This window comes from Bos indicus, chromosome 4 (genome assembly GCF_029378745.1).
Source record: "Bos indicus isolate NIAB-ARS_2022 breed Sahiwal x Tharparkar chromosome 4, NIAB-ARS_B.indTharparkar_mat_pri_1.0, whole genome shotgun sequence".
In the NCBI taxonomy this organism is placed as follows: Eukaryota; Metazoa; Chordata; class Mammalia; order Artiodactyla; family Bovidae; genus Bos; species Bos indicus.
The window spans coordinates 109607653-109679741 of NC_091763.1; positions in this window are offsets into that span (position 1 = coordinate 109607653).

The following is a 72089-nucleotide window of genomic DNA, read 5'->3' on the forward strand; positions in this document are numbered from 1 at the left end:
TCATCCTCTGTCATCCCCTTTTCCTCCTGCCTTCTATCTTTCCCAGCATCATGGTCAACAACAGACTCAATTACTACTAGGCTATGCCTCTCCTAATTTAGGGATAAATATGGTAGCTTTTTCACTTTTAGGGATGCTTGTGCCCCATTGTGTCCATGCATACTAAGTTGCTTCAGTCGTGTCTGACTCTTTTCAACCCTATGGACTGTAGCCTGCCAGGCTCCTCTTTCCATGGGATTCTCTAGGCATGAATACTGGAGTGGGTCACCATGCCCTCCTCCAGGGGATCTTCCTGACCCAGGCAATGAACCCATGTCTGTTACCTCTCCTGCACTGGCAAGAAGATTCTTTACTGCTAGTGCCACCTGGGGAGCCCACCTGGGCCCCATTAGGTGGAGATAAATACTTTGTTAGGTATCTCATTCTGCACACGTATTTCAATGTGTTTGGATTGATATATATGAAAGCTGGGTAGCCAAAAGGAAGGACTTTCTTGGGTATCGACATATTGCATCTTAACTACAAATGCATACTTCATTGTTTGCTCTGAAAATGTGGAACTGGGCTTTATTTTAACTTTTTGTTTTGTATTGGGGCATAGCCAATGAACAATGGTGAAATAGTTTTAGGTGAACAGTGAAGAGACTCAGCCATACATAAACATGCATCCGTTCTCCCCAAACTCCCCTCCCATCCAGGCTGCCACATAACATTGAGCAGAGTTCGCTGTGCTATACAGTAGGTCCTTCTTTGTTTTCCATTTTAAATACAACGCTGTGTACTGGCAACCATAAGATTGTTCTCTGCAAGTCTTTTTCTGTTATGTAAATTCATTTTTATCATTTCTTTTTAGATTTCACATACAAGGGATGGCTGGGCTTTTTAAAGATGGTTCCTTTGCCAACTGGTACAATGTTAAATATTGTCAATAGGGATGCAGAGGGGACAGTGGAGTTGGAGGGAGGTTTTCTCTTCCTGATTCGAACAAGTTGCCCTCACCAGACTTCTACATCATGCAGTTTCTCTAGTGCTGAGCTCCTGCAGCTTGTAGGTTCTCCCATGCCTGGCTCCTGCTCAGCTCAGCTCATGAAGCATATTTCCCCAACATCTGTCTTCTAAAGTGATGGCTTTCCCCAGGGCTGGGTCCTGCAGTTTCTCCTTGTACTTCCTCCATCTTCCCTGTGGAGTGTCACTGATGAGGGACCACCCCATGAATGGCTCCCCTTTGGGTGTCTTTCCAATGAGTTCTATTGTATGCAATTGTCAGGCAAGTGTATTCTTCTCGGTTCTGTATCGTCTCAACAAAAATGTGAAGCGACAGACGTTAGAGCCCTAGGCATATCATAGTTCTCAGACAGACCGTGTTATAGCTCTCAGGTATCAAACAGACCGTGTTATAGCTCTCAGGTCTTGGACAAACCGGGTTATAGCTCTTAGACAGATCAGTGTTACAGCTCCATGTTACAGCTCTACTTTATTTAGAAAATAGCAGGAAAATCCATCCTCGAGGCATGAGGGGGTGCCGACCCAAAGATGCAAAGAGAAGAGAGTCAGAGAGCATGCCAGGGTGTAGGAGAGAGAGAAACCCTTGGCCCTTTGGCTTTTTTATATGTTTTATTCTCCCCCTGGGCCTGCCCTATGTAAATTGGGCTAACCAGGAGTGCTGTTTGTTCTGCCTGAGGTCCTCACTCCTGTCGGACCTTCCTTTGTTCTATTTTCGTGGGCTTTTCCCTTCCTTGTCTTTTAGCCACCACCATTTTGGACTCCTGTTTCCTATTCTAACTACCTAACATAATCATCCCTTGGGGCAGGGCAGGGGTGGGGGACACATTCTAAGCAAGTTCCATTGACAGGGCATTCAGTTCAGTTCAGTTCAGTCGCTCAGTTTTGTCCGACTCTTTGCAACCCCATGGACTGCAGCACAACAGGCCTCCCTGTCCATCATCAACTCCCAGAGTTTACTCAAACTCATGTCCATTGAGTCGGTGATGTCATCCAACCTTCTCATCCTCTGTCGTCCCCTTCTCCTCTCGCCTTCAATCTTTCCAAGCATTGGGGTCTTTTCAAATAAGTCAGCTCTTCGCATCAGGTGGGCAAAGTACTGAAGTTTCACAGCGTTAGGGAAATTAAATAAATTGTCTTGTTTAGGCTTCAAAGACAGAACAGAGCAGACCTTCAACCTTGCTTCTAACCTGCCTAGACACTTCCCTGACTGGGAGTGACTGGAAGTGACTGCCTGCTGTGAATGTAAGATGGGGGAGAAATCTTGAGATTGTTGAGCCCCTGGAGGGGTCCTGGCCAGCCAAGCCCCAGGCTTAACCACATTCCAAGTTTTACACAACAAAACACACAGCATTAACATGAAGCCAAATCTACAAATTGGTCACAGATTGATGATGATATCAGTTTGTGTCCTGGGATTAATAAATGGGAACCCCGAATTACAATCTTTGAAGTCTCATCCACTAAGCAGACATGCTGCCTGGGACATTTTCCCAGTTGGGACTCCAGATGTGCTGTGTCACAGGAGTTGCCAGAGCTGTTAAGTCTGGATGTTGATCAAAACCCAATTTGGTGATGTATCCTCTGCTCTATTTCTCTTCTCTTTTAATGTTAGTGTATGAAAAGTAAGCTAGATAATTCTCTAATAAATATTTGTATTATTTATTTGTATATGATGAGTGGCTTATTTTGTTAACAAGTCCTTTGAACTTGAGACGAAAGTGAAAACTTTCAGCAAAACACAGGGTCTCCTAATAATGTCAACACCATCCGCTAGACCATGGACAGACATGCCCCCCTCTTTGAGAAGATACGGATTTGTGGGTGCTTCTGTTTGGGGCACTCTACTTCAGCCGCAGGGAGAGTGGCTGTTGCCTGCATCTGTGATTCTTGAACTCTCTGGAATTCTCATGATTTCTTACTAGTCTATCTCTCCTCACCCCACTTCCTGTTACAGTTTATTCTTTATTTTAAACGTGTCCTGTTCCATTTATTGTGTGCTTTCTGTCACGTGGTTGTCTCCCAACTGGCTAGATTACAAGATGTCAATAATCCACTCTAGCACTAACAATTAATTACTCATTCATGAATTAATTATTGCTTCATATAAAAGCAAACCTCCTCCCCACCTCCATTTTTGGCTGTACTGTACAAGGCAAGCATGGAGTCTTAACCACTGGACAGCCAGGAAACCACCCCTCCCCACTTTTTTCCTGATGAAATGCATCACAGTATATATAAAGACAGAGAAATTAAAAATATTTTTTGATCCATGCCACATATATTAAATGATATATTAGACACCATTACTTTATATCAATTAGCTCTAATGTAGAGTTCAATTTTTCTTCATCAAGGAACAAATTAATATTGCTATAAACCTATACTACTAGTATTTATTTTAATGTTCTCCTAAATTACTTTTAGATATAAAGAATTGCCAGACCCTTTAGGAAAAAGTCACATTTCCTAATTTTAGTTAAAATATTCTGTATTAGAGTGAGGTTTCCTCTTTAAGTGTTAAGTAATGTATATGATGTGTCTTCCTTGTAGTAGTTTTAAAATAGGCTGTATGTAATACTTCAATCAATTGATTATTAATTAAAATAAGAAAAATGAAAGTATTATGAATTCTTTATAATTCACTTCAAAAGAAAAATGTTCCACATTATGAAGGAAAAAGAAAAAAAAAGAACTAAGAAATATTCCAAGTGGTATTACATAGTTTTAAAGAAGACCCCATACTATTTATTTATTTATTTATTTAATATTAGAATGCAGGCATTCCTGATGGCCACTAAGAACCATGATATTATTGTGATTTCATAGAAATTTGTACGCAGGTCTGGAAGCAACAGTTAGAACCAGACATGGAACAACAGACTGGTTCCAAATATGAAAAGGTGTATGTCAAGGCTGTATATTGTCACCCTGCTTATTTAACTTCTATGCAGAGTACATCATGAGAAATGCTGGGCTGGAAGAAGCACAAGCTGGAATCAAGATTGCTGGGAGAAATATCAATAACCTCAGAAATGCAGATGACACCACCCTTATGGCAGAAAGTGAAGAGGAACTAAAAAGCCTATTGATGAAAGTGAAAGTGGAGAGTGAAAAAGTTGGCTGAAAGCTCAACATTCAGAAAACGAAGATCATGGCATCTGGTCCCACCACTTCATGGGAAATAGATGGGGAAACAGTGGAAACAGTGTCAGACTTTAAAAAATCACTGCAGATGGTGACTGCAGCCATGAAATTAAAAGACACTTACTCCTTGCAAGGAAAGTTATGACCAACCTAGATAGCATATTGAAAAGCAGAGACATTACTTTGCCAACAAATGTCCGTCTAGTCAAGGTTATGGTTTTTCCAGTGGTCATGTATGGATGTGAGAGTTGGACTGTGAAGAAGGCTGAGCGCCGAAGAATTGATGCTTTTGAACTGTGGTGTTGGAGAAAACTCTTGAGAGTCCCTTGGACTGCAAGGAGATCCAACCAGTCCATTCTGAAGGAGATCAGCCCTGGGATTTCTTTGGAGGGAATGATGCTAAAGCTGAAACTCCAGTACTTTGGCCACCTCATGCAAAGAGTTGACTCATTGGAAAAGACTCTGATGCTGGGAGGGATTAGGGGCAGGAGGAGAAGGGGACGACAGAGGATGAGATGGCTGGATGGCATCATTGACTTGATGGATGTGAGTCTGGGTGAACTGCAGGAGTTGGTGATGGACAGGGAGGCCTGGCGTGCTGCAATTCATGGGGTCGCAAAGAGTTGGACACGACTGAGCGACTGAACTGAACTGAACTGAACTCATTTCTCCGTCTCCCTAAACAAATGTCACTCAATGCCAATGACAATCATCAAGTTCATGTACTCCACGAGGTCCCTGAAAATAAAGCAATCTTTTGTACACTGAAACATGCATTAGCATGAACATCCTGAAGACAAGAGAACATTCAGTCCAGAAAGAAAAATCAAAGCAAGATCACTTTGGAATTTTCAAATAATGAAGAAAAACACTGAAGATAAAAGAGAGAGAAAGTAAGCTACAAAATGTTTATAGAAACACAAAGTAGTAAATCAATGCTATGGGAAATCACAAAATTTCTGGTATTTCTTTCAAGGAAATTATTCCACTGTAAGTGTTGGGAGGACATGCTAAGACTTAGAGTTGTGTAAAGACTATACGGTTAACTTGTGCTGACGAGCTCAGTCATGGCCGGCCCTTTGCAACCCCATGGCTGTAGCCCACCAGGTTCCTCTGTCCATAGATTCTCCAGGCAAGAATACTGGAGTGGGTTGCCATTTCCTTCTCTGTGGTTAACTTGGAGAGCTCAAACTGAAGCCTATCAACCTATTTGATTCATCACCAAAAGATAGCATATTTCTTTTCCTGAATTTTCTTCCAGACAGAAGTGTTTATAGTATTTAAAATGTAATGAATGTTTTAAAGGTGGAGCAGGCCTGTAGAATAGTACCCAAGGATCTCTGTCTTCTATTTTCATGCCCTTCTGGAATCTTCTCCCCTTACCACTACTTGTGGGAATCTTACATTTGTGAATAGGTATGATGCAGGAGACACAGGAGATGCAGGTTCAATCCCTGGGTTGGGAAGATCCCCTGGAGAAAAAAACGACAACCCACTCTAGTATACTTGCCTGGAAAATCCCATGAAACAGAGCCTGGCAGCCACAGTCCAAAAGGATTACAGAAAGTCCTGACTAAGTACATGATCCCCATAAGAAATGGTAAGGATCAAGAATAAGTACAGAATTATGAACAAACATCAGAGAGTGATTGAACTATATGAGTGGAAATGAACTAGTGATAACACAGTGAAGCAATGTATCTCATCACTTCAGGCTTTTTAAATTGTCAGAAAGTTTAAGTAGGGAAATACACCTGTAGAGAGGTATATGAAGAGAAGTGAATGAACAGAGTACTCTTCTACAAATTTGTAAACAGTACTTCCCATGACTTGCTCTTACTTTGTCATAACAAATCCCTTGCTATTAACCAGCCTGGGCCAACCTGTCAGATTATGAATTAGAGAATGACCTAATTACAACCTAGCTTCCCTGGTGGCTCAGACGGTAAAGCGTCTGTCTACAATGCGGGAGACCCGAGTTCGATCCCTGGGTCGGGAAGATGCCCTGGAAAAGGAAATGGCAGTCCACTCCAGTACTATTGCCTGGAAAATCCCATGGACAGAGGAGCTGGGTAGGCTACAGTCCATGGGGTTGCAAAGAGTTGGACACGACTGAGCAACTTCACTTAATTACAACCTTAGGAAATGAATCAAGGGGCACATTAAAAATAAGTGGAATGATAGATATGTAGGTAGATAGACCTACAGATAATACAACAATGAAGATTAGCCTCAGGAATTGTTCTCTAATTTAAAAGAAAGCACTCTTACAATATTAATACTCCCTCTTGTAGAGAAAACTAAATAGTCAACAAAACAGCCTTTTCTTCCTTCTGAGAATTCAATTACTTTATTTCTGTTGCTTCCTTTGAAATTAGGACCACTCATGTGATAAGCTTAGACCAAAGACCTCTGCTATTTTTAGGCCAGACTGATGAAAATTCTACATAGTTTTTTCTGTTTCTGAGTGCCTGGCATATAGACAAATCCTCAAGAGACTGTGACAGTAATAAATTGAAAATGGCCTGATCACAACAGAGAAGAAGCCTTGTCATCTAATTTACTACTCAGAGGAGCACCATCCAGACAGCAGCATCATATCAGAGTGAGACTTGAGCGACAAATACAATTATGCAGTTATATCATTCTGTGTGTTTGTGTGCATGTGTGTGAATTTTCAGATGTGTCTGTTAGAACAACCAGCATTTAATTGTTCTGATCATCATACTTCACAGATCAAAAGTTTCCAGGGGAAAAACGAATGTCAGAGAAAGGATATTGAGAAGATTCTGCATGTAGAGAAAGAGCACAGATTCTTGAACTGAGTCTGAACTCTAGCCCCACCATTTACTAGTTGTGTAAAGTTGGGCACTGTATTGATATTTGAGTTCTCTATGCCTCAGCTTCCTCAGGTATGAAATGGAGTTAATAATAGTTGTTATAACTGTTATCCTTGTCCTAGGGAATAAAAGTGTAGAGACATTTGCTGCACGTGACATAGCAACCGGCACATTTAAAGCAATCTGCCACTCTCAGAGTTCCTCCTATCTACTTTCTTCTCCTTTTTCTTATATTTCCTACACTTATCCCTTGATGAGCATGCTTTTTTTTTTTCCCCACAGACTACAGGAGGACTGAAATAAACAAAATATATGTAGCAATTGTGAGATAAGTAGAAAGGATTTCAATCAACTGAAGCTGACACTTGAGTATAAAATAAACAAAGTTTTTTGACTCCCAGTAAATTAGGCAGGATTTTATCCTTTTGGAATCAAGGGTAAAAGACTGTAATGAGAATAATAAGCTAAATAATAGAGTAAAAATGGAAATTACAACAATTATGTTTGCCTTAAAACATTTTATTTAAATATAGTTTTAAGATGGTTTTTAAGATGGCCTATCGGACACGACTGAGCGACTGATCTGCTCTGATCTGATCTGATGCTATAATTTTAGTATTTATTTTAGAATATGACCTTTTTGGAAATGTTGAGACTATAAATCCAAGCAATTGGAATAGAAAGCTGTTAATCAATCTCTGAATGATATAATTTTGCTATGTGAAAAATAATGGTTAAGGCACCATGTTGTTCCTTGTGCAATAATAATAGTAATAATTACAATAACTCTAATGGCAAACATGTCTATGGCTATGTACTAGTCACTTTTATAAGATGGGTGAATAGCACCACCAACTCGATGGTCATGAGTTTCAGCAAACTCCAGGAAATAGTGAAGGGCAGAAAAGCCTGGCAAGCTGCAGCCCAAGGAGTCACAAAGAGTCGCATACGACTAAGGTGCTACATAAAAGCAACTACATCATCTCTGAGAAAATTCATTTGTAAAGATAAGGTTAAATAAACCTCATATTTTAATAAGTGGCATATATTTCAGGATTCAAACCAAGGCACTCTAGCTGAAAAGTGCACGTTCTTAATGGGTGCACTTTACTGTGAAGGATTTATGAATTGTTACATCCAGAATTTTAATATTTTTTAAGAAATGGATGAACCCTATTAAATCTTAACTTTTCATTTTAGGCAGTTATTTTTACTTTGAACTAACTTTTAAAGAAATCTCCCCAGAAGTTTATGTGTCCACATAGCACATATTTAGAACAGCTGGAGAGAGAGGTGCAACCTGTGATTATGGAGCAGATTTGCTCACTGAAAAGTTGACTGAGTGAAGAGGAAAGTCTAGTCCAAGGATCAGCTTGGAACTGAGCACTGTAGCATGAAATGAAATGCAAAGGATGATTCACACGCAAATGCAATGATGAATGGCAGTCTGCTGAATTTTAAGGAAACCTTTAATGGGACATATATGGATCAATGCTAGGTCAGGTCTTGTTCAACAGCATTTATAATTAGCTGGGACAGGAAGTAATGATTAGATTAATGACTCTTACAGGTGGTGTTAATTTGAGAAGTAAAACAGGCATCTAGATATCAATATGACAATATTTTATAGCAACTATGGTGAAAGAGAGGAAGGACGGGAGGGAGACGAAAGAAGAAGGAAAGAAAGAAAAAAGACATGGACACATAGATAGTGTCTTAAAATATGGAGAAAAAGTGTTCCTATTTTGACACTGATAGCATTTGGTTTTCTAAATAAATTCAACGTATTTAGTACATATAATTTAATACATGATGATTCGGTTTCTTTATAATCTTCCGTCGTGGTAATGGTTGAGATAGTTTAACAACACGTTTGAGACTATTTGAATACAATTCTTGCCTCTGATTCTAGAAAAGCTACACTTTCAAGTTAATTGACTACTCTTATGGTGTATAATTCCTTACCTTCAGGATCTTTCTTGTCACTTATTGTTCTTTTATTTCTTAACTGTCTCTCAAATCCATTATAATTTATTATAGCTATGTGCATTTTTACATTCAAGCTTATGAGAATTGTATACAAATGGTCTTGGAATGAGGATCTAAAGATTCTGTGTCTTCTGAGTGAGATAATGAAAGCACTGTGACAGATATTTATTAAACTTCTCTGTGTTCCTAAGTTGAGGTTTCTAGATGTGATTTCCAGATAAGTGAGGTGATCTCAGAATCCTTAAGGCTTTAAATTCTATTCCTTCCCCTACAGGATCATTTTATATATTAATTTGATAGAATCTATTTGCAAGACTGAAATGTGGAAACCTACTTTGATGGTAAATGGAACAACAACAAAAAATAACTTTAGTATAAGTATACAATTTCTTCCCAAAGTTTTTTCTTTAATGTATCATTTAAATTCCTCTTCTATAAATCCTCATACCCTCAACCTACTATTCTTATTAATAAATCTCTCTTGCTTTCCATACCCACATTGACAGCAGCCGATAACAAGCAGGATACATTAAAGAGTTAAAAAGAAGACAGTGCTTATCTGAGGCCTTTTTACAAGCTGCAACTATCAGCTCTGAAAGGGGAATATTAGCTGTTGCAACATTCTGAAGCACCACGTCAAGTTTTCCTTAAAGCTTTCTTCAAGTAGTCCTTGATCCTGTTTCCACATTGCTGAATAATATTAACATGTTAATTCTGCTTTCCCTAAATTATCTTCCTCCACAATGTAAACAAGATACAAGTAGTTTCACTATTTAATAAAAGCATACTGATATTGTCTGGATCAATTTACACTGACACATTTCTGACAAACACAAATTTTTCAAATAAGGTTAACAAACAGATCAAAATACAGTAACAATAAAGTGAAATTAACTAATAGTTTGAGACCCAAGTATAAGACTAATAGCTTTTATCAAGGAAGACTATATTTGTCCCAGTCATTTGTACAGAGGTCCAAAATAAGCTGCTGTTATCTGAATTAAGTAATACTTTCGTGATTAATGGAAAGGTACACACTTTAAATTCTTTTGCTTGTAAATTATCTCATTATAGTAAAAAAGACTAACTAATTAAGGATTTTATTCCTGTAATGATCCCTCTCTCTTCTTCTACATGACCTTTTTATTATGTCTATGAATATCCAACCTGCTCTAATAGCCTCATTTTTAATCATTACATCTTCCTCCAGCCTGCATGCTCAGTCCTGTCTGACTCTTTTCAACCCTTCGGACTGTTACCCTCTAGGTTCCTCTGTCCATGATGTTTTTCAGGCAAGAATATTGGAGTGGGTTGCCATTTTCTAAGCCAGGTGATCTTCTCAATCCAGGGATCAAGCCAGGGTTTTCTGTGTCTGCTGCATTGCAGGCAGATTTTTCACCCACTGAACCATAGGGAAGTCCTTAATGGTTACACATCAGATTTCTGTTCTACTCAGGCTAACACTCTGCTACAATTATGTACCATTTTACTTCTAATACTATTTATTTGTCCTCCATAAGTCTCTTCTTTTTTAAAGCAATGCCACCCGAGGTTCTACAGTTCATTATTGTTTTCTAATAAAACATTTTGGGGTGAGTTCATCCTCCTTATTGCCTCTTTGTTTACTTATATTATTTTCTGCTTTTATTTGTGTTATTTTCTCCTACTTTTGACTTTTTCTATTGCTTTATTTCTATCTAAAAGCAGATGTTTTTTAACCTTTCTTTTCTACTAGATATTATTTTCCTGCCGTAGATTTCACAAGCTTTGATATTTAATATTTTTATCTCACATTTCTTAGTGGTTCTAATGCAATAGAATTTCTTCTTTTTGCTTTTCGTACGAGGGTCGACTAAAAAAATGCACAACGTGAGAGTTATGAGTTAAGTTTTATTTGGGGCAAATGAGGACTGCAGCCCAGGAGAAAGCACCTCTGATATCTTTGAGGAACTGTTCCAGAAAAGATAGTGGGGAAAGGTCAATATATAAAATTCTGTAAAGGGGGTTGTTGTTCAGTCACTTGGTCGTGTCCGACTCTTTGTGACCCTGTGGACAGTATCACACCAGGCTTTCCTGTCCTTCACCATCTCCCATCTTCACCATCTCTCAAATCCATGTCCGCTGAGTCAGTGATGCCATCCAGCCATCTCGACCTCTGTCATTCCCTTCTCCCATTTATTAGTTTTGGATTTTTTTTTTTTTTTTTGAGAGCTCTGTTGAGATTTTCTACATAGATAATCATGCTATCTACATCTGGAGAATTTTATTCCTTCCCTAACTGTATGCTTTTTATTTATTAATCCTGCCCTATTCTTGCCTAATTGCACTCAGTAGAACTGCCAACACTATGATGGATAAGAGTGTTGAGAATAGGTATCTTTGCTTTGTGTCCAGTCTTAGGGTTAGACTTAGTAGTATTTTGTTGGAGCTGTTTTTCTTTTATATGTTTATTTGTTTGTTTGTTTGTTTTTTGTCTACCCCTGTTGACTTTTAGTGTCAGACTTTATTTTGGGGGCTCCAAAATCACTGCAGATGGTGACTGCAGCCATGAAATTAAAGACACTTACTCCTTGCAAGGAAAGTTATGACCAACCTTGACAGCATATTCAAAAGCAGAGACATTACTTTGCCAACAAAGGTCCGTCTAGTCAAGGCTATGGTTTTTCCAGTGGTCATGTATGGATGTGAGAGTTGGACTGTGAAGAAGGCTGAGTGCCGAAGACTTGATGCTTTTGAACTGTGGTATTGGAGAAGACTCTTGAGAGTCCCTTGAACTGCAAGGAGATCCAACCAGTCCATTCTGAAGGAGATCAGCCCTGGGATTTCTTTGGAAGGACTGATGCTAAAGCTGAAACTCTAGTACTTTGGCCATCTCATGCAAAGAGTTGACTCATTGGAAGACTCTGATGCTGGGAGGGATTGAGGACAGGAGGAGAAGGGGATGACAGAGGATGAGATGTCTGGATGGCATCACTGACTCGATGGACGTGAGTCTGAGTGAACTCCGGGAGATTGTGATAGACAGGGAGGCCTGGCGTGCTGCGATTCATGGGGTCGCAAAGAGTCGGACACGACTGAGCGACTGAACTGACTAACTGAACTGATCTGTTGACTTTTGTGCATTGCTACCTTCTTCAGCTTTGACTGTGGAATATATGAAGCAAAATGAAAGCCCAGGGAACTGACCACCACGTCATTCCTTGGCAGCTGAAATCCCTAACCTGGCTGCCTTCTTGTCTCCGTATCTCAGAGTATCCTAATGTTTGTTCTATACAAAATGTCCAGTGTTATTTAGCTGCACATTGTTGGTGGATAAGGGGAAAATATGTCTATTCCAACTTCTCTAACTTTTATATTTTGACTCCAAAATACTTCCTTAAGCTTCATCATGCTACGATTTTGCCATCCGTGCTTAACCTGAGAGGTGATGGTCAACTTTTTATAAGTAGAATATTCTGCTATTTTGCATTGGCAGTATGAATTATTTCCATTAGCATCATGGTGAATGGAGGTTTTAAATTCCTATTTCCTACCACTGGACAAACAGACCCAACGATACTTCAGCAAACAATCCAATCCCTAGTTGCAGAGGTTCAAGGGGATATAGCAACCTAAGCATTTCATATCCAACAAATCTGCATTATCATCTCTTTACAAAACAGTGACAACTTGCATGTGTTTGTCAGGAACATAGATACACAGAACATAATTCAATTTGGGATAACATATTGTTTCCAAAGAATAGAGGAAAATTCAATAATAACTCCTGTATTTGGAAAATAGAAATGGCAAATTTATTTTAGTCTCAGTGTCACTGGCAGGAAATCTGGAAAGAATTCTTGCTTTGTGACTCCCTAACAGCTGGATTTATTGCAAAGCAAGCCTTACTTAATTCCTGGGATTAACAGGACTAGTATTAGGATATTATTTTTCCCCAGTATTTTATTAAGCACAGCTGCACTTACTCATGGACAGAGAAAGGAGAGAAGATAAATTTCTAGCTTGTGTGTGATCATCAAAAATATCATTCCTGAGGGCCACCACAGTCCTAAAAGCCATTTATTGGTATTCTGCAGATAAACTGCAAAATTAGCAAGATGTCTAGCTCCCATGGTGGAGAGATTCTATTCAAAGAAAATTAAATAGCTCACTAATTTGGATATTGCACATAGTCTTAGTATACATTTATCTGAATTTTCAAAAGTATAACAGAAGCCTGCAGTATGCAATTAGGGATGTAACAAAGAATTTCATGTAGTTTTTCAAAGCCAAATTGTTATGAATTTAGGTCCTTAATATGCCATGCTTAATTAGACTAATAGAGAACAATAATTTAAAGGACAACTTTAAACCTGGAAACAAATTTCAGATATTTTGTCATAGTGATTCTGTTCAAATGTCCTATATTGAAATAATATATAAAATGCTATGTATCTTTACCATTATTTTATCCTCATGGACTCTAACACATTTTGTAATGGAAAATAGAGTTTTCATCTCTAAAAATATAGATATCTCTACAGACTTTGTAATGTGTTGTAAATAATACAATAATTATATATTTTTGTTTGATTTTGGTTTTTTTAAATTTGAGCTACATCCACTAAGCCATACACATCCTTCTTAATGATACTAATTTAAGCTTAACATAAGACACAAAAACTTCTAAATTTTATAACAAAAAATGTCTTCTCTTTAAACTTCCTCCCAGATTTTAATATATTCTTATTTTACACCTATATGAGGATAATGATCACTCCCTAGTTACAATTAAAATACCTTATCTTTTCTTGAAGTAATAATAAACATGGGAATAATTAAGAAGCAGATGTTCACAAAATGAAAACCAAGTATAATAGCATTATCTGATTAAAAGCAAATTTAAAACAAAAAAAGACTAATATCATTGCCTGGAGACAAAATATATCATGAAGTTACCAACAGTCTGGTATCTTGGCGACCTAAGACTGATATTAGTCAACAAATTTTTTTTCCTCAAGTTTCTTTGAAGCAAAAACCACTCCAATTTTACTGAGACATAAATGAGTGAGACATAAATTAAGAGCAACTAGGCTTATAAACTTCTCTTTCTCTCATCTTCACTCATATGAAAATCTACATAAATGAAATCATCATTCTCTTTTGTTGAAAAATGCAGTCAGAGTAACCTCTTTTTTTTTTTCTTTCTTTCTTTCCTTTTTTTTTAAATTTGGTATGAGAAGGAAATTAAGAACTGAGATTCATCACCAAATCATAGGAGTCACAAATCACCAGTCACAAGACTGGGCTCAGGGAAATATTTTAACCCAATCTCATAACTTATGAAACGTATCTAATGTTGATATTTATAATATCCCTATTGCAGAAACAGGACATTCTTCACAGCTGATGTAGACAATGTTTGATTTCACCCCAAATTCATATAATGAAGCCCCAGTTTCCAGCATGATGGTGTTGAGGCCTTTAGGTGGAAATAGGGTTTAGAAGAAAACATTAGGGTGATGCCCCGTGATGGGATTAGTGTCCTTATAAGCAGAGGAAGACACCAGAGTCCTCTCTGTCTCCCCTATGTGAAGACACAGCAAGAAGAAGGCTGTTCAAATCAGGAAAAGGGCTCTCAGCAGATACCAAATCTTCTGGCACCTTGTTCTTGAGAGGGTAACAGGCAGGCAGGCCAGGGATCTCCAAATGGAGGAAATAGGCTACAAGTATCAGACAATTGTTTATCTCTCTCTTAAGTGGCAGGAGGAAACAAACTAGTGTTATATTTTTTCCCCTTCTCTATACAAATTTAAAAAGAGATTTCTCCTGTGTTGCCATAATGACACCTGGTTCCACCTGAACTTAACTTTTCTCAAACCTTGAGCTAACCAATGCATTTTTCTTATGGAAATGTTTGTCTTAAGCTATGTTAATGTGCTATGCATTTACCCCAGATTCTGTCTTCAAGTCGGTTCTGGTTCAGCCTAAAGACTCAAAACCGACTTGACAAACCAGTATGTTTTAGTCAAATATTGTTCTCCTAACGTATGTTATGGAGAAGGCAATGGCACCCCACTCCAGTACTCTTGCCTGGAAAATTCCATGGATGGAAGAGCCTGGTGGGCTGCAGTCTATGGAGTCCCTCAGAGTCAGACACGACTGAGCGACTTCACTTTCACTTTTCACTTTCATGCACTGGAGAAGGAAATGGCAATCCACTCCAGTGTTCTTGCCTGGAGAATCCCAGGGACAGGGGAGCCTGGTGGGCTGCTGTCTCAGGGGTCACACAGAGTTGGACACAACTGAAGCGACTTAGCAGCAGCAGCAGCAACGTATGTTAAGGGACTTAGCAGCAGCAGCAAGACTTCCCTGGTGGTTCAGACAGTAAAGCGTCTGTCTACAATGCAGGAGACCTGGGTTCTATCCCTGGGTTGGGAAGATCCCCTGGAGAAGGAAATGGCAATCCACTCCAGGAGTATTGCCTGGAAAATCCCATGGACAGAGGAGCCTGGTAGGCTATAGTCCATGGTAGACTATAGTCCATGGGGTCGCAAAGAGTCGGACACGACTGAGCGACTTCACTCACTAACGTATGTTAATGAAACTATATATCTGCTTGGAAATCTGCCTTTCTTCAAGATTCACGTCAATAGTTTTATGGCCTGGGATGACTCACCTGGTGCCAATGTTATCTCAATGCATGTTGTGGGTGAGGGGCCTGGTGCCAATCTCTGATTTTTGAGACATTTCCTTTCTTTTTTTTTTTTAACTTTACAATATTGTATTTGTTTTGCCATATATCAACATGAATCCACCACAGGTATACACGTGTTCCCCAGCCTGAACTCTCCTCCCTCCTCCCTCCCCATACCATCCCTCTGGGTCGTCCCAGTGCACCAGCCCCAAGCATCCAGTATCGTGCATTGAACCTGAACTGGCGACTCGTTTCATATATGATATTATACATGTTTCAGTGCCATTCTCCCAAATCATCCCACCCTATCCCTCTCCCACAGAGTCCATAAGACTGTTCTATACATCAGTGTCTCTTTTGCTGTCTTGTACGCAGGGTTATTGTTACCATCTTTCTAAATTCCATATATATGCGTTAGTATACTGTATTGGTGTTTTTCTTTCTGGCTTACTTCACTTTGTATAATAGGCTCCAGTTTCATCCACCTCATTAGAACTGATTCAAATGTATTCTTTTTAATGGCTGAGTAATACTCCATTGTGTATAGGTACCACAGCTTTCTTATCCATTCATCTGCTGACGGACATCTAGGTTGCTTCCATGTCCTGGCTATTATAAACAGTGCTGCAATGAAGAGTAGGGTACAGGTGTCTCTTTCAATTCTAATTTCCTCAGTGTGTATGCCCAGCAGTGGGATTCTGGGTCATAAGGCAGTTCTATTTCCAGTTTTTTAAGGAATCTCCACACTGTTCTCCATAGTGGCTGTACTAGTTTGCATTCCCACCAACAGTGTAAGAGGGTTCCCTTTTCTCCACACCCTCTCTAGCATTTATTGCTTGTAGACTTTTGGGTCGCAGCCATTCTGACTGGCATGAAATGGTACCTCATAGTGGTTTTGATTTGCATTTCTCTGATAATGAGTGATGTTGAGCATCTTTTCATGTGTTTGTTAGCCATCTGTATGTCTTCTTTGGAGAAATGTCTATTTAGTTCTTTGGCCCATTTTTCGATTGGGTCATTTATTTTTCTGGAATTGAGCTGTAGGAGTTGCTTGTATATTTTTGAGATTAGTTATTTGTCAGTTGCTTCATTTGCTATTATTTTGTCCCATTCTGAAGGCTGTCTTTTCACTTTGCTTATAGTTTCCTTTGTTGTGCAGAAGCTTTTAAGTTTAATTAAGTCCCATTTGTTTATTTTTGCTTTTATTTCCAATATTCTGGGAGGTGGGTCATAGAGGATCCTGCTCTATGTATGTCGGACAGTGTTTTGCCTATGTTCTCCTCTAGGAGTTTTATAGTTTCTGGCCTTACATTTAGATCTTTAATCCATTTTTAGTTTATTTTTGTGTATGGTGTTAGAAAGTGTTCTAGTTTCATTCTTTTACAAGTGGTTGACCAGTTTTCCCAGCACCACTTGTTAAAGAGATTGTCTTTAATCCATTGTATTTCCTTTCTATAATTAACAGCTTCCTAGTAGCTATATACCATGCAGCTAAAGACTAGCAGGGGGGCACTCTTTCTGCTCCCTTCTGATGTCTATGTCAGAAGCTTTCTCTATCTCTGTTATACTTTAATAAAACTTTATTACACAAAAGCTCTGAGTGATCAAGCCTCATCACTGGCCCGAGATTGAATTTTTCTCCTCTGGAGGCCAAGAATCCCAGCGTCTTTGATGGTTCAGCAACAACCTTTCAATCTTTGCTTAGCCTCCAAAAATGTAAGAATTAAATGCTTATTGTTTAAGCCACAGAGTATAAGATTTTTTGTTACAGCAGTCCAAATTGATGAAGACAGTAATATATCAGCCAGTATTTTCCAGAAGAACAGAACTATTAGGAGATAGCCAAGTAGATATTTAAATAGATCCAACCATGAATATTCATTGGAAGGAATGATGCTGAAGCTGAAGCTTCAATACTTTGGCTACCTGATGCAAAGAGCTGACTCCATGGAAAAGACCCTGATGCTGGGAAAGATTGAAGGAAAAAGGAGGAGGGCACAGCAGAGGATGAGATGGTTAGATAGCATCACTGAACTCAATGGACCTGAATTTGAGCAAACTCTGAGAGATAATGAAGGACAGAGGACCCAAGCATGCTGCAGTCTATGGGGCTGCAAAGAGTCAGACATGGATTAGCAGCCAAACAACAACAACAGATAGATAAGAAAGATTATATAGACAGACAAAGATATATGAAAAGGGAGAAAATGAATGAGATTTAATATAAAGAATTGGCTCATTTGATTATGGAGGCAGAGAAGTCCCAGAATCTTCCACTTGCCAATTGGTGACCCAGAAAAGCCTGTATTACAATTTCAGTCCAAACCCAAAGACCTGAAGATTCTAGAATCATAAAGTAAGTTCCAGTCCAAGTCTGAAGTCCCAGTCTCAGAGCTGAAGAAGACCAGCTACCAGCTCATCAGTCAGGCAGGGAAAGCAAATTCTCCCTTCCTTGGTTGGTTGCTTGCTTGTTTTATTCAGGCCCTCAACAGATTGGATGATGCTCATCCACAAGCAGAAGGCAAATCTGCTTTACTCAATTCACCAGTTCAAATGCTAATCTCATCAGGCAGCGTCTCCACAGACACACCCACAAATATCTGGGCACCCTATGGCTTTGTCAAGTTGACACATAACATTATTCATCCCAGTAATCTGTTATTGTAACTACTAGAAGTTCTTTTTTCCCCCCTTTTCCCTCACAATTTTACATTTTTATAAGGTACTATGTTCATTCATTCATTTGCTTTCTTATATTATGTTTTAGGCACTGTTCTAACCCCTGAAAAAAATACAAAGTTGCATATGGAATGCTTGCAACTAATGAATAGTTTCCATCTATGGGTGAAAAAAAAATCAGATTAACTGTTATGCAAGGTGATAACTGCTGCATCTACCTTGTGAACCAAAATTATGCAAAAAGCAAACAGACACAAATTAAGTTTTATTGAGAAAGAATAGAGTGTGTTTTAAAGAGGAAGTGATGTATTTTTAAAGAATGTCTTAAAGAATTAATACACTTTTACAAGAAATAGAAAGGACATGGCAAGCAAAGGGAATAGCCTATAAGAAGGCACAGAGGCTTGTTGAAATGGGTGTGTTGAAATGGGAGGAATCAAGGTGGAGAGACTGACGGTAGGATGCTGGAATAAACAAGAACCTCACTGGATGGTGAATTCTCTGAGCAATTATTATCTTTAGCGATCTAGCAGCAACAATTATATCAACCACTTTCTTTTGAAACTCTTCCTATAAATGCCTGTCCTCTCCACCATTTTCAGAGATTTAGGAGGGTAAGTAAGTGTGGTTCATTCTGTGTAATGCTTTCATTAGTCTTATCCTCCAATGGTACTGTAATTCTTTCAGGTTGACCATATTACTCAGGATGGGTATTGTAGATAAATATGATTTCTCAGAAGGGCAGTAAAATGGACCATTAAAAACTTAGCACAAATTAGCTTTTTCAGTGTGATTGACTGCACACAGAGGGACCATAAGGGATTTGGGACATGACGCAGGCTCATTTCAATGCAAATGAAAAGGAACAAAAGTGTGCAGATATGGGAGGCTATTCAGTTAGGGCAGATCTCAGCAGAAAACTGAAATAGATTTTTTGGATAATCTAAGAGGCAGCATGAGACTTTTAATTATCAAAACACAGGAAGTCTCTAAGGCAGTGATTGACAGATCCTGAAACCACATATGACTCAACTATGTCAGTTTAGACCCAGGCTCTTCCAGGTTTAAGGACTAGAGAGAAAAACAAACTGTCTTCATTTCAGTTTATTGTCAGCACAGCAGACAAAAAGTACAAAAGAGTCACATAGTATTAAGTTTAGCAGAAGTGGATATGGTTCACTGCTGTTTTCCTTTGCTCTTCATAAAAGCATATTCAATCTTCTCTGGCCCAAGCAGCCCTCAGGGAACTCTTATCTGCAGGTGAGGGACCTCAGAAGTACAGACTATTACCTTTTGCTTTTTATGCCAAAGTTGGCTAGATGGCTGGAGAGATACATCAGTACTCAAGGGTCTATGCTATTCTCATGAATGGAAATATTTATAAGGGCACACTTGTATGATCACACATTCTACATGTTACTGAGTCATTGTATCAGTTAAAGGTACCCATGTGGCTAGCCTGCCTATGAGTCCACCTTATTTATCTGCCTCCATTTTGGTTTCTACCTAAGTCTGTTCAGTCTACATATATGGAGAGAATAAATATTTCAAAGAGATTTCCTACAACAGTAAAGTTTATTCTATCTAATTTCATGTCACTTAATATTTAATTTTATACAGAAAGAAATCATTGTCCAATTTCTTATTCTATGGGAAGTCATATCAATTTTAACTCTTCTTTGAACTTTCCAGTTTAATTCAACTTATAATATTTCAATAGTAAATACATAGGTGGCTTCTGACCTGCCCCTTGAGAAATCTGTATGCAGGTCAGGAAGCAACAGTTAGAACTAGACATGGAACAACAGACTGGTTTAAAATAGGAAAAAGAGTACGTCAAGGCTGTGTATTGTCACCACGCTTATTTAACTTATATGCAGAGTATATGAAAAAAGCTGGGCTGGATGAAGCACAAGCTGGGATCAAGATTGCTGGGAAAAATATCAATAAATTCAGATATGCAGATGATACCACCTTTATGGCAGAAAGTAAAGATCTAAAGAGCCTCTTGATGATGTGAAAGAGGATAGTGAAAAAGTTGGCTTAAATTTCAACATTCAGAAAACTAAGATCATGGCATCTGGTGCCATCACTTCATGGGAAATAGATGGAGAAACAGTGGAAACAGTGTCAGACTTTATTTTGGGGGGCTCCAAAATCACTGCAGATAGTGACTGCAGCCATGAAATTAAAGGATGCTTACTCCTTGGAAGGAATGTTATGACCAACCTAGATAGCATATTCAAAAGCAGAGACATTACTTTGCCAACAAAGGTTCGTCTAGTCAAGGCTATGGTTTTTCCAGTGGTCATGTATGGATGTGAGAGTTGGACTGTGAAGAAAGCTGAGCACCGAAGAATTGATGCTTTTGAACTGTGGTGTTGGAGAAGACTCTTGAGAGTCCCTTGAACTGCAAGGAGATCCAACCAGTCCATCCTGAAAGAGATCAGCCCTGGAATTTCTTTGGAAGGAATGATGCTAAAGCTGAAACTCCAGTACTTTGGCCACCTCACTGGAAAAAACTCTGAGGTTGGGAGGGATTGGTGGCAGGAGGAGAAGGGGACGCCAGAGGATGAGATGTCTGGATGGCATCACTTACTCGATGGACATTAGTCTGAGTGAACTCCGGGAGTTGGTGATGGACAGGGAGGCCTGGCGTGCTGCAATTCATGGGGTCGCAAAGAGTCGGACATGACTGAGTGACTGAACTGAACTGAACTGAAGTCAAGATGACATATTTCAGTACCTGTTCGAAATCCATGAAAGTGATTTCCAAAGGGGGAATGGAGTCTTCCCATAAAGAATGAAAACGTACTTGGCCAAAGAGCACCTCCCAACGGTGTCCTGAGCTCTAGCAATACTTCCCATATTTCTGATTTCATAGAGAATCAAAGACAAAATCCACTTGCCCAGTTGGGCACGTTGCTTTTCTAAGCCATCTGAACATAGTGTTTGGAGGCCCATGACTCATCAGTCATACATAAGCTGTCTGTAAAAGTGTGCATGCCATTAAAGTACTTGCTATAGCAGAAGGTAGGTGAACCTATGGCATCTTGTGCAATTATGTATCCTACAACAGGCAGAGAAAGGAATAACAGCTTGTCCCATGTTATATCATTTGTAACCTTTATCAGAAATAATAGTCTTGCTTTCAAAGTATGGATATCAATGCATATCATAGAACAACCCAAGTGACACGTTGGGTTGGTGGATTGATATGGTACACCCAGTGGGAGAACACATATGCCTTCATTTTTCTCTCTGGAAGGATCTGTCATTGAATCTATTCTCAGACGTTCAGGAAAGCAAGTGTGAAATCTCACTTGAAAGTGAGAGGTCATGAGAGATGCCCAGGGTCCTCAGAGGCACCAGTATTAACAATGTTTAGAAATCAAACAGGCACTCAATACGGGGAGGCCTTCTGAATGTCTCATACGCATGAATATGTTTCTTCAAAGTGCCTAGTATGGCTCCAGTCCTTGACAGATCCTCTCCAGTTCATAGCATCCCTTGCCAATACACATGTTTACCTGCCAAATCCAGGATTCACTCTGGAATAGATCTTATAAGCTTAAGCTAAAGAATTAATTATTAAAAAAAAAAAACTACTTTAAACTCTTTTTGAGGAACCTTGTTCATTCATTAGTCCCACTCACATTCTGTGAAATTCAGATAAAGCAATATGTCCTTCTTACAAGAGTTAACATCAGATCCTTAGTGAGATGCATGAATATGGATAAGCTGAACATATAAATTACATACAGACATATGTTTATATGAACTCAATGCTGTGTACAGAAATGGGTGTTTACATTTGAAATGAAGAACAGAATGGCATATCAGAAGCACTGATCTATAATCTTATAAGGATGGAGCTGGTTCAAGATACCTAAAGCATAATATTTCTTCTACTAAATATTCCTCTCCTTATATACCCATAATATGAAGAATTTGGAGTTTGTGAAACTGAGTTCTTCTCTAGTTGGTTTCTATAATTATTAGATAGTAAAGCAGGCAGAAGAAATGATAGAAGTAGTGAATATATTTCATAGCTTCACATAGGATTTCTTGTTTACTGCATAAAGCCCAATATCTTTTCTATTGATCAGAATAAAGTCTGAAGGCTGTATATAAGGAGGTGCATTGAAAATAAAGCCATAGTTTTATTTTAATCATAAAATGCATGAGCATATAACTCTGCAAAACTAAAGAAACAGAGGTGACTTTGAAACCATCAAAAGTTTAAAGTTTTCTTCCTCACAGATACGTTGGAAAAGTTAATTCCACTTTTCAAGACTTGAACTTCTAAAAATGGAGAAAATTCAGTAGAGCACAGACAATTTTTGTTAAAAACTCTAGGCCATTTCTTTTTTACCACCTGGAAGTCATTAAGAAGTTTAAGGAAGACGGCAGGATTCACCTTCTTCCATCCTTCTTTTTAGTGACTTAAGTGGAAACAGGTGTTTCTGTCTTATACTATGTAAATGACCCTGTGCAAACACCTGCCAACTGAAACCCTGCGTGATCCCTGAGCATTGGTTTGCTACCAAAACTTACCCAAAAAGTTAGTTTATATTTAGTATTTTCCAGTTCATCTAACTCTCTATGGATTTTCATCAAGTATATGTGAGAAAAATGACTAAACATCCATGAACGTGTTCAGTAGACTGTGGAGTCATTGAACATGCCTGGAAAAATTATCCTGTTGTCTCCAGCAACCCACAAGCAGGAACCCTGCACATATGGATAAATCATTTTAAAAATGCATATTGATGGTAAGAACTATTAAAGTGATGAATAGGCCACATATCTAAGTCTCTCCACATACAATCAATACTGAAAAGCCAATTAATCAAGAAATAGTCACTGAACTACTATAGGTAGATTGCTGTACTCAAAACCAAAAGGTTTTAGGAATAGAAAACATTACTTTGCACAATGCCAGTCCCAAATTCATAGAGAACATTTATCTTTGATCTGCCATTTTTTTCTTCTCATGATTGTATAAATCACAGAAAGTTACATAAAGATATGAATATAGACAAAGTTATAAATATATAAATTAATGTATATATAGAGAGACTATCTAAATATATCACTTTTAATAGTCTGTTTTACCGTGCTCTATAAATATTGTAATGTTTTAGGTCAGCCTAGGTTACAATACAATGGCACCTCACTCCAGTACTCTTGCCTGGAGAATTCCATGGATGGAAGAGCCTGGTAGGCTGCAGTCCATGGGGTCGCTAAGAGTCGGACAGGACTGAGCGACTTCACTTTCACTTTTCACTTTCGTGCATTGGAGAAAGAAATGGCAGCCCACTCCAGTATTCTTGCCTGGAGAATCCCATGGACAGGGGAGCCTGGTGGGCTGCTGTCTATGGGGTCGCACAGAGTCGGACACGACTGAAGCGACTTAGCAGCAGCAGCAGCACATTACAATATGGATAAGGCAATGACAACCCGCTCCAGTACTCTTGCCTGGAAAATCCCATGGATGGAGGAGCCTGGTAGGCTGCAGTCCATGGGGTCGCTAAGAGTCGGATACAACTGACCAACTTCACTTTCACTTTTACTTTTCACTTGCATGCATTAGAGAAGGAAATGGCAACCCACTCCAATGTTCTTGCCTGGAGAATTCCAGGGACAGCAGAGCCTGGTGTGCTGCTGTCTATGCGGTCGCACAGGGTCGGACACGACTGAAACGACTTAGCAGCAGCAGCAGGTTACAATAGGTTAAATAGAAAAATGCATAAATTTGAGATAAAAGTATAAAGAGGGTTAATTTCTTCTGAAGCCTTTCTCCTTCCCTTGTAAATGGCTGTCTTTTTTATGTGGCCTCACGCGGTCCTTTCAAACATCTCTGTTTCCAAATTTCCTCCTCATATGACACCAACAATTTTGAATTAATGCCTGCTTCCAAGTTGACACCAGGGGTAAAGAATCCAACTGCCAATGCAGGAGACTTAAGAGAGGTAGGTTTGATGCCTGGGTTGGGAAGATCCCCTGGAGGAGGGCATGGCAACCCACTCCAGAATGCTTGCTTAGAGAAGCCCATGGACAGAGGCGCCTGGCGGGCAACAGTGCATGGGGTCACAAAGAGTTGGACCTGACTGAGCGACCAAGCAGCCGCAGCCCTAATGGCCGCACTTTAATTTAACTAATTACATATGCAAAAACTCTATTTTCAAGTGAGTCTGAGGTCTTGGGGATTAGGGCTTCGACATATGAATTTGGGGAAGGGGCACACAGTTCAGAACAGTGTCTTTTGTGTCAAAACAAATCTTCACTTACCACGGTTTGAAGAAAATATTCTCCAATGTTTTCTTCTAAGAGCTTCAAAAGTATAGTTTTCATGTTTGAGTCAAGATTTATCTCTAGTAATTTTTTGTTAGTTCTAGTTAGAAATTAAGCATATTTTATTCCATAAAATAGCCAGTGTTTACAACACCATTCGTTGAAAATAATTTTCTTTCCCCATTGATTTCTTTTGGTGCTACTGTCTAAAATTAAAATTCATTAGCCATGTTTACAATATTGCCTAAAATGTAAAATTGGCCACATGTTTGTGAGTTCCTCTCTGGATTCTCTGGTCTATTTCTTTGAGCTATTTTTCTATCTGTATGCCAATAACCACACTCTCCTAATTGTTTTATACTAGAGCACAGTAGCTTCATTATAAGCCTTGAAATCCTCTTTATTCCCATGTCTTGCAAATTCTAGCTGCTTTAGCACTTTCACATTCCATTCTGTGTTTTCTCCATCTACTGAGATTGCTTTTTGTTCTTGTATTTTATCTCTTTGCATCATTGTTTAGAAAATGCTTCCAGGCAAAAAGTTGCAGTAAACGTGGAGCTTATTTCATTTCTTTTAAGACATGAAGTCTTGCTTGATCTGCTGTATAATAACTGTGTCTTCATAAATTTGCCAGTTGAATAACTATTTACCAGGGGAAGTAATCTGAAACCAGCTACTCCATCATGGCTGGATCAGAAGTCAGCCTTCAGTTGCTTTGATCCATCAATTACTCTATTCCAACAACTTCTGGAATTAGGTTTTGTTTGCTAACTCTGTATCCTTACTTCCTACTCAGAGCAACAACCTTAGAGATACCTCTTATACTTGGATATTTTATCACAGTAAGAAATGGGTGTGATTATTAAACTAGTTGGGTGTGTCAATACAAACTGTCAAAAGGGAGACTCAGTCTAGGTGGATGTGTTAGGCATTCAGTAATTTATTTGTATAGAAGCATATCCATCATGATCAACTCTAGATTTCAACAAATAGAGAGGCTCTGTGTATAGATAACTTGCAAGGGCTGCTTTTGCTTGTTTTTATTGGTGTATAATTGCTTTAGAATGTTGTGTTAGTTTCGGCTGTACAACAACATGAATCAGCTATATGTGTAAGTATATTCCAGCCCTCTTGCGCCTCGCTCCTACCCCCTCCCCCATCCCCCTAGGAATCACAGAGCTCTGAGCTGAGCTCCCTGTGCTGTACAGCAGCTCCCCACCAGATATTTTATGATGGTAGTGTATATATGTGAACGCTACTTTCCCAATTCCTCCCACCCTCCCCTTCCTCCGCTGTACCCACAAGTCCATTCTATACACCTGCATTTCTATTCCTGCCCTGCAAATGAATAACACTTTTTCTTCCATGAGTGATAATGCAATGAAAAGAGCAAGGCTTTGGAGATACACAAAACCAGCAGAAACTGGGTTTGAGGCTTTGTCATGTCCACATGATAGTCACTCCAACTACCAATGTCTCTGGGGCTTCCCAGGTGGTGCTAGTGGTAAAGAACCTGTGTCAGGAGCCGAGTTAGGCATTACTGACAAAATGGAGGCACGGCCCCAACCCCCTCTCCTCAGCTCGCAGGCACTGTCCTGGGATGAAGGAGTTAGGCCTTGTGATTCTGACTTGTTCTTTCCTTTCTTTGGTTGACTTGGCTGGAAAGAATGTTAAGGTGCTTGAGAGAAGCATGAGAAAGCACAAAGCCTTCTACAGTTCTGCCCAGAAAATAATCTATAAAATAACCATTGACATTTGTTCAAGGATCTTTACAAAGAATGTTCCAGGATGAGCATGTAGGCTGCAGCTTGAGGCCATGGGAAGGATTGTTTTCTGAGACCTGTTTGTGAGGGAAATATTTATGGCAAAAGAAGTTTGCTGAGTATAGGGTTTAGGAATAATTAAGAATAATAGCTAGAAGCCCTTTTGGGAGAAGGCAATGGCACCCCACTCCAGTACTGTTGCCCGGAAAATCCCATGGATGGAGGACTCTGGTAGGCTGTAGTCCATGGGATCACGAAGAGTCGGACATGATTGAGCAACTTCACTTTCACTTTCCATTTTCATGCACTGGAGAAGGAAATGGCCACCCACTCCAATGTTCTTCCTGGGGAATCCCATGGACGGAGAAGCCTTGTAGGCTGCAGTCCATGGGGTTGCACAGAGTGGGACATGACTAAAGTGACTTAGTAGTAGAAGCCCTTTTAGGAGATAGTGATCTTAAGATGCTAGGGGCAAACAGGTTTAGAAAGATAAGAAATAAACTGAGGAATGTAGCATGAATTACAATGTAATCACAAGTTAAGTATGCGACAATAAGAGAAAGTAGATCAGATCAGATCAGTCGCTCAGTCCTGTCCTACTCTTTGCGACCCCATGAATCCCAGCATGCCAGGCCTCCCTGTCCATCACCAACACCCAGAGTTCACTCAGGCTCATGTCCATCGAGTCAGTGATGCCATCCAGCCATCTCATCCTCTGTCATCCCCTTCTCCTCCTGCCCCCAATCCCTCCCAGCATCAGAGCCTTTTCCAATGAATTGACTCTTCTCATGAGGTGGCCAAAGTACTGGAGTTTCAGCTTTAGCATCATTCCTTCCAAAGAAATCCCAGGGCTGATCTCCTTCAGAATGGACTGGTTGGATCTCCTTGCAGGCCAAGGGACTCTCAAGAGTCTTCTCCAACACCACAGTTCAAAAGCATCAATTCTTCGGCACTCAGCCTTCTTCACAGTCCAACTCTCACATCCATACATGACCACAGGAGAAAACATAGCCTTGACTAGATGGACCTTTGTTGGCAAAGTAATGTCTCTGCTTTTGAATATGCTATCTAGGTTGGTCATAACTTTCCTTGCAAGGATAAGCGTCTTTAATTTCATGGCTGCAGTCACCATCTGCAGTGATTTTGGAGCCCAGAAAAATAAAGTCTGACACTGTTTCCATTGTTTCCCCATCTATTTCCCATGAAGTGAAGGGAATGCATGCCATGATCTTCGTTTTCTGAATGTTGAGCTTTAAGCCAACTTTTTCACTCTCCACTTTCACTTTCATCAAGAGGCTGTTTAGTTCCTCTTCACTTTCTGCCATAAGGTTGGTGTCATCTGCATATCTGAGGTTATTGATATTTCTCCCGGCAATCTTGATTCCAGCTTGTGTTTCTTCCAGTCCAGCGTTTCTCATGATGTACTCTGCATATAAGTTAAATAAACAGAGTACAATATACAGCCTTGGCGAACTCCTTTTCCTATTTGGAACCAGTCTGTTGTTCCATGTCCAGTTCTAACTATTGCTTCCTGACCTGCATACAAATTTCTCAAGAGGCAGATCAGGTGGTCTGGTATTCCCATCTCTTTCAGAATTTTCCACAGTTTATTGTGATCCACACACTCAAAGGCTTTGGCATAGTCAAGAAAGCAGAAATAGATGCTTTTCTGGAACTCTCTTGCTTTTTCCATGATCCAGCAGATGTTGCCAATTTGATCTCTGTTTCCTCTGCCTTTTCTAAAACCAGCTTGAACATCAGGAAGTTCACAGTTCACACATTGCTGAAGCCTGGCTTGGAGAATTTTGAGCATTACTTTACTAGCATGTGAGATGAGTGCAATTGTGCAGTAGTTTGAGCATTCTTTGGCATTGCCTTTCTTTGGGATCGGGATGAAAACTGACCTTTTCCAGTCCTATGGCCACTGCCAAGTCTTCCAAATTTTCTGGCATATTGAGTGCAGCACTTTCACAGCATCATCTTTCAGGATTTGGAATAGATCAACTGGAATGCCATCTCCTCCACTAGCTTTGTTCATAGTGATGCTTTCTAAGGCCCACTTGACTTCACATTCCAGGATGTCTGGCTCTAGGTCAGTGATCACACCATCGTGATTATCTGGGTCATGAAGATCTTTTTTGTACAGTTCTGTGTATTCTTTCCATCTCTTATTAATGTATTCTGCTTCTGTTAGGTCCAAACCATTTCTGTCCTTTATCGAGCCCATCTTTGCATGAAATGTTCCTTTGGTATCTCTGATTTTCTTGAAGAGATCCCTAGTCTTTCCCATTCTGTTGTTTTCCTCTATTTCTTTGCATTGATCACTGAAGAAGGCTTTCTTATCTCTTCTTGCTATTCTTTGGAACTCTGCATTCAGATGTTTATATCTTTCCTTTTTTCCTTTGCTTTTCGCCTCTCTTCTTTTCACAGCTATTTGTAAGGCCTCCCCAGACAGCCATTTTGCTTTTTTGCATTTCTTTTCCATGGGGATGGTCTTGATCCCTGTCTCCTGTACAATGTCACGAACCTCATTCCATAGTTCATCAGGCACTCTATCTATTAGATCTAGGCCCTTAAATCTATTTCTCACTTCCACTGTATAATCATAAGGGATTTTATTTAGGTCATACCTGAATGGTCTAGTGGTTTTCCCTAGTTTCTTCAATTTAAGTCTGAATTTGGCAATAAGGAGTTCATGGTCTGAGCCAAAGTCAGCTCCTGGTCTTGTTTTTGCTGACTGTATAGAGCTTCTCCATCTTTGGCTGCAAAGAATATAATCAATCTGATTTTGGTGTTGACCATCTGGTGATGTCCTTGTATAGAGTCTTCTCTTGTGTTGTTGGAAAAGGGTGTTTGTTATGACCAGTGCATTTTCTTGGCAAAACTCTATTAGACTTTGCCCTGCTTCATTCTGTATTCCAAGGCCAAATTTGCCTGTTACTCCAGGTGTTTCTTGACTTCCTACTTTTGCATTCCAGTCCCCTATAATGAAAAGGACATCTTTTTTGGGTGTTAGTTCTAAAAGGTCTTGGAGGTCTTCATAGAACCGTTCAACTTCAGCTTCTTCAGCATTACTGGTTGGGGCATAGACTTGGATTACCGTGATATTGAATGGTTTGCCTTGGAAATGAACAGAGATCATTCTGTCATTTTTGAGATTGCAATTTGGACTCTTTTGTTGACCATGATGGCTACTCCATTTCTTCTGAGGGATTCCTGCCCGCAGTAGTAGATACAATGGTCATCTGAGTTAAATTTCACCCATTCCAGTCCATTTCAGTTCGCTGATTCCTAGAATGTCGACATTCACTCTTACCATCTCGTTTGACCATTTCCAATTTGCCTTGATTCATGGACCTGACATTCTAGGTTCCTATGCAATATTGCTCTTTACAGCATCAGACCTTGCTTCTATCACCAGTCACATCCACAGCTGGGTATTCTTTTTGCTTTGGCTCCATCCCTTCATTCTTTCTGGAGTTATTTCTCCACTGATCTCCAGTAGCATATTGGGCATCTACTGACCTGGGGAGTTTCTCTTTCAGTTTCCTATCATTTTGCCTTTTCATACTGTTCATGGGGTTCTCAAGGCAAGAATACTAAAGTGGTTTGCCATTCCCTTCTCCAGTGGACCACATTCTGTTAAGTATAGGACCCATAAGAGAAAGTAGATAATAGATAGTAAAGCCAATTCTGAGAGAATCGCTGAAGCAGGAAATCTGTAGGGCAACAGTGATTTCTGGAGACAGTAAATCTGGGTGGGGAAAACTAAAAACGTCAAACCTCTGACCTAATGCTTTTGTCAAAGTATAAAAGAAAACCTGAAGCTTGAAATAAACATGTAGTTCTGTACTATGAATCAGAGACTACATCATTATCCACTGATACCGCTCACCCCTTCAGGTTGATTCCCTGGCTGCTGGAGCTGGACTCCAGCAAACCTGCCTGCCAATGCAGGAGATACAAGAGATGAAGAATTGATCCCTGGATTGGGAAGATCCCCCGAAGGAGGGCATGGCCACCCACTCCAGTATTCTTACCTGGAGAATCCCTATTGACGGAGGAGCCTGGTGGGCTACAGTCCACAGGGTCCTGAAGAGTTGGACACAAATGAAGCAACTTAGCACACATGCATGCAAATCAATCTCCTCGTGGGTTGAAATGAAGTCATAGCACTGCTTTTTAAGGTTGTTTCAAGGATTAAAACAGTTAATCCATGTAATATGTTTATCAAAGCCACTGACTCTCACTGTCTTCTTAATAAATGGTAGTTATTATTATTTTAACTGAAGATGAATGTAACTATCTTTGGCTGGATGTTAGAGGCAACAAATATCATTGCCTCCTGGCAAAAATCAGAATGGGCTGATAGTTGAATGATGTATACAGCACATTAAAAGATAACAAAGAAACAAAACAAGAATTACTTGGAGGTGGATGTCAGGGAGAGGAAAAACAGAAATTCACCTTTGGTCCCAACAAACCCTGGTATATTCTGAGAAAATAATCCACGTGACATTTACTCTTCTAGCATAACGTAAATTTCCTTCACTTCTGGTATGACTCTAACTCACATTTGTGGCTATTGAATGAAAACAGGAAGGGGCATTTAGCACTGAATGTGTGTACTATCTGTATGAATATGCACAGAGCCTATACATGACTCATTTTGCATTCCTGTCAATTTTAATATTTACCAACTTTTCCACTTCCAACTGGTAGAATTTAACCTTCATATATAGTGCATCTTTAGAATCATAATGTTATTTTGTGGTTGTAAAAATTCTTTATCCCCTGTTGTTGGGAAAGTTTTACTCAATAATAGGAAAAATATACTACCTTAGAATCTTGGTAAGGTTTAAAGAATGAGCAGATGAAGGGATATTTTTAAATCACTTGCCACTTCTTAATAATGATGTTTACTTTAACAAAATATTATATACCCAATTTGCCCTTGTGTGCATGCTCAGTCATGTGTGACTCTTTGCGATCCCATGGACTGTAGCCTGGCAGACCCCTCTGTCAATGAGATTTATCAGGTAAGAACACTGGAATGGGTTACTATTTCCTCCTCCAAGGGATCTTTCCAACCAAGGCATCTCCTGTATTGGCAAGTGGATTCTTTACCACTGAGCTATGTGGGAAGCCCCCTAGTGTAGAAAATTATTTTAAACCCCACAATATCTGTTTTATTTTATGGAAAATTCACAATGGGTTCACAGGGAAAGTGGCATTCTTGTTTTGTATTAACTTATCCATTATATCCCTTGGGAGATCAGGTAGGGGAAGGAAACTTTTAGGTCAAGAATACACAGAATTTTTTAAATGTATGCCATGCTTAGAAAATAGGTTAAGAGTATAAATTTTATGGAAGAGAATGACAGAATGTGATACCAGAAAGACAGGTTGCAACAGATTCTGAAAGGTTCTAATGTCAACCATTTTAAAGTGTTAGATTTTATATTTATGGAATTCAGAAGCAGATAAATTGTGTTCAGATCCTTTTTTAATGAGATATGAAATATTCTATAGACAATACAATATATAATGTAACAAAGTATATAACAGAATATATACCCAATGTACTATCATTATTATGTAATATTCAATGGATAATAATTGATACTAATTTTTTAAAAATTACTAGTATTTGAGCAACATGTATTTAGTTATTGCATGGAGAAAATCATAAAATAACAGCTTTGTACCATAAAAATTATACATGTATTATACATTGTAAACTTGGACTGAGGTATCTTTATGATTTTAATTTTTATAGATGAAAAACCATTTCAATACATTCTTCTGTATGGACTAGATTTTTGTTTCATCATACTGCAGGTATGGAGTGGATATTGTTTTTATTTCTCTATGTTATTTGAACCATTTAGTGATACTTGGGAAATTACCCATTTTATAAATCTTGGGTCTGTCTCCCATTAGCAAAACTATGTCCCTGGAAGGTTTGGATTCGTGGGTAACCTAGGTATATGCCTAGAATATTGCTTCTGGAGTCAATAACTAAAACACATAGGAAAGCAGACACAAGAGGTTTCACTGTAGCTGTTGTTTGCTATATTTGAAAAGTGTAATTTCTAGAGGAATAGCTGCAACGGTACACCAGCAGTGCAGGTCTCACTGGGCTGGTCTGTGAACGATGAGTTTTGACTGTGGATCTGACCTGACAGCCCCTCTTTTCTCTGTTCACTGAGGCTGCTTCTCTGAGCCTGATTCTCCCAAGTGTCTAGGCTTTCAGAAATTCTTTGAATCACCCTAGTTTTTTGCAAACATTTATGTCTTGCATATGCCCTACACAGACACAATTTACTGCTTATGAATCAGATCTCAAATGCAAGGCAGGTCAACTCTTTGCGAGTAGGAGCGATGTTTCTACCTTTGCAATCTTAAGCACAAAATCTGTGCTTAAGTTGTGCAACTGTTATAGAAAACACCTATGTAATAAATTAATAAAGAATGCTAAGCATTTAAATGGCATTTATAATCTGAAAATTATGGATAACTCTTGTAAGCAGCTTTACTAGAAACTTGGCATGCTTTGAATAAAAGACTGGATAAAGTACTTTTGAGTCCAAGGAGATATCTAAGAGCTTCCAGAATTAAAGCAGCATCTTAGAATGGAAGACCTTTTGATGAGCTATTTAGTTCTGATTAGTCTTGTTCTACATAATTTGAGTATCTCTGTGGGAAAGTGCCATATGGTGTCAATAAATAAGTCTTCAATGTGTTCACTTATGTTCTGAAATGTATATAAGAAGGTCAATTATCTCTAATTAAGTCACTATTTTCTTTGGTAAGGGTGTGTGTGTGTTTTTCTAATCAAGCACTCAGTAAGATGACAGTGTTTCTACATGGCTGATTAAGGATATGTCAGAGATAAGAGTCAGAAAAAAAGTTGAAATGACTTGCTGTCTTAAAAAATATATATACTACGGTGTTTTGCACATTATTATCAATCTTTCATCTAACCACTATACCTCTCCTCACTTAGGTGGATAGAATGTAAGGATAATCTAGAATAGGATCATGCTAGGTCTGTTCCTTAAGAACTGACACCCATCCTTCAAGGGCTCAGCACAAATCCACAAGAGCACATTCAATGAGCTAAGGAACAACCCTTGAGAGAAGAGAGCATGTTCAGGCTGCAGGAAATTAAATCCCACTGATGCTGGGAGGTCCCAGGAATGGAAAATATGGGAACTCTAGGGAAGCACAATCAGTATGTGTTACATAACGATTCGAAGACTTTAGGGAAACATAAATGACTTCATTAAAAAATATGCAATAGGAAAAATTTGTATTCACCCTGATGTTCAAAGCAGCACTATTCACAATAGCCAAAACATAATAACAACCCAAATGCCCATCAACAAACGCATGGGTAAAGAAGATGTGGTGCATATATACAATGGAATATTATTCAGCCATGAAAAAGAATTAAATAATGCCATTTGCAGCAATAGGATGGACTTAGAGATTATCATACTAAGTGAAGTAAGTCAGAAAGAGAAAGCCAGATATCACATGATATCTATTATATATGGAATCTAAAATATGACACAAATGAACATATCTATGAAACAAAAACAGATAGACATAAAGAAAGACATAAAGAACAGACTTGTGGTTGCCAAGGTTGGGGCTAGAAGAGGGAAGGATTGGGAGTTCGAGATTAGCAGCTGCACACTATTATATGCAGAATGGATGAAGAACAAGGTCCTATTGTATAGGAGAGCAAACTATATTCAAAATCCTGTGATAAACCATAATGTAAACTATTATGAAAAAGAATATATATATATATGTATAACTGAATCACTTTGTACAGAAGGAAGTAACACAACATTCTAAATCAACTATACTCAAATAAATTTTAAAAAAGAAAAGAGTTGCATTCAAATCTCATATTATAACAGATTAAGGAATAAAAATTGAGCAGGAAAATTTGTATACAGACAATAAAGGAATGTCACAAAGCAAGCCCCACAACAAATGGAAATTGTAATTTAACATTTTAAAATGAGCTAAAATAAATAAAATAATAGACATTATAAAAACAGTGCAAAATCCTATTGAGAAAAGTTAAGAAATGCAACAGTTAGGCAAGAAGAAAAAACTAAAGAGAAAGCTAAGAGAACAAGGGAAAGAATAAGAAATTAAAATGTATTAAATAAATAAAAACTATGCAACAAACAAAGAATAAACTAGAAGGAGTGCAAGAATAGATATGACATGATAAAATAATGCCATGAAAGTAGGAAATGGAAAGGAAATACAGGGAAATAATAGACAAAGAATGAAGGGAAATAATAAAACTAAGACAACAGAATAAAACAATAACAGCAATTCAAGAAATACATTCTGAAGTGAAAAGAAATTTAAAGGTGTATATTTACATTAAAAGAAAAACAATAAAAGTATTCTATTGGAAGAAGGAAAGAATGGAGTGAAAGGAACAGGAATAGAAACTAGAAATTATTAAATATACAATGTTTTTAGATTTGAATTTGGATATATATGTAAAAGAAATGATAAAAAGTTAAGTTAAAAACTTAACCCCTGATAATAAAAGGCATTAAAAACACCTGTTATTTATTCAGTGGTGAACCCACTCAAGGAGAAACTAATGCCAAGTGCTTTTACACATAAGTAATTTTACTGTATATCTCTTGATAGGCTATGTCTTAGAACAAACCAAAAGTACTGCAAAGACCCTTATGTTGACGATTATTTCCAATAACACATGATTGATGGTATTGCTCATAGCTTTAATCCAAGACTTTTGTGTGTGTATTGTAAAATACAGTTAATAAGTATTATGTTTACTTCATTGAGAATAGAGATGAGGATAATGGAAGAAAGAGTACAAAGGTAAGATGGCTGAAATCAGGGTAGTTTTTTTTTTTTAATTTTAAAAACTATCCTCCCGATTTTGCATCAGAAGCCTCATCATGAACTCATACTATATTTTTCTTTCTTTTTTTTTTAAACAATCTGTTAAATCATATGGATTTAATATGGATTTGACATATGGAAATACAAACAATTCACTTGGGGTTGACCATAGCCTCTGAGAATGTAGTGTGTGTCTCAATAATAATGACAAATATTACATAGAGCTAGAAATTAGCCTCCAATTAAAATTTAAAAAAATTTTTTAAGAAAAAAAAGAACTGGTAACTACATACTCCAAGTATTCTTACTATCAATGTGGATCCCAAAATACATTATAAGGAATTAAAACCTTTTTTAAAGTTTGTTACATGTCTTCTGCCCTAATCTTGTAGCTATATTTTATCAGATAATTTATAAATTCTCTGCTTATCACTCTCTTTTACAGACAAAATTAATTCTGTCACATCCAAAAAGAAAAAGTACTTTTCAATGAAGCCTTAAAACAATTAAATTATACCTATGGTAAAATTTTAAGATTTAAAATTAGTTTACAGTGTAGCTATTGAAAAGTAAGGTTTCATGCCTCCAGTTATATTATAGAAATATTTCCTCATCTTTCTCTCTCTCTCTCTCCCCTATATAAAGGTTAATCTAATATTTTTTAATAGGAGGCTAATTACTTTACAATATTGTATTGATTTTGCCATACATCAACATGAATCCACCAAGGGTGTATACGTGTTCCCACTCCTGAACACCCCCTCCCACCTCCTTCCCCATACCATCCCTCTGGGTCATCCCAGCGCACCAGCCCCAAGCATCCTGTATCCTGCATCGAACCTGGACTGGTGATTCGTTTCCCATATGATATCATACATGTTTCAATGCCATTCTCCCAAATCATCCCACCCTCTACCTCTCCAACACAGTCCAAAAGACTGTTCTATACATCAGTGTCTCTTTTGCTGTCTCTCATACAGGGTTATCATTACCATCTTTCTAAATTCCATATATATGCATTAGTATACTGTATTGGTGTTTTTCTTTCTGGCTTACTTCACTCTGTATAATCGGCTCCAGTTTCATCCAGCTCATTAGAACTGATTCAAATGTATTCTTTTTAATGGCTGAGTAATACTCCATTGTGTATATTTTTCAAAAAGGAAAAGCCACATACTTCCTATCCCTCTCAACTAAAAACATTTTAAAACAGTGACACCCTAACAGCCATAGTGCTGACTGTGAATACAGTTTTATATTACATAAATAAGGACTTGTTAAAGATATGCCTGCTTCTAGATACAGGGAAGGAAATGTGTTGGATAAGTTAAGACTATTCTGTCTTTTCAGGAAGTAAGTAAATATCAGAGATGACACATAGGGAGTCCTTGGCAGTCCGGTGGCAGGACTTCACACCTTCACTGCTGTGCCCCAGTTCAATTCCAGGTTAGGGAACTAGGATCCTGCAAGCTGCTCATGATGGCCTCCTTCACCCCACCCTACCACCACCAAAAGTAGTTTACAAAAAGACAACAGGGATAATGTCAAAAGAACTCTGGGACCAACTTGAAGCTTCTAACAGTCAATGATGGATCAGTTTGAATATCGTTAAAAGCAAGAACTGCAATGCATTTAAAATTATAAAAATGTTTAAACATGTGAATTCACAGTTATTATATGCATATAAAATTATATAAATAATGGTTCAGACATTCTATAGAATATTTTGCAGCATTTTTAATTGGGCTTGGAGGGTCAATCAATAAATTGGAAATGCTTATGGTTTTACCTTAAGTAAGATAATAATGCTGACCCAGGCGGTACAGTGGAAAAGAACCCACCTCTCAATGCAAGAGAGGTGGGTTCCATCCCTGGGTGGGGAAGATCCCCTGGAGAAGGAAATGGAAACCCACTCCAGTATTCTTGCCTGGAAAATCCCCATGGGCAGAGGAGCCTGGCAGGCTTCAGTCCATGGTGTTGCAGGAGAGTCAGATAGGACTGAGCGACTGAGAGCACATGCGCACACACACACACACACACACACACACACACACACACACACACAAACCTCCTGACCCTCACAGTATGTAGATAATAATAACTACTACATAATTGTACATAAAAGGCAATATACAAGTATATTTGTACATGTACATGAACACAAATACAGTTAGATAAATGATAGAGAATAAAAAAGCATTTAAAAAGTGATGAAATTGTGAATGATTTTCCTAGTGACTTCCACTTCATGGTTTCAATGCATTTTGTTCAGTGAAAGTACTTTTGTGCAATAAAATCAAGTTATAATTAATTAACATTTAAAATTTTTGCACACTGATAGATTTCCTTTTCCCTTAAGTGAGGACAGCATGACATGAAAAGAAAGTGAAAGTGCAAGTAGCTTAGTCTGACTGTTTGCGACCCCATGGTCTATAGCCCATGGAATTCTCCAGGCCAGAATACTGGGGTGCGTAGCCTTTCCCTTCCCCAGGGGATCTTCCCAACCCAGGGATGGAACCCAGGTCTCCAGCATTGCAGGCAGATTCTTTACCAGCTGAGCCATGGAAGCCCAAGAATACTGGAGTGGGTAGCCTATCCCACTATGAAAAGAACAAAGTTGTTAAAGTCAGTTGTATCTGGGTACAGATCTTAGATCTGTCATTACTTTAAACCCTGGCATAACATCCTAATTTAACACTTCAATCAAAATGAATTTCTTTAGGAATTCTTTGGCAGATAACTTGGTGTAAAAATATATCAGATCAATACATTTTTAATTCTCTTTATTTCCTATTCCCTAATTTGATACTCAAATTTGAGAAACTTTTTTATTTTCTACCATTTACCAAAATGCATTAAGATCAAACCAAGTTGTAACATTCAAGTAAAACTCTTTATTTGAATAAGACTATTCAAATAAAATTCAAGTATAAGACTCAAATAAAAATCTGCATCAATTCATGTTTTCTTTCATGAATCACTTATTGATAATTTATGATTTTTCTACACACAGACTTCTGCATTGTCTATAACTCATTTTCACCAGATTCCCCTTGCAGTCTTTCTGATAATAGGAAACATATTAATAAAATTTACATTCTTGGTATTCATTTTCTGCAGTGAAATCTGATTTGATGTCTAAATATGCTCTTTTTATTCTTTATCGTTTCAATGCTGAGTAAATTACAGTTGTCCTCAAGTTTTTACCACATTAAAATTTTTCAGCTTGTGTCTCTTAGAGGACAAAAGATATTTTGAAACATAGGTTTTGCTTTGGCTACAATTTAATCAGGTCTCTAAATCCTGCCAATCACCTTCAGACTAAAACAGCTCTTCGGTTCAGATCAAAATATCACCTTTAGTGCCTGTCATTTCAAGTTCATGCTATTGTAAGTCAAGAAAGTGTCCTTTGTCACTCTCCACAATGAGAGGACATTAAGGAGTTATCAATTGAATTCTGCTCCTCAGATTTCAGACAACTTCAGACTTAAAATGACCTCTCATTCTGAACTCAGTCCTGCCTCACTCTTCTCTCAGCTCTATGATTGGCTCTCTGAAAGCAGTCCAGGGCACTTCAAACTCATTCTTATCATCTCAGTATCTTTCCTCTTCATCTTCCTCTTTATATTTCAAGGACTACTTTCAGATCTCCCCTGGAATGTCATTTTGCACAAACCTTGTACTGTATACATTGCCTTTAGTCATATATAAGAACAGAATACTCTTAGCTGACAACTTGGCTAATAAGTATTGATTACTGTTAATTAAACTAACTAGATCGGTATAACTTGATTCTTTGTTTACTTCCTACAATTTCCTAAAAAAATCTGCCTTTCTAACTAAATTTGAGTATTTCAATTTACAGGAAAATAAGTGCTCACAGATTAATTAATGCTTGATCATCCTTTCCATGGAAACTGCATATTTCCCCTTTGAGCTGTACTCCCAGACTTTCTAACCTGTGACTTTTGTCCTTTCCAAACATCTTAAATAATGATTTTTGATTAGGCTACATTTACACTGACTTCTCTCTGCTAGAAATTATGCTTCACTAGGGCAAGGGTCTTCATCTCTTTTATTCACTGATATGTGTCACGTGCCTAGAGCAGAGACTGGTGCATGGTAGATACTCAACACTTCCTATCATGGAATGTATACATAGTTTTCCTTTGCTTTGTATTGTTTGATAGGGAAGAGGATATAGAATATTGTATTGGGATATAGAATTTTGTATTATTCTTTCCTTTCATTCAGGTCATTTGGAATTTCCATCCACTAATACATTTGTAGGAATGTTATGCTCGCATGCACACTGGGCCCTGATGAGATGACTCCCTCGTATGAGTCCCATGATTTGTAGTTATGTAATGGAGCAGGATGGAAGAGCCACAGTGATGCACAGTTTACCATGCTTGCCGATAAAGGCATCATACTTCATATAAAGGAGGGAATTAACTGAAATAAAGTCACGAGCAAAATGTTAATGGAAGGGTTCCTGAAGGAAGCCTTGGGCTTTCTTTCCTTCCCTTCTGCAGCTCTTTGCCTCTTGGGCATTGTCCTTTTCTTTAACTCACATACATTCAATATTGTTCACTATAAAGACTCTCAGAAAATGCTTTTAGATGCCCATGCAACACGAGGCTGCAAAACTGGCAAAATTTTATCTGTGACTTTTGCAAGAAGCAGTTGGATTTTCATACAGAACAAAGCATTTAACTAAAGAGATGGAATGCAAAAATCTATTGCTAGAATTCAAAATATATAGATGGGTAAATCAAAACCATTTTGGCACAATGACAATTCCTTTGACCTGAAGTCATTGAAGTTACAAATCAGCTACTGAGAATTTGACCTACCAATTTGTTCCCCCAGTTCCCAATACTTTTAAGAAATGTTGAATATTGTGCTCCTATATTTACTATAAATCTTATTCAACTGTACTTGGAAGGATCCCTTTTTTCACATATACATGAAAAGCCAATCTCTGGCAAAACCCTAAAGGAGAACCAGCATGTTTCTGCAAACTTCACCTTGGCCCTTTAAGGATCTACTAGGAAAAGGGAATGGAGGAAATTCAAAGTGCTCTGTAATGTACTCAGCATCCTTATCTCTTTTAAGTAACCCATTTGTTCTAAGCAGACAGTCCAATAACTCATGAAGAGTTAAAGGCACTAAACCTTCCGGATGGTTACAATTTTAAAGCACACTCCTGAACAAAGAATTCATTTTTAACAATGGATTTTTCAGAAATGAATAATAAATTCAGGTCAGAGTGTCTACAGGAGTCAAAAGGGCTGTTAAAACTTAATCTGTTCTCTGAATCCAGAGAAATAATTTAAAATCAATATATAGGAATTCTTTTTCATTCTAAATCAAAAGTTGCCTTCACTCTACAAAATACAATGCATTATATACATGTTGGTTAATATTACTAACAGTAATTAAAATGTATCTGTAACTTTGCATCATGTGGTACTTTCTCAACCTTTAATATTCTGCATACCTCTTTTCAGCCTTTTAAAGAGCTCTCTGTTCAGATACTTCTTGCATAAAACATTCCTAGATCACATGGATTGAGCTCTCACACCAGAATAGTCTTATTTCTTAATTGACCTGTTTTTACTGTTGTTCAGTCACTAAGTCAAGTTCGACTCTTTGTGACCCCATGGACTGCAGCATGCCAGGTTCCTCTGTCCTCCACTGTCTCCCGGAGTTTGCTCAAATTCATGTCTATTGAGTTCAGTGGTGTCATCTAACCATCTCATCCTCTGTCACCCCCTTCTCCTTTTGCCTTCAATCTTTCTCAGCATCAGGGTCTTTTCTAATGACCTGTTTTCATCCTGAGATATTTCTATTACAATCTAATTATTTTAAGTAACCCAGGAATGATGAGTGTACTTAAATTAGCTCCACTGCCTTCTGAAAAATTGTTTTAAATATCATAGATTCTCAATACTTATTTATCCATTTAAATACACTTTTGTATTTTTGATTCCTATATACGTATGGTTTTAGTGCACATATACAATACCTCACACCCAGATTTTATTTATTTATTATACAGAAACATTATTATACAGATTTCTCTCCACATAGTGCCTCACCCAGTAATGCATGCACGAATATAATCAACCTCTGGTGAGATAATAAAGATTAGATTATTCCTAAACAAAGAGTGTCCATAATTCAACTTAGTTTGATGGAACATACAGTACAAACTACTTCCACACCAGAACTCTGTGAAACTGATCCACTCAGTACCATGTAACTTTGACTTTGTAACTTATGATCCTGTTTATTCATGGATCCTGTGTTATTAAATCAGAGAAGGCGATGGCACCCCACTCCAGTACTCTTGCCTGGAAAATCCCATGGATGGAGGAGCCTGATAGGCTGCAGTCCATGAGATCGCTAAGAGTCGGACACGACTGAGCGACTTCATTTTCACTTTTCACTTTCATGCATTGGAGAAGGAAATGGCAACCCACTCCAGTGTTCTTGCCTGGAGAATCCCAGGGATGGGGGAGCCTGGTGGGCTGCCATCTATGGGGTCGCACAGAGTCAGACACGACTGAAGTGACTTAGCAGCAGCAGTGTTATTAAATCAGCAAGTGGGGCTATACAAGATTAAGATAAATTAGCAATATTCTGCCCATCAATTTCTTGCTTGTAAATTGTTTGTAATGCCATTGATCTGATGCACATAATTTCTTAATATGAATATCCAGAAATCTACAATCCTTTGGCCTGGAGACATCATCTGATTGAGGAGAGGTCCATTTATATTATGAGTACACTTTGAACTCTGATACAAATTGATTAATGATTTTTAGAACCTAAAATTTTCCACAAATATCATAGGGGCTTTAGATTTCATCAGCCCATATTTATGTTCCATAAAATCACAGTATATTTTATTCTATACGGTTGGGTTAAATGCATCTGCCGATTAATCAACAAGTGTTTCTTCAGCATCTGGAGCATGGACTGTGCATCAGGGGCTGTTCTAGGTGTGGGAGATATGTCTGAGAGCAAAAAAAAAAAAAAGACAGCAAATAAACAAGATTTGTCCCTACGAGGCATTCATATAGGAGAAAACAAGCACATGTTAAATATTATGGTAGGTTGTCAGGTAATGATAAAAAAAAAAGAATAAAGACACAAAGACTGGGGATGGGTCTGAGAAGGTGACATTTAAGCAGGATGTGAATGAATTTGGGGAGAGAGTTAAGTGGAATCTGGAAGACATTTCCAGAACAAGAAATAGGTCTAGTTAGGTTCTCATATGGAATATTGGTTAAACAATAGGAGAGTCAGCGTGGTTATAGTTGGAGTAAGGTAATCAAGGGAAAATATGTTAAAAGACCAAGAGCCAAATTACAGACGGCATACACATCACAGGGGGGTATTTGAATCTCACTCTGAGTGTTATTGGGAAACAGTGAATTGAGTAATCAGGATGAATTCTAAGAATTTTGACCTAGTAATTTGGTCAACTGAAGTGATATTTATTGATATTTATTGAAATAAGGAACACTAAGGAAAGAGCAGATTTTGGATGGGGAAATCAGGAGTTTTGTTTTGGACATGATACATTTGAGATGCCTTTTGTAATTCCAACTGACAGGTAGTGATACTACAATGCCCAAATCATAGTAAGGTGAATGAGGCATTCGCCTAATATGCAAAAACCCAATGGGGCACCAAAACACTCAGTCAGATCAGATCAGATCAGATCAGTTGCTCAGTCGTGTCCGACTCTTCGCGACCCCATGAATCGCAGCACACCAGGCCTCCCTGTCCACCTACTGACCTGGGGAATTTCTCTTTCAGTATCCTATCGTTTTGCCTTTTCATACTGTTCATGGGGTTCTCAAGGCAAGAATACTGAAGTGGTTTACCATTCCCTTCTCCAGTGGACCACATTCTGTCAGACCTCTCCACCATGACCCGCCCATCTTGGGTGCCCCACAGGCATGGCTTAGTTTCATTGAGTTAGACAAGGCTGTGGTCCTAGTGTGATTAGATTGACTAGTTTTCTGTGAGTATGGTTTCAGTGTGTTTGCCCTCTGATGCCCTCTTGCAACACCTACCGTCTTACTTGGGTTTCTCTTACCTTGGGCGTGGGGTATCTCTTCACGGCTGCTCCAGCAAAGCGTAGCCATTGCTCCTTACCTTGGATGAAGGGTATCTTCTCACTGCCGCCCTTCCTGACCTTCAACGTGCGATAGCTCCTCTAGGCCCTTCTGCGCCCGCGCAGCGACAGCTCCTTAGACGTGGGGTTGGTCCTCCCGGCCACCGCCCCTGGCCGTGGGAGTCAGGATAAATATTTTAATGTGAAATTTTTAAAAGTCAAAATTAAAGCAGACAATCCATGATGAATAAAATAAAAATTTTAAAAGAAAAGTAGTTTGGTAGACAGGGTTTTGTTCCCCATGATATTTGTCCCCTAATGAATATATTACCTTATATATTTTATGGGATTTCACAGATTGTATGGGCTTCTCAGGTGGCTCAGTGATAAAGAGTTCGCCTGCCAAAGCAGGACACACACATTTGATCTCTGAGTCAGGAAGATGCTCTGGAGTAGGAAATGGCTACCCACTCCAGTATTCTTGCCTGGGAAATCCCATGGATGGAGGAGCCTGGCAGGGTACAGTCCATAAGATCACAAAGAGTCAAATGCAAATGACTGAGCACGCACAGATTGTGCAAAGGTTGCTCATCAGTTACCCCTAAAACAAGAAGATCAGCCTGGATTGTTAAATATACTCACTGTAATCCCATGAGCACTTAACAGCAGAAAAGAAAGACAAAAGAGTCAGATTTTTGCAGAGGAAGATGAGGCAGGAGAGGCTAAAAGCAAGAGAAGGATACAGTCACCATTGTTGTTGATAACCCATGATGAGTCACATCAGTGAAGCTCAGAATGACCCCTGAGCAATAAGAAGCAAGGAAACAGGGATTTCAGCTCTGTCATTTCAAAGAACTGAAGTCCATCAACACCTAAGTGAGTCTGGAAACTGCCTCCACTAGGAACCTCCAGAAAGGAAACCAGGCCAGCTACCACCTTGGTATCAGCTTTGTGAAACCTCAAGCAGAGAAGCCAGATGAATCTATGGGACTTCCGACCTTCAGAATTGTGAAATACCTAATTTGTTTGATTTGGGTTTTCTGCTTGTAAAACGGTAAGTATGTGTTAATTTGTTAGAGCAGCAATAGAAACCCAAAGGCAGTGTTCATTTAGTTGATTCGGTATGATGGAAGTATTTTTATGTGATGAAATACTGGAGATGCTTCTCTAATTAAAAAATTTCCCAGGAAAAGTTCTGTAAGTTAACCCCTGATAATGCTAGTGGGATTGGCCTTTAGCCCTGCCCACTAAAGGTTCATCTGAAGACATACGCCTTCATAAGAAAACTTCCTTCTCCTCAAGATGATGGTTTGTTACACTGTCTAGGTATTATTCTTTTATTTTTTAATATTTTATTTATATTTGTTTTTATTTGACTGTGCTGGGTCTTAGTTACAGCATGTGGGATCTAGTTACCTGACTAAGGATCAGACCCAGGTCCCATGCATTAGGAGCACAGAGGCTTAACCACTGGACGACTATGGGAGTCCCTACACTAAGTATTATTCTTGCAGAGCCGTGAATCAGTTTATTGCCACCTAGACAAAACTAGTTATATTCTCAGACAGATGGGTTAAGATGGGGAGTGTAAATTTAACTTATTCAAAATAGACAACTCTCTAAGGAGACAGAGTTAATTTAATAAAAGAAAAAAATTTAAGTGCCAGTCAATATTGCATGATAATGCTGTTTCTGACAGTGGATATTGACTTACTGACATTAATCCCAGGATTGTGTGTTTTTATTTTTAATATAAGATTCTGTACTTCATAAAAAAACCATATATTAACCAACTTTCTTCATATCTTTCATCTTTGGGACATTTCTGTGATCCTGCAAATGTCATTCTTCCTCCTGATTTAAGCCTTGATTATTGAGATTTTATCAATACCCTAAAAATGGGATTGGGAAATACTTCAGCCAGTCAAATGTGACAAGTTAATTTGGTCTTCACATTTATAGCTATATCATCAGAAAATCTGCTTTAAACTGTGAGGAAAATGGCAGTTTACAATTGCATTAAAAATGCCAAAATGAATGAATCCATTATTCAGACACAGCCATGACAGGTCTGTAGTTATTATTTATTCTAAGCACCTGCCAATATTATCTATTCTGGACCTGAATTCTACTGTTGCCTGGCTGAATTAACTCCTTCAATTCCAGCTCCATTAAAAATACCATTTCAAATTTTAATGTGCTCAAAATTACAACTTCCTTGTTTTGAAATATAGTTGAAGGGGACTGGTTATTCTTTAAGGAGAGAATTTCCCTGATCCTGTTTTTCACCTTCATATTTATATATTCTGAAGTTCCCCAAGTCTAGGTGGCTCAGTGGAAAAGAATATACCCGCCAATGCACGAGACACAAGAGATACAGGTTCGATCGGGAAGATCTCCTGAACAAGGAAATGGCAACCCACTCCAGTGTTCTTGCCTGGGAAATCACATGGACAGAGGAGCCTGGCAGGCTACAGTCTATGGGGTCACCACAAGTCAGACACAACTGAGCGATTGAGCACGCACAGGAGAGAAGTTAATAAATGATCTGACAAAACAACATTTGCATTCTGTCTTTTGGATAGCATCGTGGATATCTGGAAGATCCATGAAGATGTGCCCTTTAAGTGAATCTTTTGTTATTTCTTCCATATGTAAATAGGGTTCTTTATGCATCTTTTTTAAAGAGTTTATTCTGGAGTTGAGTCATCTCATGTTGAATCCTAACCCAGTGCTTTTTAGTTGTGATTACTGGCAACTGCTTTAACCCACAGTGGTTCATAATCATAATCTGTAATTAGTGGTTATATCATAGGGTTTCACTTCAAATAGAAATTAATATACATAGGAGAAACATATTCTAAGCCTCAATCCTTATTTTTTCATTTTTAGTGGTGCATTCTGCTTTAGAGTTTACCAGCCACAATGTATTTATTAAAAATAAAATAAAATTTAAAAAAAATACAATTCAGCGAGAAAAAAAATATATATATATCCAAAGCTGACCACGTCCTTTGACCTCTGCTGTTAACATCCTATTCCAGAACATCATCTCTTGCCTAGATTGAATTATAGCTTCCAAAACCTCTCTTTACGTTTTTGAGCTCCTGGTTCTACCTAAAGTAGCCACAGTGGTTATTTTTAAAACAAGTGAAATCATATTCACTTGCTCAAAGCTATCCAGTGGCTCGCCATCTCACCCAGAGGAAAGACCAAAGTCCTTAAAATCAGCAGGCCCGCATCCCTTCCTTTCCTGTCTTTGTCTGCTACCATTTTCCCCTTCTCATTCAACTCCAGGTTCTCTGGCCTCAGCACTCTTCAAAAATGCCAAGTACAATGAGAAGTGGCTAATGAAACTAGATGAGCAAATGGTGCTGAGGATTTTTTAAGCCACAGTTTCCTTGTCTTAGTTAAGACAGGGTTATTAAGTGGTGACTTAATTGTTATTTATTGACAACTTCAAGTATAACTGGAGTAAGTTTATTTTCTATTAATAAAAATGAGTTTTGACCCCAAAAAATCAAGTATACTCCTGCTTCAGATGCTTTAGACTTGGTGTTCCCTCTGCCTTTAATGTTTTTCTCAGCTATATGCATAGCTCACACCTTACACACTTCAGTCTCACTCAAATGTTACTTGATCAAGGCTTTCCTTGACTGTATATACACTGGTACTCCATGTCTCCCCTCCTTTCAGTTTGTCCATAACACATATCATAATCTGACTCTACTGCTTGTTTGTTTATATTTGTTTTCCTATACTGGAATATAAGCTCTGTGAGGGCAAAGTTTTGCGTTTTTGTTGAATCCTGCGTTTGTAGAACAGTGTCTGCTTCATATTAAGCACTCAGTAAGTATTGAGCATTCAAAGTATAACTAATAGAACTTTGATTTTTGAAAGAAAGAATAGCTTTAACTATCAGATATTTATGATTTTTATAGTTCTGTTTCATGTGATATTCAGTTTATTATATCAGAATCATGTACATTCAGATCTATGATTAATAATTATAAACTACTTGAAAGCAAAGTAATTCCAGTGACAAAATGACTGTAGAATTTAGACAGTGATCTTAATTGTGATGCTAAGCAACTTATTAAAGACCTAGTTTATTTTACGACTAGACCCTACCACAAATGTTGAGCATATTCCTAGCTATAAACGATGTTTTTTTCACTTACATAGGGGCTCTCCTGGTAGCTCAGCTGATAAAGAATCCACCTGCAACGCAGGAGAGCCTCATTCCATTCCTGGGTCAGGAAGATCCCCTGGAGCAGGAGATGGCAACCCACTCCAGTATTCTTGCCTGAAGAATTCCCATGGACAGAACAGCCTGGTGGGCTACAGTCCATGGGATTGCAAAGAGTCAGACACAACTGAGCGACTAAGCACACAGCACACCACAGAGACAATGTTTGTAAATGCCTATTTTGATTTCTTTTAATGTTTTGTCTTATCCTAATAACGCATTCCAAAATCTAATATTGGTAGAGCTTTTATGGTTTACACAGTTTCACACAATTCATATTTTTCTTAATGTCATGATCATGACCACTCTGGAGGATAGATATTATTTTAATCCTATATCACAGAAGAGAAATCTGAATGAGGGATGGTCTTCAAAGTATATATATATATACCTTGCCCCATTTGCCTCTGGTTGTCCACAACAGGCCTGTTCTTTATAAGAAAATGCAATGAGTAGCATTAATAGTAGTTACCGCTGACGAAGTTAGATGTTATCATGCATAATCCTTTAAACTTTTCAGCAAGTCAGTAATATTATTTATTATAATTACCTTCATACAGATGAGTAACCTTAGGATTTACAGAGAATAATGGACATATCCAGTAAGTAAACGGAGAAGGCAATGGCACCCCACTCCAGTACTCTTGCCTGGAAAATCCCGTGGACGGAGGAGCTTGGTAAGCTGCAGTCCATGGGGTCTCTAAGAGTTGGACACGACTGAGCGACTTCACTTTCACTTTTCACTTTCATGTATTGGAGAAGGAAATGGCAACCTACTCCAGTGTTCTTGCCTGGAGAATCCCAGGGACGGGGGAGCCTGGTGGGCTGCCGTCTATGGGGTCGCACAGAGTCGGACACGACTGAAGCAACTTAGCCGCAGCAGCAGCAACAGCAGTAAGTAAATGAACTACTAGTACAATAAAAGCTCAGCTATCTTGATTTCAGTGCCCTAATCTTTACCTTCATCCTCTATTGCACCTGTATGCTTGCTAGAAGAGAAGATGAAAGAATCATGCAAAACCAATTTAGGGTTCGGTTGCTATCACAGCTTATTAAGTATGTAGCTTATTATGCCATGCCATAATAAGCATAATACTTTGTGACTAAATACATTTATCATATATAGATGAATAATTTCCAATTACTTAGAACTATATTTCCTGCAATTCTTATATTAATTTTGGGAGTTGGGACCTATAACCCTTTCTAATGTTTTCCCTCAAAAATGTAGTTATCAGCTACTGTCTAATATAAGCATGAATATGGACAGAGGAGCTGGTAGGCTACATACAGTTCATAGGGTCGCAAAGAGTCAGACACAACTTGGCGACTAAACAACCACAAAAATGCTATCAACTAAATATATATGCATAATTGTATGCCATTCACCATATTATAATATACCGACAATGTTGTTTTGGGAGTTCTTTGATATCCTACAGTTGTATTTCTAGTTCTATGTACATGTAGGCAATAGGTTATAGAGGAATTAACTATTAACCCAGCATATATTGTTCTCAAGTATTCATTTTAAAGTACTTTCATATATGAACACTCAGATGGTAAATAATCGGCCTGCAATATGGGAGACCCAGGTTTGATCATTGGGTCAGGAAGATCTCCTGGAGAAGGGAATGGTTACCCACTCCATTATTCTTGTTTAGACAACTCCATGGATAGAGGAGCCTGGCAGGCTACAGTCCATGGGGTCACAAAGAGTTGGACACAACTGAGCAACCACTTTCAAACCTTTTTGAAAGCACTACTTTCAAACCTTTTCAAATTTTAAAATAGTTATAGAGTTCTTTTGAAGAAAGAAATAAATTGATGCTTTAAACAGGCAACAAATACACTGAAAATTTTAATTCAGTTGATCAATATCAAATATTGATCAAGAGAGGGTTCACAGCACTTTTAGTTTTAAATAGACCTGCCTATATTTTCAATGTGTATTGTTTACCAAAGCAACCTCAAGAAGGCAAGGAACTCCAAGACTGAAAATGAAATCTTTTGGACCTGACATAATTTAAATACTTTAAAATCAGTGGTGTGTGAGAGAACATTTTTGCCAATCTTTTTAGTAACAAAGATGTCTCAGTTATGCATTTAGTCAAATGATTAGTTTGCCATGAATACTCATTTAACTATAATACCTTATTGACTGGGCTAACATTTTTAGACTTATAAAGACAAAGGAAAGATCCAATTACAGTTACAGAATAAAATGTAAATGCTACAAACACTGACATTTTAAAGGCCTTAAAATTGCCAACATTTTAGAACAGGAGATGTTAGAAATAGAGAATAATTTTCTTACCTTCTGAATTGGAAGTTAAAAATACAATATCTGAAGTTGGTGACTCAGAAAATATATTTAAAAATCATAAAGTATACCAATGGAATAAAATGATTTAAATGAAAAAATGAAGAGGACTGAGCTGAGGATAAAATTGCATTTAATTCCTATTCTTTAAAAATGGAGTCAACCAAATTCAGTACAAGTTGATAAACTAAGCAATTGACAGATACATAAATTGCTTAAATTTGTAAAGATAGGTACTGGAAGAACTGAATACTAAGCACTATTAAAAATGGTACTTTTGATGAAGCAGATTTGAGGAGGGGGGCAAAAGGCAGAGATTATACAATTTTGACAATTCTGCATGAATTTGTTTTGCTCTTGTTTTTGTTTTAGATCATGGCAGGTAACTTTTAAATTAATAATAGCAGTTTCTCCTTCCCAATGACTTTCTCCACATGAGTTAAACCACATTAAACAGGATTACTTTTCAAAAATTCTCAAATTATTCCTCTTATTTGGCTCTATGAAGAAAAGCACAGTAAATATCGGTTTGAAATAGCTCATTTATAAAGATCAGAATTCTAAAAGACATATGAATTGAAAGAAAACACTTTGCTATTCACAAGAATTAAAGCATACATGGTAAACATATATGAATTTGTAGTTATCTGTTAAAGACGATTTGAACCCCTTGTGGGCTATTTAAGAAGGATGCTGACTAGCTTACCCAAGAAATAACTGCCTAGCAATAGTTCTTTGTTTAATTGAGGTCAAATTCATGCAACAGAAAATTAACAATTTTATAGCACACCATTATGTGGTATTTCGGATGCTCACAATGTAGTTCAACCACGACCTCTATCTAGTTCCAAAACTTTTATTTTTCCCCCACAAAAGTCCCATACCCACTAAGCAGTAATTTCTTATTCATCCCCTCCTCCCAGCCTTAGGTAATGATAAATCTGATTTTACGTCTATGAATTTACCTGTTCTCAATATTTCCTGTAAATGGTTTCATGCGATATGTGATGTTTTATATGTGGCTTATTTCATTTCATTTTGAGGTTCATCCATGTTGTAACATATATATAGCAGTATTTTATTTCTTTTTAGGGCTGAATTGTATTCCAATGTAAATATATGATATGCCTTGTTTATCCATTCATTCATTGATGAATATTTGGGTTACTTCTACCTTTTGGATATTGTCAATAATGCTGCAATGATTATTTTTGTACAAATATGTGTTTGAGTATCTGTTATGATTTGTCTGGGGTATATACCCAGAAGTAGAAGAGCTGGGTCAAATTTGGGAGTTTTTCATCCATTATTTACTTAAATATTCTTTCTACCTTTTACTCTCTTCTCTTTGGGGATTCACATAATGCATGTTTTGGTATATTAGATTGTTCTCCATAGGTCAGTTCAGTTTTTTTTTTTTTTTTTTCTGTCTTCACATGGAAAATTTTAATGGTCTAATCACTAAATTCACTGATACTTTCTTATACCTGCTCAACATGCTGTTGAACACATCTAGTGAAAGTCTTATTTCAATGGCTGCACTTTTAAGTTCCAGAATTAATATTAGGTTCATATTACCTCTTTATTGATGTTCTATGTTGGTTCATAGATAGTTCTCCCAGCTTCCTTTAGTTATTTCCTCAAAGGTTCCTTTTGGTCTTCAAGTATATATGAGACAGTTGATTTAAAGTTTTTGTCTAGTGCATTCAATGTCTGGGCTTCCACAGAGACATTTTCTGTTAATTAATTTTTTCCAGTGAATGGGCCATACTTCACTGTTTCTTTTATCCCTCATTTTGTATTGTCTTGCCTTGTTTTTCCTGAAAACTAGTCATTTTGAATATTTGAATAAAGTGACTCTGGAAATGCAGATTCTTTTCTCCCCCAAATACTTTTTGTTGTTGATTTGCAGGTTTGCAGTCATCTTTTCTTTTCTTTTTTTTTTTTTTTTAAATGACATTTCCACACTATTTGCTACAGAGACTGTATTCATTTTCCTGTGTGGTCACTGAAGTCTCTGCTGCATTCTCTTTGCAGTTACTCAGTCACTGGACAGGGATGCTCTCAAATAGCAAAATTTGGCAGTAATTTTCTTCATTGAGCATTCCCCTGATGTTTTCAATTCCTGATTAAGTTTATTCATTCAGGTTTTTTGTTTGTTTGCTTTGAGGTTTTTGTTTTGCTGTTTTATCAATTTAATAGTTATTTCAGTGGAGATTCTTTCCTTTGAGCATTCTCTTCTGCCATTTCCATGATACCACTTTCCACACAACAGTTTGGGAGGAATATGCTTGTGGTGATGGGCTTGGTGATGAGAAAACTTAACAATTCTATTCATTTTCTCCTTGCTGTCTTTGTAATGAACTCTTAGGCTTCTTAGCTTAATTATTCAAGGGAGTAAATACATAGAGCAGTATAACATAGCTTTGTAACCAAATGAAAATATTTGATAAATAACACAATGAAAAAGTTTTCTTGGGAATATTTTTCTCAAAAACTATGGAATTATCCCCCAAATATTTATCCAGCAACCATTGTGTACCAGGAAACTTCTAGGGTACAGTAATATAAAAAAATTTCCTTCATTTTATTTATACTCTAGCAGTGAAAGACAAATCATAATCAAATGTAAAAGTAAAATGTTGTTGTTCAGTCTCTCCATGATGTCCAGCTCTTTTTGGCCCCATGAACTGCAGCATGCCAGGCTTCCCCGTCCTACACCATCTCCAGGAGTTTGCTCAAACTCATGTCCATCAGGTCAGTGATGCCATCCAACCATCTCATCTTCTGACATTCCCTTCTCCTCCTGCCTTTTATCTTTCCCAGCATCAGAGTCTTTCCCAAAGAATAAGCTCTTCACATTAGGTGGCCAAAGTATCAGAGCTTCAGCTTCAGTATCAGTGCTTCCAATGAGTATACAGGACTGATCTCCTTTAGGATGGACTGGTTTGATCTCCTTGCAGACCAAGGGACCCCCAAGAATCTTCTCCAACACCACAGTTCAAAAGCATCAATTCTTTGGTGCTCAGTCTTCTCTATGGTCCAACTCTCACATCCATACATGACTACTGGAAAAAAACATAGCTTTGACTACACAGATATTTGTTAGCAAAGTAATCTCTCTGTTTTTTAATATGCTGTCTAGGTTGGTCGTAGCTTTTCTTCCAATGAGCAAGCATCTTTTAATTTCATGGCTACAGTCACCATCTCCAGTGATTTTGAAGCCCAAGAAAATAAAATCTGTCATTGCTTCCATTGTTTCCCCATCTATTTGCCATAAAGTGATGGGACTAGATGCCATGATCTTAGTATTCTGAATGTCGAGTTTTAAGCCAACTTTTTCACTTTCCCCTTTCACTTTCATCAAAAAGCTCTTTAGTTCCTCTTCGCTTTTTGCATAAGGATGGTATCACCTGCATATCTGAAGTTATTTATATTTCTCCTGGCAATCAATTCCAGTTTGTGCTTCATCCAGCCTGGGATTTCCAATGATATACTCTGCATAGAAGTTAAATAAGCAGGGTGGCAATATATAGCCTCCATGTACTCCTTTCCCAATTTTGAACCAGTTCATTGTTCCATGTCTGGTTCTACCTGTTGCTTCTTGACCTGCATACAGGTTTCTCAGGAGGCAGGTAAGGTAGTCTGGCTATTCCCATCTCTTTGAGAAATTTTCACAGTTTGTTGTGATCCATGCAGTCAAAGGCTTTAGTGTAATCAATGAAGCAGAAGTAAATTTATCCAACTGTTTGCAACCCCACCAGGGGTAGATGACCATGGCTTCTCTGTCCATGGAATTATCCAGGCAAGAGTACTGAAGTGGGTTGACATGCCGTTCTCCAGGGTATCTTCCTGACCCAGGGATCAACCCTGGTCTCCCACACTGCAGGTAGATTCTTTACTGTCTGAGCTATCAGGGAAGCTAGGGCACAGCCAAAATGTGGAGTATATAAAATTAGTTTATGTGCAAGTGAAAAATGAACTGATACAGGGCGGTAGAAAGTATAAGGAGAGAGAAATGCAACTTTAAAATCCTAAGAAGGTGATTTTCAACAGAAACCTAAATAAGATAGGTGATGGGCTGAGTTGTGTATGTGCCTGCATGCTAAGTCACTTCAGGAGTCTCCGACTCTTTGCTACCCTATGGGCCACAGCCTAAAATGGCATTTCATGGAAATCACAGTGCAAAGAGCCTGAGGCAGGAACTTTCCTGGAGAGAGCGCAGCAACACCAAGGAGGTGAGTGCCTAGCTGTTGAGAAAAATGGGCCGGCAGCTTAGTTTTAAGACACAAAGTTAAATGGAGAGGGTTTAGATCGTATAGCAACATGTAAACCTTTAAGACACTGCAAGCAATTTGGTTTTAATAGAGGTGAGATGAGAATCCATTGGAGAGCCAAAACCCTTTTATGATCAGACTTACAGTTTTGAAACAATCACTCTAAATGAACGAGTTGAATATAGAGTTCAGAAACAAAAGTAGAAATAGAGAGCATATTTTAGAAACTATTACAAAAATCCTGGGGAAAGCTGATAGTTCTTTGTTTTGAGGGTAGTAGCATTGGGGATGAAAAGAAGTGATCAGAATCTGGATGCATTTTTGAGAGAAGTACAATTTATCCTGGCACAGCAATCACATTCAAGGAATCTACAGTCATACCTTTTTTATTGCACTTCATGTTATCAGTATTCACAGATAATGCACTGTTTATTTTACAAGCTGAAGATGTGTGGCAACCCAGTGACTTGTAAGTCTATTGGTACCGTTTTTCCAACATCCTTTGCTCCCTTCACACCTCTGTGTCATGTTTTGGTAATTCTCAGAAAATTTTAAACATTTTCTTTATTATTCTATTTGTTATGATGGTCTGTGATCAGTGACCTTTGATGTTACTATTATAATTGTATTGGGGCACCATGAACTGTGCCCATATAACACTGTAAACTCAATTTAGAAGTACTTTTGTGTTCTGACTTTTCCACCGACCAGCCATGCTCCCCATCTCTCCCCCTTTCCATGGGCCCCTCCATTCCCTGAGACACACAATATTGAAATAAATCCAAGTAATAATCCTACAATGGCCTCTAAGTTTTCAAGTGAAAGGACCAGTCAATCAATGTGAAAAACCTCATATTGTCTTAGTTTAATGTTGTCATTGTTGTCCTAGTTTAAGAAATGGCCACAGCCACCCCAGCCATTAGTAACCACCTGGGCAGTCAGCAGCCATCAACACTGAGGCAGGATCCTCCACCAGAAACAAGACTATGACTCATTAGTGGCTCAAGTGATGGTAAGCATTTTTCAGCAATAAAGTATTTTTTTAGTTAAACATTGATTTTTAGGCATAATGCTATTACACCCTGGTTAGACTGCATTATAGTGCAAAGCTAAGTTGTTTTTTTTTTATTTTATTTATTTTTAAACTTTACAATATTGTATTGGTTTTGCCAAATACTGAAATGAATCCGCCACAGGTATACATGTGTTCCCCATCCTGAACCCTCCTCCCTCCTCTCTCCCCATACCATCCCTCTGGGTCGTCCCAGTACACCAGCCCCAAGCATCTAGTATCGTGCATCGAACCTGGACTGGCGACTCGTTTCATATATGATATCATATGTATTTCAATGCCATTCTCCCAAATTATCCCACCCTCTCCCTCTCCCACAGAGTCCAAAAGACTGTTCTATACATCAGTGTCTCTTTTGCTGTCTCGTATACAGGGTTATTGTTACCATCTTTCTAAATTCCATATATATGCGTTAGTATACTGTATTGGTCTTTTTCTTTCTGGCTTACTTCATGCTGTATAATAGGCTCCAGTTTCATCCACCTTTTATATGCACTGGGAAACCAATAAATTCATGTGATTTGCTTTACTCCAATGGTCTGGAAGGTAACCTACCATATCTCTTGAGATATGCTAGCATTAGCACATCTCATGACAATCTGATATCATCAAGTATTTTATCAGCAAGTTTTTTCAGAGTATTTATTGACTCATTACTTTCACTAACACAAATGGTAACAACCTAAATAAACAATGTGCATTCATCACATATTAGACATTTCTACCCAATAATTAAATAACTTCTCACCTATGGATTATCATTGATCTATTGTCCTTACTGTTAGATTTATAATGACTTTTAATAAAAGAAAAATATTTCCACGGATCTTCTGTATCAAAATATCCATTCCTGTACTAGACTTTCTTACTTATGGCAGAAAGAGAAGAACTAAAGAGCCTCTTGATGAAAGTGAAAGAGGAGAGTGAAAAAGTTGGCTTAAAACTCAACATTCAGAAAACTAAGATCATGGCATCCATCCCATCACTTCATGGCAATATATGGGGAAACAATGGAAACAGTGGCAGACTTTGTTTTCTTGGCTCCAAAATCATTGGAGATGGTGACTGCAGCCATGAAATTAAAAGACGCTTGCTCCTTGGAAGAAAAGTTATGACCAATCTAGACAGTATATTAAAAACCAGAGACATTAGTTTGCCAACAAAGCTCTGTTTTTTCCAGTAGTCATGTATGGTTGTGAGAGTTGGAGTATAAAGAAAGCCGAGCACCAAAGAACTGATGCTTTTGAACTGTGGTGTTGGAGAAGACTCTTGACCATCCCTTGGACTGCAAGGAGATCCAACCAGTCCATCCTAAAGGAGATCAGTCCTGAATATTCATTGGAAGGACTGATGCTGAAGATGAAGCTCCAAAATTTTGGCCACATGATGGGAAGAACGGACTCATTTGAAAATATCCTGATACTGGGAAGGATTGAAGGCAGGAGTAGAAGGGGATGACAGAGGATGAGATGGTTGGATGGCATCACTGACTCAATGGACATGATTTTGAGCAAATCTGGGAGTTGGTGATGGACAGGGAGGCCTGGTGTGCTGCAGTCCATGGGGTTGCAAAGAGTCGAACACTACTGAGTGAGTGAACTGAAGTGAACTCTACTAGACTGTCTTAATATAAACTCAGTTTATCCACTGACAATACAAATGGTCAAAGAGAACATGAGCATTTGAAAACGAAATGTTATTCCCATTGATTTTTCTTTGCGTGTAAATCTGAGGAAAAAAAAAAAAACTGCTAAAAATCAACATTTTTGGAGTTTCCCAGTGAGATGCTGGAACCAACTGGCATCTGCACTGGAGGACTGATTGTTAGATATCCAAGAATTCTGCAAGCCAGCTGGCAGCACATCAGTAGCTTGCAGTCAACCATGGTGGGAGTATTTACACCATGGAAACTGGTAGGCACGACAAACCAGCACCCCAACAGAGCCAGTTTTTAAACATTTACCAACACACTCCTGAGTTTAGGTTCTTAATTCTAAATAGAAAAAAGATTGGGAAAGTAGATTTAGCCCAGAAGGAGCCTTGGATTAAAATATAGTTCAAAATAAAAGCATTTGTAGACAGTTTATGTCTTAAAACAACTTTATATTCTAAGAATGCACTAAAGATACATCATGTTTTTGAGAGATACCCATATATCAAACACAGGTTCCCCTGGTGGCTCAGTGGTATAGAATCCACCTGCCAGCACAGGAAACATGGTTTTGATCCCATGGTTGGGAGGATCCCCTGGAGAAGGCAGTGGCAACCGCTCTAGTATTCTCGCCTGGGAAATCCTAGGGACAGAGGAGCCTGGTGGCTTATAGCCCATGGCATTGCAATGGGTCACACACAAGTTAGCAAACCAGACAACTACAACAAACATCTCAAACACTTTTGAATATGTCTCCTAATGAAAACTAGGACTAGTGCAAAATCGAAATATTTAGTGACTTGAGAAATTAACCAACCAAACTTTAGAATTTGCAACACATTTTTTCCTTCAAAATATTTTACAAAGCAGCATACAATAATCAAGTATGTCAGAAATGTTCTTATTTACCTGGATACCTGAGTTGATCTTTTAAATACCCAGGTTAAAAAACTGCTTACCAACAGGACTTGCAGAAATCAAGTCTGCAGACACTGAAAGAGAGCAGATACAGCAATTCTTTAGAAAAATATCCATCACTGTCACCTGCTTGCTTTTGCTACAATTTTCCTTTTCAAATTTCTCTTTCAGCACATATATCTGGTGTCTCTCGTGTTGGGTAGTAAATTGTCTTTATTATATGAAATTTACGAGAGTTTCACCGCATAAAATAGTCTCTGACAGAATCATTTTTGATCTGTCCACTAGGATTTGGCCAGATGGATCTGCTGTGATGGAGCCACCAGCCATGCTCAGCCTGGCAGTTCACCACTTCGCCACAAGGGGCATAAAAAAGCAAATCATCCTTGAGTTGTTTCAGTGGAGAGGTTTAAAATATGAATCATGGCCATCTAAATTAAAAGACGCTTACTCCTTGGAAGAAAAGTTATGACCAATCTAGATAGCATATTGAAAAGCAGAGACGTTACTTTGTCACAAAGGTCCGTCTAGTCAAAGCTATGGTTTTTCCAGTGGTCATGTATGGGTGTGAGAGTTGGACTGTGAAGAAAGCTGAGCACCGAAGAATTGATGCTTTTGAACGTGGTGTTGGAGAAGACTCCTGAGAGTCCCTTGGACTGCAAGGAGATCCAACCAATCCATTCTAAAGGAGATCAGCCCTGGGTGTTCTTTGGAAGGAATGATGCTAAAACTGAAACTCCACTATTTTGGCCACCTCATGCAAAGAATTGACTCATTAGAAAAGACTCTGATGCTGGGAGGTATTGGGAGCAGGAGGAAAAAGGGACGCCAGAGGATGAGATGGCTGGATGGCATCACCGACTTGATGGATGTGAGTTTGAGTGAACTCTGGGAGTTGGTGATGGACAGGGAGGCCTGGCATGCTGCCATTCATGGGGTCGCAAAGAGTCGGACATGACTGAGCAACTGAACTGAACTGAATAAACCTTCTAATAAGCCTTCTAATAAACATGGGGGAAAAAATCCATGTTTTGAGGGGCTTAGCCTTGCAAATAAGCAATTACCCATTATATTTAAACTATATGTCAAAAGGCTTACCTGTAGCTTGACAACTAATCATATAGTACCGTCTCTGAGACAGACAGGGCTCTTACGAATTGTAGTCTGTATCTGTGGGGAATCGTATGCATTTTTTCAGTATTCACATCGGGACACTTTCTAGTTCCTTCGAGGCATCATGTTTCCAGTGAAGGCAGAAAGTGAACTGGCTTTGACCTGAGATTTTTTTCCTTATAGATCCAGTTCAGTTCAGTCGCTCAGTCGTGTCCGACTCTGCGACCCCATATAGATTAGGGACGCTATATTGTTGTGGATAGGACCGAGGGTGGTAGAAGAGGACCAAACGCTCAAATCCCAGCTTTTACTTCACTTTAGCTCCTTGAACATGGGTGACTTGCACAGCTGTGTTCTCAGCCCCCTCTTATAGAAAATCCAAGTAAAAATGGAATGTACTGTGAAGGATTTTGTTGTTGCTGGACTGTGTGTGTGTGCGCTCTCAGTCATGTCCAAATCTTTGCAACCCCATGGACTGTAATCCACCAGGCTCCTCTGTCCATGGGATTTTCCAGGCACAGGTGCTGGAAACTGGAATCTGGTTGTCATTTCCTACTCCAGGGGATCTTCCCACCCAGGGATTTAGCTCATTTTTGTGGGGTGGAAAGGATTAAAAGATACCACACATACAAACTAAAAGTGCATTATGTGTTTGCTACTATTTTATTGTTACTAAAATGTGTTATTGAAATATTGGTGCTAAGAGAGAATTGCACTAAGAGAATAACTGTTATTCAATAACAGTGAACACTGATTTTTCCTCTATCTGAATTACTACATTATTGTCCTTTCCTTCCAAAGGTTATGCTCTTATCCTACCCAGTGAATATTCACTTTCTTGAGGACATAAATGATTTCTTACAATTCCCTTTTATGATATCACATGAGATCTCAGAACTTCCCAGAGTGGTTGCTTGTCCACCATAAGAAACATGACTGGAACCAGAATCATGGATACCTGAAACCCAGAGCATCTTGTTTTTACCAAGTTCCTGAGGGAGTATTGCAAGGAAAGTCACATGTTTACTAAAAGAACTTAGAACTTCAGTCTTGACATTTGTGTTCTTTGGTTATTTTGGGGCAACCTGCCTCATTTTGACTTGGGCTTATAGTTAGAATCCGATCTCTGTGCTCCATGTTAGACTTATTAATCAGTCTTGAAACAAGAGGCCTGGGAATGTACATGTCATTCCAATCCCCAAGTTTACTATATCCTTTAGTATTTGGAAATTTGTTTTCTTATCTCCTACCTTTGCAACGAGGCAACTGGGTCTCACTATTGGGTCCCAGGGAATCTTCTTGCTTTTTTAGATAAACAAGAACAGTAAACAATTGGCTTTTCTTGCATTTCCTGAGCTTCATTCTTTCAAGTTTTCTACATAAGTAAGCTAGATTATTGTATTTATTGATTAGGTATGTCATAATACTGAACAACAACAATACTGATACATAACAAACAGCCACAAAAACCTTAGCAGTATATAATAATACACATTTATTTAAGTCAATAAATTGAAGTCAACTGAGGCTTGTCTGGTCTAGGCTGGATTTGGCTGGGTGGTCTGGCTACACTCCATGTTTCTCTCCTCTTTCTGACAAAAGTACGTTAGCACAAAGAAAATTATTCTCTTAGCAATAGCAGAGATGCCAGAAAACAATCCCCAAGGTGTAGACAAATTTCAAGCCTTTGCTGAGTCATGTCTGCTAATATTCCACTAGCCAAAGCAAGCAGCATATCCACATTAGACATGAACAGAGCAAGAAAGTGTGTTTCCATGGCAACAATGAGTACGCATGGTCTTTCTGAAGAATAGTCTAGCTGACCACGTTGACTTAAGTCACTTTCCTTTACTTTATTTTCCTAGTTACTCTTTTGGCCTTCTGGTTTCTCCAAGGTAAGGAGAAATTAAGATAGTCTCCACAAATAAATCTCAAACTAAAACATCTTACCATCACTACTGCCTTCAACATTAGAGAAAGAACAAGGAAGAAGCATAAAAATGCACTTCATGCTATCAAGTTCTAGAAAAACATTTCTTTTATCATCTTAGAATTCCTGCTTCCTATGTAATGGTCCCAGACCTCTCTCCTTGATGACTAAGGCATAAGGACTTGAGATTATCTGAATGAGATGTGGTCAATTATAGCTTTCAGTTACATCGCTTAGTTCTGCATTGTTCATATACTACTGCTATAGCATTTAACATAAGAAATGATTCAGGAAAAACTTTCTCAAAATTGCTAAAAGTCCAACGTTAACCTGAGCATTTATAATGATCCCACTGAAACAATATGTTAAGAAAGTAGTGAGCACTTTCTTTGTATATAAACATAAATATTTATTTTTTAAATATTCATATTGGATAGAAATTTTGTGTTCCTTAATCTAGTTGAAAATTCACTCAAGATTTTAAAGTTAATCTTTTCACCTCTTTTGAGGACTAAAATATTATTTGGAATGTGACATAATAAGCTATTTACACTAGCTTATATTACATGTTCTGCATTCAGAGGGGAAATTATGGCTATAATTTTAATAATTCAACTTACTACAATAATTACAGCTCTCTCAGACACCTGCAGAGGCCTGGATAAATAAATGACACATTTTAAACAGAGTCTTTTTTAATCTTCTGAGAACATAAAAATGAATTTCAAATAACCGTATCCATTTTTATGTCTCCAAGACATAATTCCTAGCTGAGGAAATGGTTTCTAAACATTTGTTGAATAACTATTTTCTTTAATGCAATAAAAATTATACTAGTAGTATGAATTTGTCATACAATCAGAAAGGAAAGAACTTTTGATGAAAATCTGAATTAGATCCATGCGTATTCTAGATAAATTAATTTTTCATAAGTGATTTATCCCTGAGAAGAATGTTAAATTCCAAGAGTAATTTTATATTACCTGTCATTTTTAGGTTCCTTACAAAAATAATCAGAAAAATATAGTATATAGTCTTTTGCAAATTGAGGATCATTATTGTTTGATAATATAACAGCCTCTGTACCATTTCCTAAAATAAGTCAATGAACAAGCAATTTTCATGAAATTTCGGGGTTCTGTGAACCCATAACATCCATCCACGTGTCATGGAAATCTAGTTTAAGAAATTCTAGGTCACAGTATTACCAAGCAAAACTTCTAATGGTGTGGAAAACATCTCATAGTCACCCTTGTATTACTGGCACACTTTAGATTCCCCTAGGAAGGAGAACAGCACTGCTGCTGCTGCTAAGTCACTTCAGTTATGTCTGACTCCGTGCAACCCCAGAGATGACAGCCCACCAGGCTCCCCCGTCCCTGGGATTCTCCAGGCAAGAACACTGGAGTGGGTTGCCATTTCCTTCTCCAATGCACGAAAGTGAAAAGTGAAGTCGCTTAGTCGTGTCCGACTCTTAGCGACCCCATGGACTGCAGCCTACCAGGCTCCTCCATCCATGGGATTTTCCAGGCAAGAGTACTGGAGTGGGGTGCCATTGCCTTCTCTGGAGAACAGCACAGTCTAACTTAAAACTTTGACTTTACAATGTTGCAGAAGCAACCACATTCAGTAGAAACCATACTGCAAATTTTGACTTCTTCCAAGGTGAGCAAGAGGCTAAAGTATGAGACATACTCTCTTATGATGCTCTCAGGCAGTCTCAAGATCAAGAGCATAAACCAATGAGACACTTACAACTATTCTGTACCCAGACAACCACACAGTTGTTTACTTTTAGTAGAGCATTGAATACATTATGTGAAACACTTAACACTTTGTAATAAAATAGGCTCTGGGTTCGGTGATTTTGGACAACTATAGACCAGTGTAAATGTTCTGAGCACTTGCTGACCTAGGCTGTGAGGTGAGGTTGTTGTTTAGGTGCTAAGTTGTGTACAGCTCTTTGCAATCCCCTAGACTGAAGAAGGCAATGGCACCCCACTCCAGTACTCCTGCCTGGAAAATCCCATGGATGGAGGAGCCTAGTAGGCTGCAGTCCATGAGGTCGCTCAGGGTCAGACACGACTAAGCAATTTCACTTTCACTTTTCACTTGCATGCATTGGAGAAGGAAATGGCAACCCACTCCAGTGTTCTTTCCTGGAGAATCCCAGGGATGGCGGAGCCTGGTGGGCTGCCGTTTATGGGGTCGCACAGAGTCGGACACGACTGAAACGACTTAGCAGCAGCAGCAGCAGCAGACTATAGCACACCAGGCTCCTCTGCCCATGGGATTTTTCCAGGCAAGAATACTGGAGTGGATTGCCATTTCCTTCTCCAGGGGATCATCCTGACCCAGGGATTGAACTCGAGTCTCCTGCATGGGCAGGTGGATTCTTTACCACTGAGCCACCGGGAAACCCGATGTGTGGTAGGTCAGGCATATTCAATGCGTTTCAACTTACAATATTTTCAATGTTAGACAAGTTTATGGGACATAATCCCCATCATAAGTCAGGGAGGATCCATAGTAAGCTTATGTGAAATCCTAGGTGTCTCTATCAGACAAAGTTTAGACCAGGTATGTTAGTCAGCGCTTTTCTCAGGTAGATGTAGTCTATGTGGACATTAATTTATATCAACTACTCTATTAGAGCCTTGTTTAAAAAGGGGTCAATGAGAAAACAAAGAACACACAAAACAGGGAAATTACTAAGACCACAGAGAGCTCTGTCCCCTCAACAAGAAAAACTAGAGTGGCTGAGAACTGAACCATTTAGCTTTGACCTAGTTAAGAAACTATAAAAAGACACTGCCTTGCACAAATGAGAAAAGCATAGACGCTCTATAGACTGCAAATCCAATCGGATTTTGTAGTACCTGAAACTTCTGAAATGTCATGGTCCTTTATTCTAGCTAGTGATTGAAACCCAGAGCAAATTGAAGCCTTCAGCAGATGTCCCTCCGTGACCCATGACACACTCGCTTGCCCTCACTATATCCTTGATCTTTCCTTTTCCAGGGGAAGAAATCTCCCTTTACCATTGAAAGCAGGCTTTTAAAATTTTTCTTCAAACTTTCCTTTTCCACTGATCCAGTTTCTTCACATCACCATCATTCATTCACCCTCAAATCTTTCTTTCTTTGTACAGAGAAATTCTGAAGAAAAGCAAAAGGCATTTGTACATGAATACTGTACCTTCTCCTATCTGTTCCACTCACTCCTTAGTACACTGATCCAAATGTTGCCTCTACCCTGAGCTCCAGGGCATGAAAGCCAATGGAGCCTGTCAATCCTCCTTTTCCTGGAGCTTGTATTTGTCTTAACCATGTTAACTATCCTTTTTCTTGAAACATGCTCACATCTCCATAAAGTATGATGTTTTTCTCCCCCTATTGTTCCTACTCCCTCTCTCCTTTGGATGATATACTCTCTCCCTAAACACTGGTCTGGTTTTACTCCATTCTACACCCTCTTCTGGTTCAAAACCTTCCAATTTTCTAATTTCTCCACTTTTTCTTTTCTTCCTGAAGCAACCTATCTGTTTAAGTGATTTAAAATATGCTTATAGATGCATGTCCCTCAAATGTCTCTCCACCTAGATCCCTCTCCTGGATTCAAGCCCATGTAGCCAACTCTTCACAGGATACCTACAGTGGATGAAACACAGACTACAAATTCAAATGTCCAAAACAATAGCTCCTCCTCATGTCAATACATGTTGCCAAGAGCCATGCAACTATGCAACTTTATCTTCAATCGTCATTCATTACAAAAAATAGGATAAGCAATTATGGAATAATGTGAAAAGTATAAATATATAAAATTCTGGAATTGTATAAGAGCCCCAAAATTGGCTCTATCAAAAAACAGAAACCTTGACTAAAGCCAATTTTTAAGCCTTAAATTTAAAGGCTAAACAAGGCCATCCATTTATCCATTTTGACAAAGGGGGTACACTTCACTCTTAGCCTCCAGTCACACTAAGGTTTCAAATGCACCCATCTCATTCCTGCTTCAGGCCCTCGACATTCACTGCATTTTCAACCTAATGTATCTTCAGTTCAGTCGCTCAGTCATGTCCTACTCTTTGCGACCCCATGAATCACAGCACGCCAGGCCTCCCTGTCCATCACCAACTCCTGGAGTTTACTCAGACTCATGTCCATTGAGTCGGTGATGCCATCCAACCATCTCATCCCCTGTCGTCCCCTTCTCCTGCCTTCAATCTTTTCCAGCATCAGAGTCTTGCCCAGTGAGTCAGCTCTTCACACCAGGTGGCCAAATATTGGAGTTTCAGCTTCAGCATCCGTCCTTCCAATGAATATTCAGGACTGATTTCCTTTAGGATGGACTGGTTGGATCTCCTTGCTGTCCAAGGGACTCTCAAGAGTCTTCTCCAACACCACTGCCCACCTCTATTATCCTCCAAACAGAACCTCACATGGTACTTTCTAAGGGATTCTCTCCTCCATCCCCACAGGGTACCCTCCCCTTTATAAGCCCTTCCCAAAGAACTCATTTTTCTTCTTTATCACAGATAATAATTGTTATTAAAATTCTATTTGATTATACTTCCCTGATAATCTCATATTTTTAATAACTGAAACATCATCTCTCGGGGAATTCCTGGTATCTATTTCTGTGCCTGCCATAGAGCACAGGAGTTGTCAGATGGATAAATGAGTGAATGAGTTCTATCATTCCATACTTTATTTCTGTGCAGAGTTAATGAGCAAACGTCCCATTCAGACTTGCAAGTCATTGACTGAAATGCTAAACGATATTTTGTGACATCAAAACATTCTGCTTATTGGATGGATGTTCACTTAGCAATAACCATCCATCTTAGTCGAGTTGTTCTCAACTATGTTGAAAAAATATAAAAGTTGATATGCAAACTCCATTGTATATCACTTATTCCCTTTCCCTGTGCATTTGTATTCTATTATATACACTATTGGCCTGATACAGTTTTCTTCAAAGCATGTTCTTTTCAAGTTTTTGGCAAATAAAATGAAGGCCTGTTGTTTTATTAGAGAATCTCATGAAATTTAACATTAGTGTCATCAGCATATAATTTCCAAACTCATTTTAAAGCTATTTTGAGATATATTATACACACATACAGACACATATATATTTTATCTGTAACTTTCAGATTGTTTTTTATCTTCAGTGAATTGGCAGAGATGATAACTAATGGCTCTGTAATAGCATCAGCTATTTCTTAAATACTCTCAGTATATGCCATCAAGTTGCTTTTAAAAGCAAATTTTGAAAGTAATCTGATGTAAGCTATTACATATAAAATGGATAAACAACAAAGTCGTAATGTATGGCACAGAGAACTATATTCCAGATCCTGTGACAAACCATAAGGAAAAAAGAATATTAAAAAAAAGAGTGTGTATATATGTATAACAGAATCACTTTGCTGTACATCGGAAATAAAGACAACATTGTAAATTAACTCTGCTTAAATAAAATACAAAATAAAAGTAACCTGAAAACTTCCCTTCCCTATGCCTCGCATCACAAGTAATGGGCTCTGATTATGTGGTTGCATTTATAAATACTTTCTATACCCATTCAGTTAAATAAATACATATATGAGAATCCACGTGGCAGTGATGGGCAACTATATTAAAACATTAGTATATTTGAAAGTAAAATTTTCCCAAAAGCGGAAGAGAAAGAAATCCCTTTTGTCATTGAATAAGCATTAAACCAGAATGGAATGCACAGGACAGACAGTCCAGTAAAGGAATTGCAGAGGAGAGAAATCCCACCCTATTTTATAGCCAATCAGATAAAGCCTATAACACACATGTTCTCAGGATAAATAATAAGTAGTCTTCAAGTAAGAGAACTCACAGCGTAGTCATACAGAGTTCAAACTAAATTTATTTCGGAATTGGGGTAATGATCATTCTTCGTTAACTGTCTTTAAATGAAAAAATAAATGTCTCCTATCTTTATGCCCTGAGGGGGTTTGCAATTTGGAGTCATATACCTGCTGAAGTCTGGCTCCTCTCAAGCCAAGAAACTAGAAGGCCTGGGCTTCTTGCTTCTTGATTATTATATTTCAAATGGATGGCTCCCAGGTCCTGAGGGAAAAAAATCCTGTGGTTATAATTTAGTCTTTAAAAAGGCTCACATACATTACAAAAAGGCAAAGAAAATACTCACACGTTTTCTAAAGTGAATGCTCTAAGGAAAAGGAAGGGAGGGAAGTCTTCTTTTATTTTCAACAGAGAGGGTCAAGTCTCTTAGTTTGAATTTCTATTTGTGCTTGCTGTAAACTCAAAGTTACAACAGGGTATGAGGTATTTGTGGGTCTTAAATAGAGATTAATAGGAGCAGATATGGAAGGCTTCCCTGGTGGCTCAGTCAGTAAAGAATCTGCCTGCAATGCAGGAGATCTGGGGTTCAATCCCTGGGTTGGGAAGATCCCCTGGAGAAGGAAATGGCAACCCTCTCTAATATTCTGGAGAATTCCGTGGATGGAGGAGCCTATTGGGCTACAGTCCAAGGGATCACAAAGAGTTGGGCATGACTGAACAACTAACACACATTGTGCAAAAAAGGAGTGAAACTTGCTACCTGCAAATTCAGGAAAAACTGGGAAAAAACAGCTAATATCTATAGGGAGACAGGTTTCAATATAACATAGTGAAAGAGCTACCTAACAGTTCAACTAGGCAACAGTCTCTCCTGCTGGGCATTTCCTTGAGCTTCCCCGGCTCTGGGATAACATTGGCTTGGTGAGGAAAGTACAGAAATGACCCAACATCAGCTGAATAATCAACAAGGTGATCCTCAGGGCTCCTTCCAATACTAAGATTTTGTGATACGTTTACATATTTTATGGACAAAAAATGTGTCCATGTTTCTAAATGTGTACTCAGAGAAACACTTCAAACAGTAATATGCCTCTAACATTTTTGCATGTCCGTTTAATACTATCCGACCTGAGCGATCACCCTATAGGAAGAGTTTGTTTTGCTCACTGTATTTGTTGGGCTAACCAGTGTTAAAGACTGGGTGTAGAACTAGCAAGAAAATGCTTTATTAAAGTTTGTTTTATTTAGCAGGCTGTGCAGACTGTGTTTAGAATTCAGGGAACCATTTAGCCTAGGTAAATGTTATCATGTGTAGATAGAAAAGTAGGACAGAATGATGGCAGAGAGGACTGCTGACACTAAAATTAAAGAGGGGGGAGTGCAGGAAGATGGACTAAAGACCAGGTTCAATATGCCGTGAAAGTCATATAAGAGAATAATAGCTCTGAAAGAGAGTGAGTGAGGAAGATGAAAAGCATCTTAAGGAGAAAAAGGGCTTCTAAATATTCTAAAAGAAGTAGCAGTCAAAGAGGTCCATTCAGAGTCAGTACAAAAAAAGACCTTGATCAAAGGATACATGAACAGCTGAGAAACAGTTAAAAATTCCAAAAGAATTTGGTGATTACCTGTGGAGCATGCCCACATAATTGTGCTAAGATTTGTTTAAAACTTCAGTTAATAAAAGGCTAGAGAGTTCATTATAATATTTGGTTAGCAGGATTTCCTTTTTTTATTTTCTCTGGTTATTAAAGTAAAAAATGCTCATTGTGGAAAACAACTTAAAGTGCAGAAAGATTAAAGAAAAATTCGATCTGCACTGACAGTTTATCATCACTGTTAAAATTTGTATTCTGAATTTTATGCAGGATTTTTGCCTCTGTTTTTAATGCAGTATATTTTAAGTCAATTGCATAAGTTCCAGATAGTGTTACATTTCTGAATTGCAAGGAGATATGCTTTCATAATTTTTACCAGTTTATGGAAGCATATCTCTCTGTAATTCATAGTAACAACACCTGGGTTTGGAACATCTTACAGAATTTTAACAATATCTGTACACCATTTCTTCTTTTTTTCTTTGTAATTTTTTTGTGTGTGTGTGTGTCAGTTTTGGCCCTTTGTAAACAAGAAACATTGTCTTGAAAGATTTCAGTCTTTCTCCAGGGCATCTTTCATGATGAACTGGGTAATATAGACCACAAAAGTAATGACATTAAGTGCTACAGATCTATAAAAGAAAGGGATCTGAGAAGATCTGCTGCTGCTGCTAAGTCGCTTCAGTCGTGTCCAACTCTGTGCGACCCCATAGACGGCAGCCTACCAGGCTCCCCCGTCCCTGGGATTCTCCAGGCAAGAACACTGGAGTGGGTTGCCATTTCCTTCTCCAATGCATGAAAGTGAAAAGTGAAAGTGAAGTCGCTCAGTCGTTTCCGACTCTTAGCGACCCCATGGACTGCAGCCCACCAGGCTCCTCCATCCATGGGATTTTCCAGGCAAGAGTACTGGAGTGGGGTGCCATTGCCTTCTCCGAGAAGATCTAATATGTGCCAAATGCTTTATATTCATTTTTCACTGCATTCTCACATGTAAGAAATAAAACCCACCAGCCCATGCCCACAGAATAGAGTTGGAGATACGAAGCACAGCAAGAACCCAGCCTTTAAGGACTGTCTTGCAAGATTAGATGTTTGGTGAGCAGCCACACCCAGCGTTGTTAACAGCAAGCATTTTATTCCCTAGCACCCAAGTTCCTCCTCCAGTTCCTCATTGGCTGAGTACTCTGGGGTGACCAGTCTGCCCAGACATCGCCTAAACTTATTCTCTTCCTCCCTCTGGGCTGGCCTCCCTTTCATCTTGTTTCTCCCTTTCCTGTGCACTTACTCCCATTCTTATGTTTTGATTCACCAATAGAAGCAGCCCCTGTGAAATCCTAGGCATCCCACCCTTCCTTTGTCTGCCTGAACTTTCCAGCTTTGTAACCCTTATGGTTGCCACATCAGCAACAAGTAATTATTCAAGCTAGCTATTTGTAGTTCCTCATTCTTAAATCAGGAGTTTGAGTAAGTTCCGGGAGTTCCTGATGGACAGGGAAGCCTTGTTTGGTGCAGTCCATGGGGTCTCAAAGAGTCGGACATGACTGAGAGACTGAACTGAACTGAATTCTTAAGTTAGCCATTTATTCTTGAAAATGGACCATGAGGTGGTGGTTTAGTCACTAAGTCATGTTAATGTTTCTTATGTCATAGAAGCATGTATTAATGTCAGATTAAAAAACTGAAGCCCAAGAGGTTACTTGTCTGTTATATTTTGTTTAAAATAATTGATAAGAATGAGAATCATAAGTCACTTCTTCTAAGTATTCCAAATGGTCACTGCCAAAATGCCCTTTTACAATTTTGCATAGCAAAATTAGAAGATTCCATTGCATTTGAAATAACAATGAAAACATACTAAAAATGCCTCCCACACCTGCTTTTCCTAACATTCTCTTCAATTGGTCGGCAGCATCTTCATTCTTCCAGATTTGCTCAAACCAAAATCCTTGTAAGACATCCCTGATTCCAATACAGCAGCAAATCCTAGTACTTAGCTTCCAGTGCTGTCTGCCTGTTGAAGACACCATCACCTCTCACATGGAACATGGCCATAGTTTTCTAATTGCTGTCACTGCTTCTTCCCTTAGTCCTCACTCCTTCAGTCTATTTTCAACACAGCAGAAAGGGTGATCACTTTAAAATGCAAGTCAGATTGTCCCTCTTTTGTTCAAAACTTTGTAGTAGTTTCCCACTTTCCTCAATGTAGGAACTAAATCTTTACAATGGCTGCCAAGACCCTATTTTTATGACCAACCATATGCTCACTTCCAACTACCCGAAACTCAGTTTCTAACCCATCACTCACTGGCCTCAGCCAGACAATTTGTTAAGCACATCATTGCCTCAAGGCCCCTACCTGGAACCATTTCTCCTGCACTCCACTCCCTACTGTTGTCAAGATTCATTCCCTTTTCCTTTAAGTGTCTGACAAATGTCACATTCTCAGGAAGGTATTTTCTGAATATCCTAATTAAATCCCAACTCTACACCCAGGCCATCCCCTGATCCCTTTTCCTATTTCATGTGTTCTTGGCACTTACTGCACTAACTTACAGTATTTCTTTGTACTTGTATGTCTCCTGCATGAAGATAAGGATTAGTTGCTGTTAATTAATTAGCACATGTAACCTAAAACAGTTCATCTCATAGCTGGTAGTCAGTCAAAATGAATGAATGAATATGATTCATCTAGGAATAGTTTTAATTGGTTAAATGCTCTAACTGAACACATTTCCCCAAATTACTAAGTAACAGTCATACCATTTTCATTAAATATGCTTCAAAAGCAAAAGAACAAAAGAATTTGAAGTTTTACCCTTTCCCCAAGGTTCATTAAACAGCTAAACACAGAGCTGAAGAGGTAAATCACAAAAGAATAACTAGTAACTAGCAATACTGAAACCAAGTTACCTGTCAGTTATCCAGATAATCAAGTTATTCAGAACACTTTACTCACTAAACTCAATGGAGAAACGCCATTTAAATATATTTATAATGCACCCTGCTGGACTAGAAAAATGTTAACAAAACATCTGTATTTTTCTGCTGGCGACAGATACACTCAGCTTCTTTTTGTCTAAAATCATGCTTTTTCCCTTTATTCTTCAGGGATATCTGGTTATAAAATTGTTGATTGATAGCTACTTTATCAGTTTAAAGAAAGCATGTCCTTATCTCTCTGGTTGCAATTTTTTTTTTTTTTTTGGTTGAGAATTTAGTGAATAAACTTAATGTCACTCATTTGAAGGTATGACGTTTTGTTCCTAGAAATTTTTTATGTTTTCTCCTTAATTTTGGTCTTTAGTAATTTTAAAATATGCCTTTTTTTCCCCTTTGGATTTGCTGTTTCTTTGAGATATGTAGTTCTTGAATTTGAGGTTTGATAGTTCTCTCTTTTAGGAAGTCCTCTTCAAATATTTTGCGTCTTTTCTTTGAGACCGCAATTGCACTTGTCTTAGACTTTTCCACCATATCCCCTACATCCCTTACAGTCTTTTTCACAGTTTTCTCTTTTAATCTTCATGCGAGGACCCTACCTATATATCTTGTGCATGTGTGCTCAGTCTGTCAGTCGTGTCCAACTCTTTGCGACCCTGTGGAGTGTAGCCCACCATGCTCCCCTGTCCATGGAGTTTTCCAAGCAAGAATACTGGAGTGGGTTGCCATGCCCTTCTC